At 43.5% G+C, this 72,089-nt stretch overlaps 1 protein-coding gene and 1 long non-coding RNA gene across 2 annotated transcripts in view; both read left to right on the top strand.

The window, feature by feature from the left end:
* LOC137417035 (cofilin-2) overlaps positions 1–12,868 on the top strand; it is a 147,720-nt gene extending 134,852 nt beyond the window's left edge. The window contains exons 3-4 of the mRNA XM_078784083.1: positions 12,372–12,448; positions 12,605–12,868. Of these exons, the coding sequence (XP_078640209.1) occupies positions 12,372–12,448; positions 12,605–12,717 (190 nt within the window). The 3' untranslated portion in view covers positions 12,718–12,868. The remainder of the gene's footprint in view (positions 1–12,371; positions 12,449–12,604) is intronic.
* Positions 12,869–33,847: 20,979 nt separating this feature from the next.
* On the top strand, positions 33,848–58,865 carry LOC137417033 (uncharacterized). The gene is made up of 3 exons (XR_013624443.1): positions 33,848–34,183; positions 57,883–57,959; positions 58,116–58,865. It is a non-coding gene; the product is annotated as an uncharacterized LOC137417033 (long non-coding RNA).
* The last annotated feature ends 13,224 nt before the right edge of the window (positions 58,866–72,089 follow it).

Genomic DNA, 72,089 nt, shown 5'->3' with positions numbered 1-72,089 from the left:
CGGACAAGTGGTTACCAAGTTATGGCCATTTATTTAGCAAACACATACGTTTTGTACGTGAACAAAGGAACAGCGAAGGACGAGAGCGAAGACCGAAGGAACGATGAAAGTTTTAATTTTTTTTTTGCACGTACGGTCAAGCTACAGCGAAGGAACCGCGTGTGTGTTTGTTGTTCTCTTCTCTTTGTGCTTTTCCTTGCGATGAAATTGCAAAATGGCAAAATATGTTGGCGCTAATTGAAGAATTGGCCATTAAAACTAATTTGCGATTAATCGTAACTGCGATATGCGAACTTCCGGACAGTGAGGCCTTATTTTTGGTACGTACGTCAACGTACGTATGTCCACGTACTTACCTCCCCGCACGTACGGGTACGCACTAGTAATTACCAATACAGATAGTAAACATATTATTTTATAATTACTAATACAGATGGTAAACACATCGCACGTGACAAAGTCGAATGCCTCAACTCTGTGTTTGCCTCAAAATCTTGTGTCCCAAACCCATCTCTCTCTGTTCCCACCCTTCCCAGTCAAACCCAACTGCTCCTGGACTCTGTGTCCTCTCCTAACAAGGTGGAGGAGTTTTTGTCGAACCTCAACTCTGATTCTGCAACTGGACCAGACGGCATCAGCCCACGGGTCCTAAAATCCTGCTCTGCTGCTCTATCTCACCCTCTCTCTGTCCTTTTCACCCTCTCTTTTACTCAAGGTCATCTGCCATCATCCTGGAAATAAGCAAACATTACCGCTTTACACAAAAAAGGTGCAAAAACAGATCCTTGCAACTACAGACCAATCAGCCTGCTCCCAATTATCAGCAAAGTCATGGAATCCATCATTGCTTCGGATATGAAATCTTTCCTCTTCTCCAACGGCTTGATCTCTGATCATCAATTTGGTTTCAGACCAGGTCACTCTACTCTGGACATGCTGCTTCTGCTGTCTCAACAATGGATGGAGGTCCTCAATGCCAAACAGGAAATCAGAGCTGTCTCCCTCGACATATAACGTGCCTTCGATACGGTCTGGCACCCAGCTCTGCTCACCAAACTCTCCTCCTATGGTATCCATGGAAATCTCCATGCATGGCTTGCGGACTTCCTCTCTGGTCATAGTCAACGTGTGGCCCTGAATGGATTTCTCTCAACTCCCCTTCCTGTTCAGGCTGGAGTTCCCCAAGGCAGTGTTCTGGGCCCTGTGCTTTTTCTGGTCTTTATCAATGATCTCTCCGACTCTCTGGAAAATCCTCTCTATCTCTTTGCTGATGACTCCACTCTCTGCCGCTCCATTCCTCTTCCCTCAGATCGGTAGTCTGCAGCCTCCTCACTCTCTGAAGACTTGGACAAAATCACAGACTGGTCAAACAAGTGGAACATGTCTTTCAATCCTGACAAATCTCACACTCTTACTTTGTCTCTCCGAAAAGATCGACTGGACAACCCTCCCATCTACTTTCTCAACAATCCTCTCCAAGAAGTTCTGTCGCTCAAGCTTTTGGGTCTCACTATCTGCCATGATCTTTCTTGGGAAAACCACATTTCCAAGCTGGCCTCCAAAGCCAGTCGCCGACTGGGCAATGGGCATCCTCCGTCGTGCGAAGTCCTTCCTCGGCACACCTGAGCTCCTCACCACATACAAGGCTTTCATCCGCAGCTCAATGGAATACTGTTCTCCCCTATGGGCCGGTGCTCCTGCCTCACACCTAGCTCAGCTTCACGCTGTCGAAACCAAAGCTTTCAGAATTATTGGAATCTCCTGCGATGAAGCTATCTCTGAGGGCCTTTCACGCACTCACCGCAGGCAGGTAGGTGGTCTTTCTGTCTTCTACCGACTCCTCTCCGGCCTTGCACCCCCAGCTCTCTCTGTGCTCTGTCCCCCAAATATTCCTACAGGTCGCACAAGATCTGCCAGCAACCCTCTGATGGTTAAACTGCCGAAATCTCGGCTCTCTGCTCACCTTCACTCTTTCATTCCTCTTTTCTCCCGCCTCTGGAACAAACTCCCTCACTCCCTTCAATCCCACTCGTCCCTCCAGGTCTTTAAAACAGCTGTTCACCACCATCTCTTATCTTCCCCCATCCAAAACCTTGATCTTTTCTACCCCCGCTAATTCACCCCAGATCCACCTTGTTTGAAATTCCAACTTCTTTCCTGGAAGTCCTGGCAGTGTCCATATGTTTTATACCTCTCCCACCCCCCCCCCCCCCTTCCCATGCCCCCACCCCAATGCCCTCTCCCTCTCACAGATCTCTCGATGTCTCCATGTCTCTCGGTCCCTGCTCTCAAATGTTGTGTTTGTGTCCTTCCTCCTCTCTCCCCATCTTGTCTACCGCTCCCGATGTTATATGTTTTATGTGTCGGTTTGTCTTTCTGTGTGATTAATGTTCGCTCTTTCACGAGCCTCGATCTTGTATACAAAAACAAAACAAAAAAAAAACATATTATTTTATAATTACTAATACAGATAGTAAACATATTATTTTATATTTACGAATACAGATGGTGTTGAAGAACAATTTTTTGTACATAAACAAAGTCATGAACACTTGTAAATATTTTAATAACACTGGGAAAAATACTCATTTGATTACAACACAAATACATTATAGAACTCACAGCACAGGATTCACAGCACAGGATTCACAGCACAGGATTCACAGCACAGGATTCACAGCACAGGACCTGGGTCGGAAATGAGCATTCTTCACCGATTGCGCGAACCTAGCTCATTCTATATCATTTTGAACAATAGGGGAATGATGACTGTGTCTCCAACGTAGGAGGGGATATGGGGGAGGAGATCGGGGGCCGAGGGATTCCGATAAGGGGTTAGGGAGGGGTAGACGGGGATCACTGATTACTAGTCTTCCTGGCGCCATGAGGGTCTGCTTTCCATCGCAGAACTCACAGCTGTCCAGTGGCCGCTCAGTCTTCCTACTCAAACTGCACGTTTTGAGAACCCATTTGATCTTAAAATAAATTACGATTTAACTTTTGCCTATACAGATGGGATGCCGGTGATAACTCACTAGCCCTCCTCACACACATGTATGTCCTTTTATAATTCCACAATATACATACATCCTTAATAATATAATTACTCCTTTCCTACAAGGTCATTATGAACTTATAGCATAGTGCTATTAAGATTCAGCAAATAACTAAACTATTTCTATCTCATTGTCATTTTATTAATTAAGTGGGTCAGGGACAAGTTTGAATTTGACTGCCTGCGATAACTCGCCGACCCGAACAAATATAGAGGCCTTCTATAATTCCTCAATTTTTTTTTTTTGTTTAAATTAAAACAATTAATTTAAATAACTACCTACAAGGTACTCAAATTACAAATTGTTTATATGTACCATTAATCTAAACATCAATTGCAAAATACTCAAACTACAAATTTGGTAATCCAATTTTCAATACCAAAGGCATACACCGTCATCCTGGAAGAATCTGATCATAAAACATTTCTTTGTTCGTTGACTCTTTCCATGTTGATAATTCAGTTCATTTCATTTGCATCACAAATATCTCTGCAAACAAACTTCACCTTCACCAAGACACAACAATTTTAATTTACCATTTTAAAATAATAAAGCATCTGCAACATTTGGCAATTATTCTTCGAAAATACGTTTTGCTTCAGAACAAATGTTGACTTTCTATTTGAAAAGAAGAGGCTGATCACTTTTGTTTGAAATTCAAATATGAAACATTTTCTTCTGATGTCTTCATAGCACCTACACTATTTCGCGTAGGGTTTCCGCTGTTGTGATAGCTGGGCGGAGTCATAAACTGACCCTGCTCTGCATGTAGCATCCTTGCCACTCTTGCTGTGAGCCATAGTAGATTTGAACAAGGCCTTCGTCCAGTTGTAGTTGACTTGCCTCCTCACTCATCGTGAGTGGCCAGCAAGTATTGATGTGATGTTGGTTGACCAGCAAGATGTGGAACAGAGATGCCAGATGCATTCACAACGATGTTAGGACCATGGTGTTCAAGTTCTCCATGGTCCATACCAGTAGCAACCAGCAGAATCGTGCACAGCCGTTGTAGAGGAAGAAGCACAGCCGTCCACTTACAGCTCCGCGCTGGTTCCCCGGAAGTTGGTGGAGCAATGACACAAGTCACCGCATCCAGTAGAAGTTGCAGGTAAGATGTCGTCGTCCCGCAATTGCTGACGTGATGAATGTTCGAGGCATTCGAACAGAAGCAAGTGATCGCTTTTCTTCCATACGTTGCAGTGTGATCCAGGCAAGCGGTCACATAAATTTTCCTTGGTAAAGGTAAGCATCCGTTTCCAATCTTGCAAAGGAGAATGCCTTCATCATTCTTTGAGAAGGAGAGTGTATGCCAAGAAAACCAAAGAAGTACATATGTGGATACCAAAATATTTTTTAATTTCGATGATTATCTTGAAGAAATGGTGCATTATTTTAAAAAAGTGCAAGGGTGCCAATATTTTTGGCTACGACTGTATGCCCGACCGATCCAGAATAAGTTGCAGTTTCTGTAACTTATCATAAAAAAGCAATGCACCAAGTTTCATTTCAATATGTTACAGGGTAAGGGGAAAAAAAAGTCTGGAAAATTGATCCATGTATAATGCATGATATTTTCCAATTGTCCAAAAAGGGCATAACTCTGAAAAATTGACGAAACACCCTGAAACTCAAACTTGTTCTGTAACCGATCATAACGAGATGGTATTCATAGAATACTTACCCTGCGCAGTCACCTTGGTGCGAGCCAACTCTGTTTTTGAAGTGTTTTTCTTCTTTGATCCAACCTCTGTGAGATCACGTGAGCGATTAAATCATAAATTAATATTCTGTAATATAATTGTTGCGTAGATCACGCTCAATAAATTTCAAACTGATCAGACGAAGTGTTGTCCCTGTCAAATTATGACATCATAATTACGACACCAATTACCTCATCGTTCACAGCACTTCTTCCCCATGTGTAGTTCTTTACAATGACCCATTTTTCAATTTTTTCCATGGAGCGATTTTGGAGATAAAGAGGTGGAACGATTTTCCAAGGTGGTGTCTGTGCCACGTGACATATGACGTCATAATTATGAATTTTAAAAATGATACAGGCGGAGGTGCTCCTATGGTAAAAATTTCGTGTCAATCGGACCAATGTTTGCCGAGAAAAATGAATTTTTAAAATGCAGACACACCACATGTATGCAACCGAATGCCTCACCCTGCTTTTCGCTTCGTGAGCGCAGGGTAATAAAGCCATGTAACATGCTTCAGTTGAATATGTTAACGGGTATGAGAAAAAGGTCTGAAAAACCACATGTGGGATGGACAGACCGATGGAGAGCAAACCTAAAATCCCCGCCGGTGAAACCCGTAGGGGACTAATAAGTGCAGAAGAGATCTTCAGCCGAATAGACAGTGATATGACCAGAGGACAAAGCCCGAGTTAAGATGGTAGTAAAACAAGGGTCTTTCACTCAGAGATTTGTTAATGCGTCAGTGAAACACTTCCTGAAAAGGGAGTGCTTTCAAATAGAGCGGGTAAGATTGAACTAGAAAAAATGGGGATAGAGGGGCACATGGATGTTGGCAGGTAGATGGCTGATATATATTGATGGATGATTGGATACCCATGTATTGATTGTTTCTATGAATATTCTATGTAAGTATTTTATGAATACCATCTATATTATAATAGCCGTAGATGATTCTGTCTGTCTGTCTATCTGTTGGGTGTCTGTCCGGGGTGTGGCTTACTCGGTTTGCAGAGTAGCTCCACCCATAGCTCCACCCATTCTGGGAGTGGCTATAAACAAATATCCACCATTTTATTAACTCGCATAGCTTTGAGTCCTGTTTTGTAGGCCCGTGGTGTCTTGCTCTCCCCCAGTTTTATTTCAAATCAAATTCGATAAATCATTTCATTTTTCACAGTCGCTAACATAGTTTTAGACTCGGTTGAAAAAAAACGGGAAGAAAATCCGATGAAAGTTGCCGTTTATAGAACGAAATGAATTCTCAAAGGCCTGTAACCACGGAGGTATATAATATGGAGAGCCAATTGGCCACCTCGCAGCATTAGCCGCCGTGAAGCCACCGGAAATAGTCTGGCGGCCATATTGGGAAGCCGATCGTAAGCCTGTCAAAGCAAAGGCGTGGCGCACTGATGATGCAGCTGGAGCGAATTTTAGGACCGCCGACTATTTAATTAATATAGAATACTAATATTTGAACTGATATTCGGGCTCAGAATCCCGTTCTTTAAGGAAATGGTGTTCATTAAGTTTGAAGTTGGTTCTAGACGCATTTTTCCTGGGGAATCCAATGGTTTAGAGCTTGTTTGAAAAAAAAGTGCCCAAAATTACCGCTCGGTGTTCTTTATCGTCCTTCTCATGACCCAATCACCCACTAGTAGGAATAAGAATCCTGACATGTTACACCCCTGTTTAACTCCTGTCTTCACCTTGAACCATTCTGTTGTTTCACCTTGGTCGACGACCGCACATTGAAAGTCTTGGTAAAGGGCTTTTACAAGGTTCACTAATTTTCCAGGTATGCTGTATTTCTTCATTATGACCCAGACTTTCTCTGGGCAAGGAGTCGAAAGCTTTCTAGAAATCTATAAAATTGAGGTACATCGTCGTTTGCCATTCTTTGGCTTGTTCTATAATATTCCTCAATATAAAGATCTGATTTGTTGTCATGTTATATGATGTTACTTAATTCAGTCATTATATTGTAACTAAGATGTGTATGTTTCTATTACCGAGATGTTAGAAACCACGCAGATATAATGATAACCAGAGTTTATTCTACACTGACATGGGTCAGCAACACATCAACAGTGAGTCAGTCACATAAATGACATGAAACGCTGTCATGTAGTTAACCCACACAATTCACAGTTAACCCACAAAACACACCCACACCATGTAGAGATGAGGTCGCTCTTATATTTCAGCTTGCTCTGGTGTTGCCTCACTGGTGAGCAAACAGGACCAGTTTGCAATATTTTTTCCTGATGCGCTCTTCCTTCATGTCATCATCGAGTGTTCTCACAACATGATGGAAACGTATATTGCTGTATGATTGTGATACAGAATGTATTAAAGCAAACACATGGTTGCTGTCTGCCTCACAGTCAAACATGTGCCGATCCAAGGAAGCAAATGTAGACCGACCGACCTCAGAAAGGACAGAAGTGGAAATTGCCACTCTTATCCCACTTTCACGAGGCATTTTGCCATTGCTTACAGCCAGGAGCCTCTTGACACAGCGTTCAGTCGCCTCACAGACACGAACAACACTGTGCGAGGGAACTATGAGGCCACCCCTGTTCTTGGTAACAATCAGGCCGTACATTGGTGTGGTTTGCCATTCTTCGTTGTTACTGGTCAATGCAGAAAGACATTGGCTACACTTCAGAGTCTTCCTCACCACATAGCCGGCAATATAGCCAACACATGACTCTGTAAAGATGGAAAGTTGCTCAAAATTTGGAATATCCGCATAGTCGTGGTCCTCTTTTGCCGGCGATCTCAACTCCAGGTCGTATCGTCTGGCCACCAACATGTCGTGACTCTCGTCAGGCACAGCCTGCTTTGCAACGCACTTGAAGGAAGCCGCATTCAGGATTCTGGTTGAGTCCTGTGCAGAACAGTTCCCACTTGCAGACTTGATGTCATGTCGCATCAAGAGGCGCTTATATGCAGCAACAAACTGCCGGGCCGTTGGGTTATTCCCACTTCCACATGCAATGCGGACCGCTCCAAAGAAAAGTTCAATGTGGTCTTGGCTCATTTTGTACGTGAGCAGGTATCGCAGGGGAGATGAGGCAGGTTTGACATATGTGAAATACAAAATTTTGACACTCTCTATGCAGATCATGAAACCAATGAAGGGGGTTTTCAAACGCGTATTGGTCATAACTTGACCATTCATGTTTTTGATGTTGGACAAGTAACTGTAGGCAGTATCCAGGAATGGCAGGAAAAGTCCTTCTCGTGATGTCATGAGTGGTGCCTTGTAGTTTCGTGCCAATGGATTGCGAGAATTTAGAATGTCGAACAGTTTGTCCAATGTTTCAATGTATTGGCAGGTAGCCTCACTGCCCTGAAATTCTGATAGTTGCAAAGTGTCCCTGCAAAACCGAATTGCATCTGCCACACTAGTGCTCAATGTCTGAGCGCTGTGTCCACCTTCATGACATTGCTCTTCCACTCGATGTGTTTCCGGGAGAGCTTATTTCCCAGACGCAAGCCTTCCCTCTTCTGCAGATCAAAGAGTGCCTGGATGTATTTCCACGCGATGACTTTTTTGTTGCCATCCTCCATCATTTTCATGGATCCAAGACAGTTTCTTGCAAGTTTAAGCATGTGACATGCATCGAGTACAACACAAATTTTCTTTTCGGGATTTGCTGGGTGGGGAAATGTTGGTTTCACATTCTGCGGCGTGATGTCGGCACCTAGCTCACGTAACATTGTCAAATGAGCGGACGGTCCATCGCAAGTTAAGGAAACCACCTCTGCACCGATATCATGCAATTTTAGTAGACATTGTGTCACCAAATTCGCCTGTTCCTTCCCCGACAATCCATTTATCATAAAGTATGCTACAGGCACTTTCCAACTGTCATTCAGCTTCCATTCCCCGATTCCGATTCCCCGATCGACGTGGGAGCCCCAGCTCCTTCACTAGCAGACAAGACAGCCGGCTTAACGTTCGCCAGGATGATCAGTCGCCCTGCCCGTGAAATACCAGGATCGGGATTCGTACCAGGACCCTGAACAACTTCCTGCCCTACCTACTGCTACTGCGAAGTGGGAAGGCAATGGCAAACCACCTAGTGCTGTAATTTATACAACCCTCATTTGCAGTTATTGGCATCAGATAGCTAAGGAAAAATAACAACTATTGAACAATAAACTTCCAATTTAGTTGCATGTTCGAGTCCGGTGTATTGTATTACTTGCCCTGTGGATGTGGACGAATGTCACAATCGGCTTCCCAATATGGCCGCCAAGCAACTTCCGCTAGCTTCAGCCGACAGCCGTCATTGGCTCTCCAGTTTATTATATACCTCCGTGCCTGTAACTTCAAGGCCATTGAGTCTCTCTCACGCCTTTATCTCCAATCTAACTCACCATATGATTTCATTTTTATCGATGGTTTTACTTTTAGACTCGGTGTCAGCAATAATTGAGAACAATCCACACACGCGGGAAAATGCAGAGATATATTTTTTAAAATCGCGTCATGGTGTATCATACACCGCCCAACATGACACCGCCGGCAATGTGTCGATATATATTAAAAATTCGCTTTTGCTTTTCCGTTATGATATATTACTATTTCGTTTGATGATAGTCGTCACAAAAACGTCAACAATGATGCCGACATATATTTCTTCGTTTTTATTTCATTCAACATATTAGCCGGAAGTAAAATATGTTTCAGGAAATTACCGAGAGATATTTCTTCGTTTTTTTTATTAGTTATGTGCGCATACACTTTAAATAGGTTTATTTGAAATCTTTAATTTTCCACAAACATTCCACACACGCGGGAAAATGCAGAGATATATTTTTTAAAATCGCGTCATGGTGTATCATACACCGCCCAACATGACACCGACGGCAATGTGTCGATATCTATTTTAAATTCGATATATCATTTCATTTTTCACAGTCGCTAACATACTTTTAGACTCGGTTGAAAAAAAACGAGAAGAAAATCTGATGAAAGTTGCCGTTTATAGAACGAAATGAATTCTCAAATGCCTGTAACTTCAAGGCCATTGAGTCTCTCTCACGCCTTTATCTCCAATCTAACTCACCATATGATTTCATTTTTATCGATGGTTTTAGAGTCGGTGTCAGCAATAATTGAGAACATTCCACACACGCGGGAAAATGCAGATATATTTTTTAAAATCGCGTCATGGTGTATCATACACCGCCTAACATGACACCGACGGCAACGTGTCGATACATATTAAAAATTCGATATATCATTTCATTTTTCACAGTCGCTAACATAGTTTTCGACTCGGTTGAAAAAAAACGGGAAGGAAATCCAATGAAAGTTGCCGTTTATAGAACGAAATGAATTCTCAAACGCCTGTAACTTCAACTTCAAGGCCATTGAGTCTCTCTCACGCCTTTATCTCCAATCTAACTCACCATATGATTTCATTTTTATCGATGGTTTTGGACTCGGTGTCAGCAATAATTGAGAACATTCCACACACGCGGGAAAATGCAGAGATATATTTTTAAAAATCGCGTCATGGTGTATCATACACTGCCCAACATGACACCGACGGCAACGTGTCGATATATATTAAAAATTCGCTTTTGCTTTTCCGTTAAGATATATTACTTTTTCGTTTGATGACAGTCGTCACAAAAACGTCAACAATGATGCCGACATATATTTCTTCGTTTTTATTTAATTCAACATTATTAGCCGGAAGTAAAATATGTTTCAGGAAATTACCGAGAGATATTTCTTCGTTTTTTAAAATTAGTTATGTGCGAATACACTTTAAATAGGTTTATTTGAAATCTTTAATTTTCCACAATATAATTTACTTGCCATTTATCATTTGATGATTACGAGACAAATTCCTCTTGAGGATCGTGACAATTCATGCGCTGCGTGGAAACTTCTATTTCCAAAATGAATGAGACGATCGATGAAGAACGCAGACTTGAACAGGATGCAGCAAGAAAACGAATGAGACGGGCGAACGAGTCCATCGACGAACGTCAATGCAAACTTGCGGGGTCACCCGTGGGAATCCCACGGGCATGGATGTGTGTGACATTTCGACATATTGAGTTAGATGCTGCACATTCATTTTTACAAAATGGTTACTGGCAAGTCATCAGATCCAGAAATGGTGTAAAAACCACCGTTTAGAGGCCATGTTTCCCCGCAAAGCGGGGGTTGGCCTTTTCGGGGACCGTGGTAGTTGTTGTTTTTTTGTCCCCTTTTTGAAGCAATGTTTTACGGCCGGATGCCCTTCCTGACGCCAACCCTTTTTGCCGCCTTCAACGACAAACAGGGAATTACCAGTGAACTGGTACTCAATTAGCCGACCTCGGAAGGATGACAGGCTGAGTCAACCCCCCTGGCATTAATTCGGCGATCGACCGAGATTCGAACCCAGGATCCTAAGCCGGCACCCTAGCCGCTAGCCCAACACCAGAAATGGTGTCATGAACACAATTTATTTACGCACAAGCACAAAAGCAAGACGGGCCGATTTCCGATTCCGACGGGCCGACGGGCGAGACGGGCCGATTTCCAATTCCGACGGGCCGATTTGGAGCAAGAAAAAGAACGAGACGGGAGAAAAAGGAGAGAAACGAGACGGGGAAAGCCGATTGGAGAGGCGAGTGAGGCGCGATTGGAGAGGAGTGTGAGGCGCGATTGGAGAGGAGTGTGAGGCACGATTGGAGAGGAGTGTGAGGCGTGATTGGAGAGGAGTGTGAGGCACGATTGGAGAGGAGTGATTGGAGGGGAGTGTGAGGCACGATTGGAGAGGAGTGTGAGGCACGATTGGAGAGGAGTGTGAGGCGCGATTGGAGAGGAGTGTGAGGCGCGATTGGAGAGGCGTGTGAAGGATTGGAGAGGAGAGGAGTGTGAGGGATTGGAGAGGTGAGGGATTGGAAAGGAGAGGGATGTGAGGGTTTGGAGAGGAGAGGAGTGCTAGGTGGAGAGAGGAGAGTGTCAGGTGGAGACAGGAGAGTGTCAGGTGGAGACAGGAGAGTGTCAGGTGGAGAGGAGTGAGGGGTCACATATTATGTGAAATAACTAAATTCACACCATTTCTGGATCTGATGACTTGCCAGTAACCATTTTGTAAAAATGAATGTGCAGCATATAACTCAATATGTCGAAATGTCACACACATCCATGCCCGTGGGATTCCCACGGGTGACCCCGCTAGTCTAGTTATGATAGGTTACAGAACAAGTTTGAGTTTCAGGGCGTTTCGGCTGTGAGAGGGTCTCGTGAAACGGTGAATTTGTCAGTGTTTGTTCATTCCTCATCCTACAACCATGTTCATCTCTTACCTCTTTACCCCAAAAATTGTGCATATTCGTATTGGTCTGCCAACCCGATCATGAACAGCCCCTCTCGGACCCCCTTCCCAACCTTTGACCCTGTAGCACGATGGGTTGCTAAGCAACCACAGACGCTATCTGAGGTGATCAACTGAGGTATGGAACGCTGACAGAATCAGATGCAGAACTTGGGTGTGGATTAATCTTGGGGGTAGGCAGAGGGAGGAGTGGAGTCATGTTTGCATACTTATTATGTCGATCGGCCCTAATATGCTTGTTTCTTCTTTAGGGCACCAGATTCTGCTCCTCTTAAGAGCAAAATGATTTATGCAAGTTCGAAAAGTGTGATAAAAAGGAAATTCACAGGTATGTAAAATCCAACTCTCATGAATTGTTTTCAGTTATTTCATTGTTGATAAGTGATGCATAGTTTTTACTGAGTGGTTGGTGTGCTGGGAGTCCTGGAATTCAGACCAATTCCTAACAGATTACTTGCCTATGGCCATCGATCTCATATTATAGGCATCAAGCACGAATGGCAGGTGAACGGGCTGGATGATATTCAGGATCGCTGTGCTCTCGCAGAAAAGCTAGCCTGTAATAAGGTCGTGTCTCTAGAAGGAAAACCCATCTGAGGTCTTCACCTCGATTCTGCATTTGCACCGAACCGCATTCCAGCTGGACACGGTGCACGTGGGATCGTGATATCGGTACATCTATGGCTTGTGATTTATGTTGTAAGAAAGCGCAGGCTCGACCTTCCTGCTGCCTGGTAGAGGCTGCCACGTGCCGTCCATTGCTCGTTGTCTTCCTGTCAGCCGGCTGTAAAAGCCAAAGGAGACCAAAGGTGTCCCTTTGCCATTGGACGTTTCAACAAACTTTCAATGCATGTTGTGTCTGCACCAACTTTATATACAGCAAAATTTTCCAACGTTTTGTTGTTGCTCAATGTAGAAAAAGCCAGATTTCGCCCCCCCCCCCCCCCCCCTCCCCACCTCCTTCTCCGATATTCTGAACAGGATATGCAGTGATTGAATTTGTGGAGAGTTGTAGAAGTAGAAATATAAATTAATGTTTTCTACCGATCAGCGTGATCCTGATTCAACATTGCAATAAATCTCAGCTGACAGTTCCTTTTGTGAAATGCGGGTTTTCAAACAAATTGTGAAATATTTATAACCTGTGTAGAAGATCTCGGTGTTTATCAAATGATTATATGAACAGATTTTCTTGATCACCACGAGTGGAGCCTTCAATAAAACGGGGATTTCTCTAAATGTGTTTGCGTAATGGTGGACTGATCTTTTTGTCCCAATAATGTTACTCAAGTACTTCTTCCACTCAGGTCTTCAATTACGGGCACATTAAAAACATTTTTTAATGAAACTTTGTCTATAAAATCAACATCAGGGGATACCTGAAATATGTTGTAGTTTTTTCGGGATTTGACTCCCAGTTTATGCCCCAAGGGGTGGAGACTTGGGGTCACTGGGGTCAAAACGGAAGATGTTTTTTTTAAATCAAAATTTGATCTTGTGTCATTTCTGGTGGAACTTTAAGCCATTTTAAAACTTTGCTTTAGTTGGGAAGCGTGGGGATTTGCGATGGCGTGCCATCTTCTTCGATCTTGTTTCATTTGTGATTACATTGGCAGATATAGTGGAAATCGGGCAAGGATCATGAAGGAGTGAGGTAAGCATTTCGGAATGACGTAATGAGTAAGGATCGGTGGATTTGGGAAGACCACGCAGTGCAAATTTCACTGTGGGTTAGACTGGAGCGGAAGGTCACGATGGGTCAGCGAGCAGGAACCCGGAGAACACAAGGAGGAGCCGCAATGGGGGTGAGGTGAGGAAGGTGGGAGTTGACGAAGGTCTAATGGGCATTGGGTGGGTGTTATTGAAGGTGTTATGAGGTGGAGTGGCGAGGGGGGGTCCTCTAAGATTTAATGAAGCTGTGAAATAGGGGGCACGAAAAACAACCGTCTGAACAAACAGCAGCAGCTGCAACCGTCCTGCCGACATTGCGGGTTGCGGCAATCGCATTCCCAGATGTCTACCTGAGCTGTTCCCATTACCACCAAGTGTTTTGTCTGTCGACTGTTTCCGAACTCAAATGTTTTGAGAACGGCCGTATGACTGTGCTCCCAAGTGAATGTGACCATTTCTCTCTCCCACCGGTTCAGCTGCAGTTCGGACTGCGCATTAAATGGTTGTGGTATTGTGGTTAGAGGGTGGGGTTGATGGATTTTGGGGAATAAGTGATTTTTCAACCAGACTGAAATAAAACAAGAACGGCACTCGGTAGAGCGCATACCTCCGCCAAGGTGAACAGTTTCCATTTTATATGCCACTGATACGCGGGAGCTGAATCAAAATGTAATCGGCTTGTTTGTGTCACCGACCCAACTCATCCACCACATTTTGTCATAATCCGTCCACCACATTTTGTCATAATCCGTCCACAACATTTTAAATATAATGCGAAATAATATTGGACATACTTTATCGATGTACTCACATTCTAATTGCACATACTTTATAGATGTACTGACATTCCAATTGTACATCATTTGTAGACATAGTCACATTCTAATTGTACAGACTTTTAGACTTGCTCACATTCTAATTGTACATACTTTATAGACTTACTCACATTCTAATTGTACATACTTTGTAGACTTACTCACATTCTAATTGTACATAATTTATAGACTAACTCACATACTAATTGTACATGATTTATAGACTTACTCACATTCTAATTGGACAGACTTTGTAGACTTACTTACATTCTAATTGTACATACTTTATAGACTAGCTCACATTCTAATTGTGCAGAATTTATAGACTTGCTCACATTCTAATTGTACAGACTTTATAGATTTACTCACATTCTAATTGTACAGACGATATAGATGTACTCGTATTCTAATTGTACATACTTTGTCGACTTACTCGCATTCTAACTGTACAGACTTTGTGCACATAGTCACATTCTAATTGTGCAGACTTTATAGACTAGCTCACATTCTAATTGTACATACTTTATAGACTAGCTCACATTCTAATTGTGCAGAATTTATAGACTTGCTCACATTCTAATTGTACAGACTTTATAGATTTACTCACATTCTAATTGTACAGACGTTATAGATGTAATCGCATTATAATTGTACATACTTTGTCGACTTACTCGCATTCTAACTGTACAGACTTTGTGCACATAGTCACATTCTAATTGTGCAGACTTTATAGCCTAGCTCACATTCTAATTGTACATAATTTATAGACTAACTCACATACTAATTGTACATACTTTATAGACTTACTCACATTCTAATTGTGCAGACTTTATACACGAGCTCACATTCTAATTGTACATAATTTATAGACTAACTCACATACTAATTGTACATACTTTATAGACTTACTCACATTCTAATTGTACATAATTTATAGAATTACTCACATTCTAATTGTACATAATTTATAGACTTACTCACATTCTAATTGTACAGACTTTATAGATGTACTTGCATTCTAATTGTACATAATTTGTAGACTTACTTACATTCTAATTGTACATAATTTATAGACTTACTCACATTCTAATTGTACATAATTTATAGAATTACTCACATTCTAATTGTACATAATTTATAGACTTACTCACATTCTAATTGTACATACTTTGTAGACTTACTCACATTCTAATTGTACATAATTTATAGACCTACTCACATTCTAATTGTACATAATTTATAGACTTACTCACATTCTAATCGTGCAGACTTTGTAGACTTACTCGCATTCTAATTGTACATACTTTGTAGACTTACTCACATTCTAATTGTACATAATTTATAGAATTGCTCACATTCTAATTGTACATAATTTATAGACTTACTCACATTCTAATTGTACATACTTTGTAGACTTACTCACATTCTAATTGTACATAATTTATAGACTTGCTCACATTCTAATTGTACATACTTTATAGACTTACTCACATTCTAATTGTACATACTTTGTAGACTTACTCACATTCTAATTGTACATAATTTATAGACTAACTCACATACTAATTGTACATGATTTATAGACTTACTCACATTCTAATTGGACAGACTTTGTAGACTTACTTACATTCTAATTGTACATACTTTATAGACTAGCTCACATTCTAATTGTGCAGAATTTATAGACTTGCTCACATTCTAATTGTACAGACTTTATAGATTTACTCACATTCTAATTGTACAGACGATATAGATGTACTCGTATTCTAATTGTACATACTTTGTCGACTTACTCGCATTCTAACTGTACAGACTTTGTGCACATAGTCACATTCTAATTGTGCAGACTTTATAGACTAGCTCACATTCTAATTGTACATACTTTATAGACTAGCTCACATTCTAATTGTGCAGAATTTATAGACTTGCTCACATTCTAATTGTACAGACTTTATAGATTTACTCACATTCTAATTGTACAGACGTTATAGATGTAATCGCATTATAATTGTACATACTTTGTCGACTTACTCGCATTCTAACTGTACAGACTTTGTGCACATAGTCACATTCTAATTGTGCAGACTTTATAGCCTAGCTCACATTCTAATTGTACATAATTTATAGACTAACTCACATACTAATTGTACATACTTTATAGACTTACTCACATTCTAATTGTGCAGACTTTATACACGAGCTCACATTCTAATTGTACATAATTTATAGACTAACTCACATACTAATTGTACATACTTTATAGACTTACTCACATTCTAATTGTACATAATTTATAGAATTACTCACATTCTAATTGTACATAATTTATAGACTTACTCACATTCTAATTGTACAGACTTTATAGATGTACTTGCATTCTAATTGTACATAATTTGTAGACTTACTTACATTCTAATTGTACATAATTTATAGACTTACTCACATTCTAATTGTACATAATTTATAGAATTACTCACATTCTAATTGTACATAATTTATAGACTTACTCACATTCTAATTGTACATACTTTGTAGACTTACTCACATTCTAATTGTACATAATTTATAGACCTACTCACATTCTAATTGTACATAATTTATAGACTTACTCACATTCTAATCGTGCAGACTTTGTAGACTTACTCGCATTCTAATTGTACATACTTTGTAGACTTACTCACATTCTAATTGTACATAATTTATAGAATTGCTCACATTCTAATTGTACATAATTTATAGACTTACTCACATTCTAATTGTACATACTTTGTAGACTTACTCACATTCTAATTGTACATAATTTATAGACTTACTCACATTCTAATTGTACATAATTTATAGACTTACTCACATTCTAATTGTGCAGACTTTGTAGACTTACTCGCATTCTAATTGTACATACTTTGTAGACATTGTCACATTCTCATTGTGGTGAGGGCAATAATAATTCACAAATACCTTCCTTTGCTCATACTTGGTATTTACATAGATACTCGAACAAGAAATCCTCACACTCATTCCCTTTGTGCCAAATCTGGATGAAAAATAAATGATTTAAAATAATCAAAAAATTGGAAAAACTTACCTCATGCAAGATAAAGTGATCTCGCCTTTTGACCCCATTCACCGGCATTGCGGTCTCCGTCTTCGCGTCTTCTAATAGTCTGCTGTGGGTCAAAAGACAAACGATAGTGGATACGTGAGATGGAATCTTGTAGATAATGCATCGACGAGGATTGAGGGCATCGACGATGGTGAGATGGGGCCCCTAAACCCCTGGTGGTGTTGCTGTGGAAGGAAATGCCCAGTGAGATGGGGCCCCTAAACCCCTGGTGGTGTTGCTGTGGGAGGAAATGCCCAGTGAGATGGGGCCCCTAAACCCCTGGTGGTGTGGCTGTGGGAGGAAATGCCCAGTGAGATGGGGCCCCTACATCGATGGTGGTGTGGCTGTGGGAGGAAATGCCCAGTGAGATGGGGCACCTAAACCCCTGGTGGTGTGGCTGTGGGAGGAAATGCCCAGTGAGATGGGGCCCCTAAACCCCTGGTGATGTGGCTGTGGGAGGAAATGCCCAGTGAGATGGGGCCCCTAAACCCCTGGTGGTGTGGCTGTGGGAGGAAATGCCCAGTGAGATGGGGCCCCTAAACCCCTGGTGGTGTGGCTGTGGGAGGAAATGCCCAGTGAGATAGGGCCCCGAAATTGCTGGTGGTGTGGCTGTGGGAGGAAATGCCCATAGACCGGTAATGACACCATCACAGATGAAGGAAAACATCTGGCCTACAGACGAAAACCCGTGGTTGGAGGAGTTACCACCCCATCTCCGAATGCAGCAGCCCTACAAGTACTTGAAAATCATGATGTACACAAGCACCAGCGTTAGAACACCTGCTTTTCTTCCTGTCACCACAAGCAGGATGGTGGATGATTATCTGGCCTATTGTACTCCCAGCGGTCCCAGGAATACCCACCCAAAATATCGTTGCGATCGGTTGAGCCGTTTTTGCGGTTCATTCGAACAGACGGACGGACATTTGGTGAATTATAGTGAGATTGTCTGCGACACTGGGCTGCATTCGGACGAACTGAAACCCGCCGCAGCTGCCATAGCTGTTTGGGCAAATCTGACAAAGTAACTTTGCTCTGTCACTCTGGTTTATTTTTGGTGTTTTGTTTGTGATTGTCTGATCAACATTATGCATAAACAAGTATTGTGGTCATCCTTTCCCTGCAATGCTCTCCCTACGTCTATGTAGTGGTTGCTTTCCTTAGACTTCTTTAACGTAGCTGTGGCACACTATCAGGTCATCGGCCATACTTATAATATTTTATTCTCCTATTGATGTATCTGTCCATCCTTGCCTTCAGGTCCTTCATGTAACTGATCTTCATGTTTTTCCAGTTGAATTCCAGTCACGTCCATGAATCCCTTCAAGTTTTCACGACAGCTGTTCACCATGTTCTCAGATTATCGCCATCCAAAACCATGACATCTCATCTCGTTACCCCCACCCTAAACCCCCTCCTTCCAAATCTAGTTTTTATCCTTCCTGAGAGTTTGCTTATGTATCCATCTTGTCCACACCATGTGTCCCCTACATCTCATCCCTTCGCCAACACCCATTGTTTGTCGAAGTCTCCCCATCCTCTATTTTGTCCTTCTATCCTGCGGTTGGTGCCTTCCTCTCTCCACTGTTCCTTTTGTTCAGTTGTGTCCGGATACATTATTTGTTATATCGCTTCCACGAGTCTTCACTCTGCATACAAAAAAAACTACGGCCTTGAAAGGGTACCAAGACTGGTCCTGAAAGGGTACCAAGACTGGTCCTGAAAGGGTACCAAGACTGTTCCTGAAAGGGTACCAAGACTGGTCCTGAAAGGGTACCAAGACCGGTCCTCTCTGCATCCACTCCTGGTCTCTTCCTTGGTGTCATAGGCCTTACCACAGGCTAGAAGCCTTCGTATAGGACGTTATGTAGGCCTTGGATTAAAGACTGGGAATTTGATGACGTTACCAGGCCAACAAATTATTCCACCTGCTGGAATGAGAAAGAAAAGTGTCTCACAAGAATGCTTGAGGGGATTGGATGGAGGATGGTTTCCTTGTGGAAGGTAAGAATTAGACTGAGAAGGTGGTTTAAGGGGTTCCCGCATCTGGACCGTTCAGGCCTTCAGGGTGTGAATGAGGCCCTCCAGTTTACGACAACTGGTTACTCTTCATCACCGAATGGTGAACCTCGGGGGCAACTGGAATGATTTATTTAATCTGTATAATGAACATTGTCTTTCACCTGTATGCTTATTCGTCTCCCCATTAATGTGTACACCTCACAGTCCGATTTTGCACTTGCCTGAACAAATAAATAATATAACCTCTTCCTTTATCAAATATCTAGTGCAAAGTAATCCAAAACATTTTACTTCCTCATGGTACCTTACCTTGGCAGCATTCCATTGTCGATATGCACGACGAGTCTTCAGGTCATGCATGAAGCCTCCTCCAAGGTGAGGTGTTGCTTCTTTCACCTGAAGATACTGAGGGAAGTACTGATTTGGGAAAGCTCTCCGAGCTTCGATGTCGAGGTCTGAAGTGGGAAACAGGTGGCAATGAAGGTCACACGTATGATGTCATTACGGTGTGAACACCTCACTTCGAGAGCGGCAGGAAAGGTCATTCATCTTTGGAGTAGAGATAGGTTACAGACGATGTATGGTCGGGTCTCAAGAACATTGGGGGTGTGTTCATTTCCCAAGTTTCTTGTGGAGAGATCGCCAAGTGGTTTAAACATTCGAGCAAGCACTCCATTCAAAACCGGTAAGGAACGGCTGGCTTGGTAAGCGCTAGCTAGCTGCTTGGCAAAGGAGCACACCACCAACGCTTGTGGGGTATATAGATTACAGTAGATCTTCGCTCAGTTCTGTAAGTAAAACTTACCTCACGGATGTCGGGATTCCTACAAATTTCTTTGTTTAATGTTATAAACAGCATCAGCGACTGTTTAAAAAGCTAATCATACGTGTTTGTGGTTCATAATATTTTACAAGTCCGGTTACACCGCTGTTAGACTTCCGGGCTTTTTTATGGAATAAAGCGTGACTAACACAGAAGAAGCACACAAACAACAACAACAACAGCTACAATGTATTATAAAACATCCTTTTTTCACGTTTCACTTCATTTTACATCCTCAATGACATTCACAGATACACGTGCAATATGTTTATGAAGTACAACTTGCCGTCATTTGATTAAGAATCGTCATCGAAACGACCGGGTGGCATGCACACCTAGTTGTAATAAAAACAAGGTAACTATGAAAGCAGCAATTGGTAATCTTCCATTCCTGATGGTTACCTCGGCAGAATTTCTCATGTGTCACGGGGCTCCGACAAAGCGCACAGTGCACCTGTTCGGTGCTGTGACGACGCACTTCCTGCAGGCACGAGACACAAAAAACATGGTGACAGGGAAGGTACTTGTGCGGCCCAACTGCTATGTCAAGGCAAATGGGACAGGTGAGATCCTGCAGGTGTTCGGTCTCCTTCTGGGTCGTGTTTGGTTCCACCTGCACTCACAAGATAAATGAATCACTCACGGTGGTTGAACAATGTTGTGGAAATATACTATTTTTATCTTGAAACTAACAATATTTATATTGGGAGCATCGATACCCAGAATTGATGATATATGATGAATGGCATGTGATTTAAAAACACCTCTTTTAATTAACAAAGGGTTAAAAAAAATCAACACTTGATCTTGAATCCGAACCACAAAATGTCGGGTTTTTCCAAACCCATGAAAAGCCGGACAAAGGCACATTGGCCTAAAAACCAAGATGGACGATCATGCAAAGAGCCGCTGTTTCTCCAATCCCCCATAACATAACAACATAACACACACATAGCACCAGATTTATGGTGGTGGAGGCCCCAGTGCACACATGGGTGGTGGTGGCCTTCACAACAACAACTACACCTCCAATAATAGGAGTGCTCTGAAAAAATTACCTCAACATTGCCTTCACAACAACAACAACAAGTGCAAACACAACACATCACCAAAAGAACACCATCCCTACTGTGAAGCATGGTGGTGGCAGCATCATGTTATGGGGATGTTTCTCATCAGCAGGGACTGGAGCACATGTCAGGATAGAAGGGAAAATGGATGGAGGAAAATACAGAAAAATACGAGAGGAAAACCTGCTGCCCTCTGCAAGAAAGCTGGAAGTTCACCTTTCAGCATGACAACGACCCGAAGCACACAGCCAAAGCTACACTGGAGGGGTTCAGGAACAAAAAGATAAATGTCCTTGAGTTGCCCAGAAAGAGCCCTGATCTAAATAAAATTGAAAATCTGTGGCATGACTTGAAGATTGCTGTTCATCAACGCTCCCCACACAACTTGACTGAGCTTTTAAAACTTGACAGTTTTTTTTTTACAGATATAATGGGCAAATATTGCTCAATCAAGGTGTGCAAAGTTGGTAGAGACCTACCCAAACAGACTCACACCTGTAATTGCTGTCAAAGGTGTTTCCACCAAGTATTAACTCGGGGGGATGGACACTTATCCACTCAAGATATTCTAGTTTTGTTTTTTAAAGCAACTTTCTGAAATTTGTAGAATTTGTTTTTCACTTGGAAGTTGTGGGTTACGATGTGTAAATAAAGGTGGATAAAGTCTGGTTTAATGCAACATTTACAGGCTATAACGCAACAAAAGGTGAACATTTTGAAAAGGGGGTGTAGACTTTCTACAGGCCCTGTATGTATCCTGAAAATAATCCTGGTTGAGCCCTTCGGTGGTGGAGGCCCCAGGCACGTGTCCCAGTTGTCCTTACATATATCCGGCCACACGCACACACACACACACACACACACACACACACACACACACACACACACACACACACACACACACACACATACACACACCAAAAACCTCTACTGGTACGAAATTAGAAATACACAGAAACCTTGAAACAGGAGGAGGTCATTCGGCCCATCAAGCCTGTGTCATGTCCACATTCACCACAACCCCACATTCCACATTGTCCACATTGTCCACAACATGTCCACAACATGTCATGTCCACATTGTCCACAACACAATTTGGTCTTGCTGGCGAGGGTTCGTTTATTCTCAGCTCTCCATGCTATCCATCGAAATCGAAGTTAAGTAATTGTTCCCATTTGTATTTTCGTTATAACTATTTATTTTATGGTGTATATATTGTCTCCCGACGAAGATTTTCGGTGCAAATCTTTCATACCTGTATTGAAAATCGTGTTAATTCGGGTCGTGTTTTGAGGCCTTGTAGTTGTACAGTGAACACTGTACAACCTTGAGGCTTTGTTTTTTTCTCTCAGCGGTCCGTGTTTTTGTGATCCAATAACTTTCGTTCTCTGTTTTCCCAATCTTTTCACCCCATAGCCCTCTTCCTTGTGTAAATCACAACTCAAAAAAATCCAAAAAAAAAACATTTCCTTCTCTGTTCTCATTCGTTTATTCATTCTTATTCGTTCGTTCGTTCGTTCTTCGACCACGTGTTTCTCCCCCATTTCCCCAGATAGATTGTCAAATTTCAACTCGTTATTTTATCGTCCATGCGTTATTGTTTTGATTATAGTTACTTTTGGTTTGAATTTCCTGTAACTTGTAATTATTTAATCGTGTTCTGCTCCTCGTGTGCGGCCTTGTAGTTCTACCCCCGTCGGTGTTTGTTATCTTAATCGTGTTTTGCTTGGCTCTTAGTTTTTTCCCTTCTACCCCAAACATAATACTCTGTCTAACGTTCTAAATCCCCACCTCCCCCCCCCCCCACCCCCAAAAACCAAACAAACAAAAAACTTATACGTCTCCCTCACTACATGGTCTAAATTCACATTCATTCCATCCCTCCTCCATCATTCTGAACCGGATTGCTAACTTGAAAATCACAACAAACCCAATTTGTTTTCAATGTTCGTCTTTCATTAATCATCCACTTTCTAAACTCCCCTCTTGCCCCTCCCATCCAAATCCCTCCCCTTGCACCTACACTCCTAAACTCCCCCCTTGCCCCGCCACTCTTAAACTCCCCCCCTGCCCCTCCACTCCAGAACTCCCCCCTTGCCCTTCCACTCCTGAACTCCCCCCTTGCCCTTCCCCTCCTAAACTCCCCCCTCACTCCTCCCCTTCAAAACTCCCCCCCAACCCCTCCCATTCAAATCTCCCCCCATACCATTCCTCTCCAATTCTCCCTCCTCCCCCCTCCTCCTCAAAGCTGCCTCCTCCCCACTTCGTCTCCCTTCTATCTCATACCTCCACCCCCCCCCCCAACCTTCTTCTTTCCTCTGCCCCCCCTCAAACAACCCCTCACTGTGCCTCATCCCTTCACCTTCAAACCTTTCATCCTCCTCATCCTTCCCTTTCTTGGAACTCTTCTGCAATCGCTGACACACTAACAACTGCTCTCCCTACCTCCCCCTCTCATCCTTCATCTTACCCTACTCCTCCCCTCCCCTGTCCTGTACCCGATGCTCCCCCTCTCTCTTCATTAACGGTATGGACCTCAAACATCCGGGGCCATCGCTCAAACCTGACTGATCTCTCCATACAGGTTGCTTCTGACAATCCAGACTTGATCTGCTTAACAGAGACTTTCCTCCTTCAAGATGTCTCTGATTCCTTAATATCTCTTCCTGGTTACTCCCTCCTCCGGTATGATAGACGTGAGCCTCGGCCTGGTGGTGGGGTGGCTATCTTTATCAAAAACTCTCTTCCTCACTCGCCCTGCACTGCCCTCTCTCCTCCTCACCCCCACCTCACCCAGGAGTACCTCTGGCTACTGCTTCCTCTCCGCTCCCACCTTTTGTTCATATGTGTTCTGTACCGTCCCCCAAACAGTGATGACTCCATCTACATTTCACTGTCTGACAACATGGACCAACTTCTATCCACTCATCCCAACTCTCTCTTCCTCATATGTGGTGACTTCAATTGTCATCATGCCACCTGGTTGGGTGTGGGTTCCTCTCTCACCAGTCATGGCACCTCAGCAAAGGACTTCTGTGACTCACTGGGATTGACACAATCTGTCAATTTCCCGACCCGGATCTCAGCCAATGGAGTATCTTCACTTCCAGACTTGGTTATGACTAACTTCCCTGCTAATGTCTGCTGCTCTTCTTCTGCTCCAATCGGTTCTTCTGATCATGTGCTTGTCAAAGTGGACATCTCTCTGGCCATTCTCAGAGAGCCTCCTCAGCGTCGACGAGTCTGGCATTTCACTCAGGCCGACTGGGACGGTCTTCAAGCAGCCATCAATCGTCTGGATTGGTCTCCCATCTCCACTGCCTCTGACATCAATTCTTCCTGGGAATTCTTCCAAAGCAAACTGATCTCTCTCATGCACAGATTTATCCCATCTCGCCTTCAGTTGTCTTACCCTTCCTCCCGTCCATGGTACACTGAATCTTGTGGTGAGGCAGTTGCCCTGAAACAACTTGCCTTTGCCTCTTGGAAGGCTAATCCAACTGAAGGAAATCTCAGTTCCTTCCACCAAGCTCGGAACAAGTGTGTGTCTACCCTCAGGAGTGCCAGGAAGCACTATCTCTCCTCACTCAAGAATGAACTCTCAAACCTGTCTCCTTCCTCCAAATCCTGGTGGCATCTGGTCAAATCCGTTTCTGGTGTTTGTTCCCCCTCCATCCCCTCCCTTACCTCAAATGGCCACACAGTTGACATCGCACAAGACAAAGCCGAATGCCTCAACTCTGTGTTTGCCTCAAAATCCTTAGTCCCAAACCCATCTCTCTCTGTTCCCACCTTTCCCAGTCGAACCAAACTGCTCCTGGACTCTGTGACCTTCTCTCCTGACAAGGTGGAGGAGTTTTTGTCAAACCTCGACTCTGATTCTGCAACTGGACCAGATGGCATCAGCCCACGGGTCCTAAAATCCTGCTCTGCCGCTCTATCTCACCCTCTCTCTGTTCTTTTCACCCTATCTTTTGCTCAAGGTCATCTGCCAGCATCCTGGAAATCAGCAAACATTACCGCCTTACACAAAAAAGGTGCAAAAACAGATCCTTGCAACTACAGACCAATCAGCCTGTTCCCAATTATCAGCAAAGTCATGGAATCCATCATTGCTTCGGATATGAAATCTTTCCTCTTCTCCAATGGCTTGATCTCTGACCATCAATTTGTTTCAGACCAGGTCACTCTACTCTGGACATGCTGCTTCTACTGTCTCAACAATGGATGGAGGTCCTCAATGCCAAACAGGAAATCAGAGCTGTCTCCCTTGACATATCACGGGCCTTTGATACGGTCTGGCACCCAGCTCTGCTCACCAAACTCTCCTCCTATGGTATCCATGGAAATCTCCATGCATGGCTTGTGGACTTCCTCTCTGGTCATAGTCAACGTGTGGCCCTGAATGGATTTCTCTTATCTCCCCCTTCCTGTTCAGGCTGGAGTTCCCCAAGGAAGTGTGCTGGGCCCTGTCCTTTTTCTGGTCTTTATCAATGATCTCTCCGACTCTCTGGAAAATCCTCTCTATCTCTTTGCTGATGACTCCACTCTCTGCCGCTCCATTCCTCTTCCCTCAGATCGGCAGTCTGCAGCCTCCTCACTCTCTGAAGACCTGGACAAAATCACAGACTGCTCAAACAAGTGGAACATGTCTTTCAATCCTGACAAATCTCACTCTCTTACTATGTCTCTCCGAAAAGATCGACTGGACAACCCTCCCATCTACTTTCTCAACAATCCTCTCCAAGAAGTTCTGTCGCTCAAGCTTTTGGGTCTCACTATCTGCCATGATCTTTCTTGGGAAAACCACATTTCCAAGCTGGCCTCCAAAGCCAGTCGCCGACTGGGCAGCCTCCGTCGTGCGAAGTCCTTCCTCGGCACACCTGAGCTCCTCACCACATACAAGGCTTTCATCCGCAGCTCAATGGAATACTGTTCTCCCCTCTGGGCTGGTGCTCCTGCCTCACACCTGGCTCGGCTTCACGCTGTTGAATCCAAAGCTTTCAAAATCATTGGAATCTCCCGCGATGAAGCTATCTCTGAGGGCCTTTCACTCACTCACCGCAGGCAGGTAGGGGGTCTTTCTGTCTTCTACCGACTCCTCTCCGGCCTTGCTCCCCCAGCTCTCTCTGTGCTCTGTCCCCCAAATATTCCTACAGGTCGCACAGGATCTGCCAGCAACCCTCTGATGGTTAAACTGCCGAAATCTCGGCTCTCTGCTCACCTTCACTCTTTCATTCCTCTTTTTTCCCGCCTCTGGAACAAACTCCCACACTCCCTTCAATCCCTCTCCTCCCTCCAGGTCTTTAAAACAGCTGTTCACCACCATCTCTTATCTTCCCCCATCCAAAACCTTGATCTTTTCTACCCCCACTAATTCACCCCAGATTCACCTTGTTTGAAATTCCAACTTCTTTCCTGGAAATCCTGGCAGTGTCCATATGTTTATACCTCTCCCACCCCCCCCCCCCCCCATTCACATGCCTCCCCCCCAAAGCCCTCTCCCTCCCACAGATCTCTCGATGTCTCCATGTCTCTCGGTCCCTGCTCTCAAATGTTGTGTTTGTGTCCTTCCCCCTCTCCCCCATCTTGTCTACCGCTCCCGATGTTATTTGTTTTATGTGTCTGTTTGTCTTTCTGTGTGATTCATGTTCGCTCTTTCACGAGCCTCGATCTTGTATACAAAAAAAAAAAAAAAAACCCCCAACACCCAACACCATCCCTGTACTGTATAATATTACATAATTTATTATTTTCTCTCACTATGTACCTCCTGTGCTTTATGCTGTGGGTGGTGTCGAGACTGGGTCGTTTCGTGCGGAGAGGCATCCACTGCAACTTTGCGGAATTGCAGAAGTACAACCGCTTCGGTCTACGGGTAGGTGAGGAAGATACAAACCACGTGATGAGTAAATGAAACATTGGTGAGGAAGACACAAACCATGTGATCAGTAAATTAATTATTTAAAACGAGTAGAAAACCCGTCAAAAATGACAGGTTGGAACAGTTTATTTGCCGGGGCAGCCTCGTGATCGTGCCAAAGTCTGAAGCCTGGGCCTCGTGTCAGGTGTGCTTATATCTTCTTTATTTATTAGACATCCTGCAGACGTAAATGAACACTCGGTTTACTCTGCGCATGTTGAACATTACATGCAGTGAATTTCACCTCCACGTGCCTTGTATTTATTGTGATGAAAAAAAACTCCCGCTTCTGTACAACATCCTTGAGGTTCAGTTTGCAAGCCACCATCTACAATTCCAATGTAAGAGACATAATTACTCTTCTTTTATGTCTTTGGAGTCCTCAAGGTCTTTTGGGTTAATTGGGTCCTCGGGGTCTTTTGGGTCTTCTGGTTTCATGGCATCTTTTGGGTCATTTGAGTCTTTTGGGTCCTCTGGATCTTTGGGGTCCATGGGTATTTTCGGTCCTCTGGGTCGTTGGGGTATTTTAGGGTTTTTGGGGTATTTTGGGTCATCGGGGTGATTTGGGTATTTGGGGTCCACTGGGACCTCGGGATCTTTTTGGTGTTTTGGGGTCTTTTTGATGTTTTGGATATTGCTTGGGTCTATGGAGTCGTTAAGGGTCTTTGGGATCTTTTGGATCTTCAGAGTGTTTTGGGTCTTTGTGGCATTTTGGTTCTCAGGGTATTTTGGGTCTTCATGGTGTTTTTTTCAGCCTTTCGTCTTTTTGGATATTTGGGGTCTTCATGGGGTCTTCGGGGTTTTTGGTTCTTCGTGGTGTTTTGGGTCACATGAAGAGTCACATGAAGTGTATGAGTCACATGAAGAGTGAAAAGTGTTCGCATTAATTATATAGAGTGAATGAATCATGAATGACTTATGAAGGGTGTTTTATTGATAGCATAAGATAAGAAAAACCGATCGTGTTCTTACGTTAACTAGTTAGACCAGCGACGAAAGAATCGCGTCACAGAGCAGTAACTGAAGTCTCATTCTCAACGACAACGGTACTCAGTGGAAAGCACACCTCCGCCAGGTTGAACAGTTTACGTTTTGTGTCAACTGAACCGTTCGTTCTGGATCCGACATCAACCAAAATCGAATCAGCTTGTTCTCGTCACAAATCCAACTCATCCACAAAGTTTTGTCATAACTCGTCCACAACTTTTTTCAAATTTCATGCTACATATCGTTTTTGTCCCGATCACTCAACAGTGAAGAATCGCTTTAAAATGTTTAAATCCTGGTATCCGTTTTTCGGATCTTCACCAAATTTAAATCAACTCGCAACGGCACCTGCCCTATGGGCGGGGCTCCAATTGGGAAGCCCAAATGAAAAGGCAAAATATCAGAAATTGAAGGTTTTTTTATTTTAAACGATTCATATAAACATCCGATGAATCATATCACACGCAAATCATCAAAATCTAAACAGCATCTTAAGAATTTCAATAAAAGCCACATCACTGTTCATATCGGTAAATATTATTCCATCGTGTTTCAAATCGTGATCGATGCACGATGATCGTGATGATCGTGATCGTGAATCGTGTTCACAACCGCGATGTCGAACGTAAAACAATTATTACCTGACGATCGTTTCTCTTCCATTTTTTCTTCATCCTTGTAAACCAAGACCACATCTTGCTTTGAATGCAGAAGGTGGATAAAGGGAGCGCAAAAGACTCACACGCGAACTCGAACACGAAAATTCCGAAACGCAACAAAGCTCCGTGCGTCACAATGATAAGGGGCGGGGCTTCATCTCCATCCACTCAAACACCAACGTTCCGAAACGCAACAACAAAGCTCCGTGCGTCACAATGATAGGGGGCGGGGCTTCATCTCCATCCACTCAAACACCAACGTTCCGAAACGCAACAACAAAGCACCGTGTCACAATGGATGTGGGCGGGGCTTCATCTCCATCGTTGCCCTCATTAACAATGACTTATGGAATAAACTTAAAACTGGTGACACATCCACACATTTTGGTTTTTAAAATATCGATTTGAAAAAAAACAAAAAAAAAAACACTTTTCTTCGGACCACAGAAGAGGCTCAGTTTTCTCGACCTCACTGAACTTGATGGTTCTGGTTCGGGAACGTTTGGTGCATCGCGATGAACCCGAACGTTCATTTCCAGCCCAGGTGTGGGTGCGTGGCAGGATGGTCTCGAGGTGCACACCTGACCTTTAACCTGTACTGTGTAGCCTGCGTACGAATGCCGACTCAGCTGTAAACTCCCATCCTGGTGTTTCACAAACATCTTGCCACCACTGTGCTTCCCTTCGAAAAATCACTCCGCGTGCCATTCCTCAATCGTCCTATGATCCTCCCGATACAGTTGGTGTGACTTTTGCAGCAGATGTCCTAAAGCGTGGGCGTCAACTGATCTTGATCTTGCGCGAGTGCATCACTTCCTGCACCCGTTCCCCTCTCATTTATGACGAACGCCATGACACCCTACGTGACGGCCTGCTCAAACTCATCAGTGAACTTCATCCGATGGAGGACCTCCCTGCTGTCATCCGGACTGATCAAGCCTCTGCATTCAAGTCTCCCACTAATGACAAGCTCCTGCAAGATCACCGCGTCTCCCTCGAGCTTCGTCGCGTCAAAAACCCTGTCGCCGAGAAAGCCATTCAGGAATTAAAAGCTGAATTATTACACAAAGACCCGTTAGCAGGTCCATTGGTCCAGTGTCGCCTCGTCAGCTTTCCACGGCTACTGCCCGATTAAACTCACGTATCAGACCTCGCGGTATGTCTGCATGGGAGATGTGGACACAACGCGACCAGTTCACTAACCACCAGATTCCAATCTTGAATCAGAACCTTGGCCGAGAGCAGCATGCCCAACGCTCCAGGAACCAAACTTATAGTGAGAAGTCCAAGTCCCCATCAACAAAACGCTCTGCTACTCCGACAGCTCATGTTGGAGACCTGGTGTACTTGCACTCAGATGGATCCAAGTCTCGAGCACGGGATCGTTACCTGGTTGTGTCTGTGGACGTGAACTGGTGCGACATCCGCAAGTTCGCTGTCTCTCAACGACGACGCTCGTCGTATCATGTACTACAATCGGAATGTTACATGGTACCTCCATGGACTACACATACCATCCCACACCCGCACAGAGGTTCCTGTGATGATTCTCTCGGTGATGAAGACGACTTGGATGGGCCACCTATTGCTCCCCCCCCCCCCCCCCCCGATCCACCCCACATACCTCCCATTCTCTCAACTCCAGCTGAACGTCTTCTGCGCCCAAGTCCTCCTCCTGTGGTTCTACCCTCTGTCCCTCTGTGCTTGCCCATCCCTGTGATTCCCAGGTCCAACGCCATGTTACTGACAGCACGGCAACCGCATCACCTCCTATCAGGTCAGGACGTCTTCGTTCACGCCCCCAAACACTTGGATGACGACGTTCTTGATGGATGAGTGGTTGCATTTGTGTCAATGGGGCAGGAGAATCCCGAGGCATCTGAGGACAGCCTATCCAGTGATGCGGTTGCAATGGTAAAGTGATGCGGTAAACGCTTTTCCTCTTAACCTGACATCATCGGTCTACTGCCTTCAGGCACGTGTACAAATACTGTTCTGCTTTTCAGTTTTGTGACCCGACATTGCAGCATTTCATGGTTTGACTGAATTTTTGCTGTTCTTATATTCCCATACATGTGTACATGAAAAACCATTCAACGGAGGAAATTTAAACTTCACCACATGTCTAATAACCATTTCATATCGCGCATATTGAGTGTACATGAAAAACCATTCAACGGAGGAAATTTAAACTTCACCACATGTATCATGACCATTTCATATAGCGCATATTGAGTGTACATGAAAAACCATTCAACGGAGGAAATTTAAACTTCACCACATGTCTAATGACCATTTCATATAGCGCATATTGAGTGTACATGAAAAACCATTCAACGGAGGAAATTTTAACTTTACCACATGTCTAATGACCATTTCATATAGCGCATATTGAGTGTACATGAAAAACCATTCAACGGAGGAAATTTAAACTTCACCACATGTCTCATGACCATTTGATATAGCGCATATTGAGTGCACATGAAAAACCATTCAACGGAGGAAATTTAAACTTCACCACATGTCTAATGACCATTTCATATGGCGCATATTGAGTGTACATGAAAAATCATTCAACGGAGGAAATTTAAACTTCACCACATGTCTAATGACCATTTCATATAGCGCATATTGAGTGTACATGAAAAACCATTCAACGGAGGAAATTTAAACTTTACCACATGTTACATGACCATTTGATATAGCGCATATTGAGTGTACATGAAAAACCATTCAACGGAGGAAATTTAAACTTCACCACATGTCTCATGACCATTTGATATAGCGCATATTGAGTGCACATGAAAAACCATTCAACGGAGGAAATTTAAACTTCACCACATGTCTCATGACCATTTGATATAGCGCATATTGAGTGTACATGAAAAACCATTCAACAGAGGAAATTTAAACTTTACCACATGTTACATGACCATTTGATATCGCGCATATTGAGTGTACATGAAAAACCATTCAACGGAGGAAATTTAAACTTTACCACATGTTACATGACCATTTGATATCGCGCATATTGAGTGTACATAAAAAAACCATTCAACGGAGGAAATTTAAACTTTACCACATGTTACATGACCATTTGATATAGCGCATATTGATTGTACATGAAAAACCATTCAACGGAGGAAATTTAAACTTTACCACATGTCACATGACCATTTGATATAGCGCATATTGAGTGCACATAAAAAAACAATTCAACGGAGGAAATTTAAACTTTACCACATGTTACATGACCATTTGATATCGCGCATATTGAGTGTACATGAAAAACCATTCAACGGAGGAAATTTAAACTTTACCACATGTTACATGACGTGACAGCCTGCTCAAACAGGCCAAAGCCAAAGGCCAAAGATTGCATCTTCTCAGGAAGTTGAATTCATTTGGTGTTCTCTCTCGTGTGATGCGGATGTTGACAAATTCCTTACTGATCAGTGTTTGTCATTTAATTTGATTTCCTGGTACAGTTATCTTAATGTGCGGAATAATTCACGATTGAGAAAGGTCATTACACTGGCATTTAAAGCTGTCGGTGGGCCTCAACCAGTCTGGAGTCTCTATACTTGCGAGCACTGAAAAGGAGGGCGGTGCAGGTGTGTACTGATGAAAGTCATTTCTTGAACGGACTTTTTGAAAAACTGCCATCAGGGAGACGTTTTCGTGTAAGGAGGTTGAAGAAGAACATTTTCAAACGGTAATTTGTACCATGTGGAATTCAAATGCTAAATTCAAATTCCTAGACATTTTGCTGTTTAGTCCATCTTGCATATTTTTATATTTTATATTTATTTTATATTTTATATCTTATATTGTTTTCTTATTCCCTTTGTGTTTTACGTGTTAATGATGGTCAACTTACGGTGTCACCAAAGAATAATTTCCCTGAATATTGGAAAATAAAGATTTATTATTGTTATTATTATGACCATTTGATATAGCGCATATTGCGTGCACATGAAAAACCATTCAACGGAGGAAATTTAAACTTTACCACATGTTACATGACCATTTGATACAGCGCATATTACTCGGGTGACGCCCGTCCCCTCAGAACTTACCTGTTGAATTAAACAAAGCCTAACGCCCAGAGATATATATACAACAGGTGTTGTTGTCGTTTGCGTTAGCACTGGCTGGGGGTGCTGCTGGCCCACCTTTGCTGACGGTATCGAGGTTGAAGGGCCGAAACGGGATGATGCTGAGGACCCCGTCAGTGCGGCACACGTGTGACCAGGTGTGTTTTGAACTTATATATACAGTATATATATATATTCGCACCAAGTCCATCTGAAGACTGCGCGGGGTAAGTATTCTATGAATACCGTCTCGTTCATGGGAAGTAATTGCCATTGAAGGAATGTCATTCAGTGTAGTTTACGAGCTGTAAAGGTAAAGGGACACGATGACCGGAACTTGTCGATGTATCAAAAAGAAACAATCACAAACACCCTCTGTTTGTCTCAGTTTCACTGGTTACATTCAAATCGTTCAGCGTGTGTTTCAAGGTCTTTTTGTGGATTCACCATCGACATACTTTGGATGTTTCAGTTCATGTACAATAAACACAATGGGCTATCTGTTCTCAAAGAGACGCCCCTCGTGTTCCGCCATGATTCGTTTTGCTCTGGAATTCATTCGGTGTGGGCGCGAAGTGACGATGGACGAACGTGTGTCGCGTTTGCAAAGGTCGAGTGCACATTTCCCAACTCGGTGAGGGTGCATGGACCTCGTGCAGGAGGAGGAGGAGCTTGCATCGAAGGTACTCTGGAGGCGGTGCTTGGCACGCGGAGGGGCGGAGTCAAGGGGGCGTGGCCAAGTGCGAGGTGCGCAGCGCATTTAATCGGGACATTTCCGCCGGCGTGGACCTTCTGACCGTAAGGCGACATTCGGACCGGCGTTCGTGTTCACGTCTTCCGAAGTCGGTGCTGCTCTCTAGCGACTCCGCATGTTGGGCTCTTCCTGCTGATTGGTGAGTGACCTTACCGTACGTGGGTGATGGGGTACGTCTTGGGTGCGACTCCTTAATGCGCAGTATTCCACACTGGAACGTCCTGTCCTGGAATGGTACTTTATATCTGATTCCATGGTAAAGCACAACACGGACGAGAAACCATGCTGAGAATTCTGCTGATACGGGTATCCTTTGATTCATGTTATTCTCACCAAAAAATCCTTGTCTCGGTATATCATGTGTTAATGTGTGTTGTGTAGGAGCTGTGCTCCCACGTCAATCGGAAGAATCGACGCGACAAAAAGCTGGAATTCGCCCGAGTTTCTTTATTGTCACAAAACAACTCGGGTACTCTGAAAAGCCCGTTTATCGGGCAGCAATATATATATGTACACATTATCCCGGAGCGTTTGCCCGGGAAAGGCGAGAGGGGGCGTGGCCGGGCATCCTGGCCGCGGCCTGGCAAGTCGAGAGCGGGCACGGCCGGGCATGCCCGGGCGTCCCGGCCGAGGCCTGGCAAGTTGAGAGCGGGCCTGCCCGGGCGTCCTGGACGAGCCCGGCATGGTGATCGCTCCGCGTCCTTGGTAGGTGCAAGGCGATTGTGTAAACCCAGCGGTAGCCGCTACACACGTCCCCCCAGAATCGACTTGCACCGGCAGGGTCAATTTAAGGGGGGTCCTGATGACCTGGCCGAAGCGACCCCTGGCGGGTCGTGGGGGGGGGGGGGGTCCGGTGTAGTGGTGGGCGGTCGAGTGGGGGGTACCATGGATGGGGGGCGGCCTCGCCGCGGCGGAAGGGCCAACCGTGGCGGTTGGTCGATGTCCACGTGCGCCGGCTTGAGGCGGTCCACCGCAATCCGGTCCGCCCTGCCGCCGATGTCGATGACGAACGACTTGTCGTCCCATCGCAGGACCCGGAAGGGTCCGTCGTATGGCGGCCGGAGTGGCCCCCGATGTGCGTCATGACGCAAAAAAACGTACTCCGCTGTGCGAAGCGCTGGGGGGACGTAGGACTGGGGGTCACCGTGGTGGGACGTTGGGACGGGGGCAAACCGTCGGGCGGACTCCTGGAGGTCCGAGCGCTGGTGAGCTGCGGACCAGGGACTGGTAGTGTCAGGCACGAATTCGCCCGGGACGCGTAGCGCCTGGCCGTAGACAACCTCGGCGGTGGATGCCCGGAGGTCCTCCTTGGGGGCCGTGCGGAGGCCCAAAAGGACCCACGGCAGCCGGTCGGCCCAACCGCCGTCCTGAAGGCCGGCCATGAGCGCGGCCTTCATGGAGCGGTGGAATCGCTCGCACAACCCGTTGGCTTGGGGGTGGTAGGTCGTAGTACGGTGAAGCTTGATCCCCAGGTTGCGGGTGACCGTGCCCCACAGCTCGGAGGTGAACTGCGGTCCGTGGTCCGACGAGATGTCCGCCGGTGCGCCGAAGCGGGCGACCCAGGTGGCGATGAAAGCCTGCGCCACGTCAGCGGTGGTGGTGGAGATGAGGGGAACGGCCTCCGGCCACCTGGTGGTCCTGTCCACTATGGTGAGCAGGTGTGTGAACCCCCGTGATGGGGGGAGGGGGCCCACCAGGTCCACGTTGACGTGGTCGAAACGTCGTTCGGGCACGGTGAAAGGTGCCAGCGGGGCCTGGGTGTGTCAGTGGACCTTGGCCTGTTGGCAGGCTGTGCAGGTGCTGGTCCAATCGCGGACGTCCCGTCGAAGGCTGTGCCAGACGAATCGCGCCGACACCAGCTTCTGGGAAGCTTTCCGGCCCGGGTGGGAAAGGCCGTCGAGGGAGGCGAAGATGCGGCGTTGCCAGGTAACGGGCACGATGGGGCGAGGCTGGCCTTGGGAGACGTCGCAGAGCAGGACAGTGTCCGCGAAGGGGATGTCGGCCAGGCGGAGGCCCGTGTCCGCCGCCCGGAGGGCTTGCACCATGGTGTTGGTGGTTTGGTCCGCCGCCATAAGCGCGAGGTCCACGCCGAGGTGGACCACGTTCGCGCTGGCCCGAGAAAGACAGTCGGCCACGGCGTTGTCTTTGCCGGCGACGTGCCGGATGTCCGTGGTAAACTCCGACACGGCGGAGAGGTGGCGCTGTTGGCGGGCCGACCACGGTTCCGTGACCTTGGCCATTGCATAAACCAACGGCTTGTGGTCGATGAACGCCGTGAAGGGTCGGCCCTCCAGGAGGTGGCGGAAATGGCGAACGGCCAGGTGTAGACCGAGGAGCTCACGGTCAAACGTGCTATATTTGAGCTCGTTCGGCCGGAGCTGCCGGCTGAAAAAAGCGAGTAGCTGCCAAACCCCGTCGCCCATTGCTCATGTACGGCGCCCACCGCGTTGTCGGAGGCATCCGTGGCGAGGGCGATGGGAGCGTTGAGCACCGGGTGAGCGAGCAGTGTTGCGTCAGTGAGGGCCCGCTTTGAGCTGTTGAAGGCCGCTTCCATTGCTGCGGACCAGACGACGTCGTGCTTGGCCGGCCTGCCCCGGAGGGCTTCGTAGAGGGGCCGCATGAGTTGAGCAGCGTGGGGCATGAAGCAGTGAAAGAAATTCACCATTCCCAGGAATTCCTGCAGGGCCTTTATGGAGCAGGGACGCGGAAACGTGGTGATGGCCTCGACCTTGGTTGGCAGCGGCACGGCCCCGTTCTTGGTGATGTGGTGGCCCAAAAAATCAACGGACGTCGTGCCGAAGTGGCATTTGGCCGGGTTGACGATGAGGCCGCGCTCGCTGAGGCGCCCGAACAGTGTTCGGAGGTGGAGGAGGTGCTCAGCCCGGGACGTGCTGGCGACGAGGATGTCGTCCAGGTAAACGAAGAGGAACTGCAGGTCACGCAGCACGCCGTCCATCAAGCGCTGGAACGCCTGAGCCGCGTTCTTGAGGCCAAACGGCATCCGCAGGAATTCGAACAAGCCGAACGGCATGATGATGGCCGTTTTAGGGATGTCGGCCGCCCTGACAGGTACCTGGTGATATCCCCATATTAGATCGATTTTTGAAAAAATGACCCGTCCTGCCAGATGGGCGGAGAAGTCTTGGATGTGCGGGATCGGATACCTGTCGGGGGTGGTAGCGTCATTAAGGCGGCGGTAGTCGCCACATGGGCGCCAGCCACCCCCTGGTTTTGGGACGATGTGTAGTGGCGAAGCCCACGCGCTATCGGAGCGCCGCACGATGCCGAGGTGTTCCAAAGCGTCGAACTCGGCTTTGGCCACGGCGCGCTTCGCTGGGTCGAGGCGGCGGGCTCTGGCGTAGACCGGCAGGCCCGTGGTTGGTATGTGGTGCTCGATCCCATGTCGTACCGCGACGGCCGAAAACGTCGGCTGCGTGAGGGCCGGGAACTCCGTGAGCAGGCGAGCAAAGTCGTTCGCCGCCGGGAGCGCGCATGCCAGCTCGGTCGGAGCGGAGCTGCTCAATGTGCATACCAGGGAGCTGAAGGTCTCGGCGTTGATGAGGCGACGCCGTTGGACGTCCACCAGCAGTCCGTGTGCGCAGAGGAAGTCGGCGCCTAGCAGAGAAATGGCCACGCTTGCGGTTACAAACGTCCAAGTAAAGCGTTGGCCGCCGAAGCAGAGGGTGATGTTGCGCAGGCCGAAGGTGCGGATGGCCGATCCGTTGGCCGCATCCAAGGAGGGGCCGCAAACCGCGGACTGCCTGTCCTGATCAGAGGCGGGTATGATGCTCAGTTGGGCACCGGTGTCGCACAGGAAGCGCCGTCCGGACGCTTTGTCCGTGATGAAAAGTAAGTTGCCCGTGTGGCCGGCGCTCATGGCTGGTAATGAAGGCCGGCCCGGCCGTTTCCCGGCCTGCCGAAGGTGCATGGGGGTCGGCATGTCCGGGCCTTCTGTCCGAACCTGGCATGATAGTAACACCACGCTTGGTCAGGTGGAGGCCCCGGTCGTCGTGCTGGAGGTGGTCGGCTTGGCGTAGCGGCCGCCAATTGCGTCGGCAGTTCGGTCGTCGACCGTGCCGGGTGCTCGGGCGCCATGGGCGTTGCGTCGGACGGCGCTGGGCCCCAGGTCGCTGCTGCAATGCGTTGGCCTGCCGCGGAGATCTTGTCGGCTTCCCTGGCGAGGGTGCGGGGATCCGTGATCGTCGTGCTCACCAGGGCGAGGCGTACCGGGCTAGGCAGCTGACGGAGGAACAGCTCCCGGAACAGGAATGCCGGAGAGTGCTCGCCGAGCAGCAAAAGCATGTAGTCCATTCGCTCGGACGGGCGCGTGTCGCCGAGCTCGGGCAGGTCGGGCAGGCGCCATGCACGTTCCGCCGATGAGAGGGCGAAAGCGTCGAGGAGGAGCTTTCTTTCATTTCTCCAACCAAAAAGTCGAAAATTTGGAATATACCCCAACTACAATAATCTTAGAATCCAGACACATGCTTTCTTCTCTCATTCGTTCATGAAGTTGCTTGTTGTGAAACAACGTGACGCCCATTTGAGATTGGGGAATGAGTGGTTCTCAGGAAAGTAAAAAGTGAAATCATTTCAGGAAACAGACTGAAGTTTTCTGTGTAGAAGTGTCTATGGTGGTGATCATCACACTATCAGCTGGTGAGGAGGCTCGCACTTGTTTATACAATAGATTGCCTGGTGAGGGCTTCGATGCCCTACGTTCCCGAAGGTTCTGCGAGAAGATATCAACAAGTTCTACCTTTGTGCAGGTATGCACATCCCTCCAATATAGTAGCCACAGTACACTATTATAGTACCTGTGTGTATCTTAAGGTTCAACGGTGGATGGGAAAATCTCGCAACATGGATCCAGAAGGCCTTAGAATGGGTAGAAATTCAGGGTAAGCTTTTTTCCCCATTTTTTTTTTGTATACAAGATCGAGACTCGTGAAAGAGCTAAGATTAATCAGGGGAGCGGTAGACAAGAAAAAGTCAAACCGACACATAAAACACAAAATAAGGGGAGCGGTCAACAAAATGGGGAGAGAGGGGGAAGGACACAAACACAACATTTGAGAGCAGGGATATCGAGAGAAATGTGGGAAGGAGAGGGCTTGGGGGGAGGTGGGAGAGTTATAAAACATATGGACACTGCAAGGACTTCCAGGAAAGAAGTTGGAATTTCAAAAAAGTGTATCTGGAGTGAAATAGTGGGGGTAGAAAAGATCAAGGTTTTGGATGGGGGAAGATAAGAGATGATGGTGAACAGCTGATTTAAAGACCTGGAGGGAGGAGTGGGATTGAAGGGAGTGGGAGAGTTTGTTCCAGAGGCGGGAGAAAAGTGGAATGAAGGAGTGAAGGTGAGCACAGAGCCCAGATTTTGGCAGTTTAACCATAAGAGGGTTGCTGGCAGATCTTGTGCAACCTGTAGGAATATTTGGGGGACAGAGCACAGAGAGAGCTGGGGGCGCAAGGCCGGAGAGGAGTCAGTAGAAGACAGAAAGACCACCAACCTGCCTGCGGTGAGTGAGTGAGTGAAAGGCCCTCGGAGTTAGCTTCATTGCAGAATATTCCAATGATTCTGAAAGCTTTGGTTTCAACAGCGTGAAGCCGAGCTAAGTGTGAGGCAGGAGCACCGGCCCAGAGGGGGGAACAGTATTCCATTGAGCTGCGGATGAAAGCCTTGTATGTGGTGAGGAGCTTAGGTGTTCCAAGGAAGGACTTCACACGACGGAGTATGCCCATTCGGCGACTAGCTTTGGAGGCCAGCTTGGAAATGTGGTTTTCCCAAGAAAGATCATGGCAGATAGTGAGACCCAAAAGCTTGAGCGACAGAACTTCTTGGAGAGGATTGTTGAGAAATTAGATGGGAGGGCTTTCCAGTCGGTCTTTTCGGAGCGACATAGTAAGAGTGTGAGATTTGTCAGGATTGAAAGACATGTTCCACTTGTTTGACCAGCATGTGATTTTGTCCAGGTCTGCAGAGAGTGAGGAGGCTGCAGTCTGCTGATCTGAGGGATGAGGAATGGAGCGGCAGAGAGTGGAGTCATCAGCAAAGAGAAAGAGAGGATTTTCCAGAGAGTCGGAGAGATCGTTGATGAAGACCAGAAATAGGACAGGGCCCAGAACACAACCTTGGGGAACTCCAGCCAGAACAGGAAGGGGAGAGGAGAGAAATCCATCCAGGGCCACACGTTGACTATGACCAGAGAGGAAGTCCACAAGCCATGCATGGAGATTTCCATGGATACCATAGGAGGAGAGTTTCGTGAGCAGGGCTGGGTGCCAGACCGTATCGAAGGCACATAATATGTCGAGGGAGACAGCTCTGATTTCCTGTTTGGCATTGAGGACCTCCACTCATTGTTGAGACAGCAGAAGCAACATGTCCAGAGTAGAATGACCTGGTCTGAATCCAAATTGATGATCGGAGATCAAGCCATTGGAGAAGAGGAAGGATTTGATATCCGAAGCAATGATGGATTCCATGACTTTGCTGATAATTGGGAGCAGGCTGATTGGTCTGTAGTTGCAAGGACCTGTTTTTGCACCTTTTTGTGGAAAGCAGTAATGTTGGCTGATTTCCAAACTGATGGCAGATGACCTTGAGCAAAAGAGAGGGTGAAAAGAACAGAGAGGGGGTGAGATAGAGTGGAAGATAGAAGCTTGAACCTCAAACAACAGATCTACCACCAGCTTCAGATGCTCTTCCTGGAGTGAAATCAGATTGTGATAAAAGAAAAGGTGTACCTACAAGAGACATGACCTGGAATGCTATCTTGCCTGCGGAGACTGAATGGGTGATGGCGATGCAAATTTGGCTCATCTTCCATTTGCCACTGTTGGTGATGAACTCTGACCAATCACATGCAAGGAGCTAGAAGAATGTTTTTGGGATTTTTCTGCAATGTTTGGATAACAAGGTGAATTTTCGTGTATGTAAGTGCTGGCTGATGATTAAAAATTGTTCTTGATGAAAATATTAATTATTGTCAGAAATGATTAGTTTTGAGATCCTGATTATGACCGGAAATGGCAAATTTAAACTTTGTTTATCCAGACAAAATAGACTGGATAGCAGAATTTATTGAACAAGAATTAATTAACTGCTTTAAAATGGTAATCCACAATAAGTCTCATACGTACGACATGACAAATGTACCTATGTCCTCTTACATCTTTAACATGAAAGAAAACGTTTGTTGAAATTTGAATTAACGACACTCTGGAATACCCTTATATCCTACATTTAAGGATGAATTTATAAATGTTCCGCCAAGGCCATTTATCTACATTTTTAGTATGTTATTCAACAATATTTAAACTACTAGCCGAAACCCGTGGAACATCCACGGAAGGGAGGATGTGGTGTATGGATAGAGTGTACCAATATGGATGGCATAGGGGATTTGCTTGTCCGAGTAAGAGTTAGGAAGAAAGATGAGAATGAAGAGTGCGTATATGAACAACGTATTTATTGCAATCTACTTAAATGACAACGCTACGATATACTTTTGAAAAATGAATGGATTCGTAATAGGAATCGGCATAGCACCACTGGCCATTTTTTATGAGACTATATGGTGTGGGTTGGATTTGTGTGAACAAATTCAAGAAAAAGGCGACACTTTGTAGAATCCAACTTACACTGTGTATAAAGTATCACCTCCTGACTTTGTATTTTATATTGTTAGAGACAAAACAAACACTAAATAACATAGCCACATACCAAAAACGTGTATTTTCAATTTTCACTTGTGCAAAAATGCTACTCACAATTACATCGCCTGTGCGTCGGCCTGTGATTGAGCCAGAGAGTTGGCCTGTGAGTCGACTTCCTTTCCAATGTCTGCAAGAGTTGAAATACTGATTGTGCATGTGTAAAATTATATGAAAGAAAAACATGCATATCAATAGACGATGCCATTGAAAAGGAGCACAGCTGTCAATAGAAAAGGATGTCTGACTTATCAATTTGACATTATTGCACAGGAAATGACAAACAAAGAAACAGTTCATTTCCATCGGGTAATATTACGACGAGAGATCAGCCGATACCTTTATTATGTCCATCAGCATCCATGGCACTTAGGGAAAAAAATCGTGGCATCAGCGAGCCGCAGCCAACTATCACGTACCGTCTCGAAGTCAATGCCATCCTTTTATCTCTTTGTATACACCTCACTGATTTCTACCTTATCGTGAACAGGGTAAAGCCTACTTTGATAATCATGAACGGTGGCAGATGCAGGAGCGAAACGTAAGCGTAAGCGTAGGCCTCGGCCCTACCTATCCAGTTGTTGTTTCCGTTGTGTAAGGGGGGGGGAAAAAAACAAACATTTTGGCCTCAGACCTTTGAGAGTACGTCGTTCCGTGAACTTTTTGAACGGGCCTCGTATGCCATGCTTCGTCAACGTTGGGTTGTTTTTTAAATGATTTGAAGGATTAACTTAAGCACCGTGAATAGAGCAGATACTGATGGGCTGCTGATCGGTTTCACTTCGTTGTTATCACAGTATATGGAAGAAATTATGGTAAACCCACCTGATGAGGTTAGCGTGCACCGCCATCGATGACACCGCTACAAATGGCGGAACAGATGGATTCTTCTTCATCTCATTGCATCGCATTCTCTTCCTGTGAAACTGTTTCATAGAACTGTGTCGTTTATGTACATTTTTAGCCACGTCGCAGACGCTGCTCATAGAGTGCACTCTGCTGTTGTTGTTGTTACCACGTCTTCTTCTTCTTCTTCTTCGTCTTCTTGTTGTTCTTGCAGAGAAGACAAAACCTCAAAGCTCCACCCATTCTGGGAACCATAGCTCCACCCATTCTGGGAGAGCCTTCATATAAACAAATATCCACCATTTTATTAACTTGCATCGCTTTGAGGCCTGTTTTGTAGGCCCGTGGTGTCTTCCTCTCACACAGTTTTCTTTCAAATCAAATTCGATATATCATTTCATTTTTCACAGTCGCCAACATAGTTTTAGACTCGGTTGAAAAAAAACGGGAAGAAAATGCGATGAAAGTTGCCCTTTATAGAACGAAATGAATTCTCAAAGGCCTGTAACTTCAAGGCCATTGACATATATTTTGTTTAAATCGCGGCATGCTCAGTCATACACCGCCCGAAATAAGAGACGGGAAAATGCCGAGATATATATATTTTGTTTAAATCGCGGCATGCTCAGTCATACACCGCCTGAAATAACAGACGGGAAAATGCCGAGATATATTAAAAATTCGTCCATTTGATGACAATCGTCACGATGAAATATTTAATTTATACGCCGTCACAATAATGTGGAGAGAGGAGCATAGCTTCGTTCACGTGTCGCCACACACGGGAAATTGCCGAGATATATATTTTTTTCAATCGCGGCATGGTCAGTCATACACCGCCTGAAATAACAGATGGGAAAATGCCGAGATATATTAAAAATTCGTCGCCACGCACGGGAAATTGCCGAGATATATTTTCACTTTGCACAAAAATAACATCAAGTCATCGAATCAATAGGAATGTCCTGTGCCTATAACATCGACGTTATAGGCACAGCTGCATCTAGGCATTGTGTAACATCGACGCGGCTTTTGTTTTAATTAAAACTTTTTGTACTTGTTATTTTATTACATTCACGTAGTTTCACATTCTTGACTTTGTGGAGCTTCAATCTTTTGTGGTTCAAAAAAATAAAATAAAGATGGATTCTTCTTCATCGCATCGCATTCTCTGCCTGTGAAACTGTTTCTCTATTTAACGTTTCCAAAATCAAAACTTCAAAAACTTCTTCACTTCGATTCGAAAAAAGTTCAAACTTCAAAAAACGTTTCCAAAACGTCACTCCATTGAACTTTATTAAAATGACGATAATGACCATTTGACCATCGCCTTCGCCCAGCAGAGGCCAATACGATGGTGTCGTAAGATGGCGTCGTATCGGCCGATAATCGGATGCTTTTGGGTCCCAAAGTCGGCGAATTCAGATTTTTCGAGTATGGCTGTACATGATAAACAAAGAGCGCGGTTCGTAGATGGAAAATGCATTAGTGCCGTGGGCATCGGGTCACTGGGTGTGGCGTAAAAGGGATAACAAAGTCGAGTCCTTCCGCTATTATTATATAGATTCATCACGATTAAAATAATTTATTTTGCAATTTGTTTGAGGTTGGAACCTACTGGACTATTAGTCACAGATAAGTGCATGGTTACATTTCTCTTACCTCGGACAGGTACCAGAGGATTGTAATATAGTAAATGTAGCGTTGATTTAACAAAGGATAAATGCAGAGAGGACACAGAGATTTGTACATCTGTTCGTTTAACGTTTTCATTTGTGGGGAAGATATGTTAAGGAGGGATCAGATGTGGAAGCATTTCGATAAATTAAAACTTATTCAAGGTAGTCAGCACGGATTCATGTTTAACAACTTCATTGGAGTTCTCCGAGTCAGCTTCTCATTGGCCGGCCAAGGGGAGTGCAGTGGATGTAGTTTAACTCGACTTTCAAAAGGCTTCTGGTAAGGGCCCACACAGAACGGCTGTTGGTAGACTGGATTGTGGAGTAACTGGTAGAGAAGATAACTGGATTAGTGATGGGAAGCTGTGACTCGGAGGTTGTAAATTGTGGGGTACCCCAGAGATCATTTTGATGATCATTATTATTCATTCTTTACATTCATGAATTGGATAGTGGGGTTAAGAGGAGGCTTTTCAAATTTTCAGATAACACTAAACTTGGAGGTAAACTATAGAGCAGATATGGAGGGCAGTATCAGATTCAGAAAAGTCTAGATACTTTGATGGATTGGGTAAAGGATTGGCAAATGTACTTTAACATGGACAAATGTGCGGTGCTTGGGGTGAGTAAGAAAAATGAAAGTAGGGATTATATAATACTAGGGACAGTCTTGGAGCGTGTCACACAGAAAGAGGATCGACCTGGGGATGGTAATAGACCAGGGGGAGGGGGAGGGGAGGGAGAGGCTGGGTCAAGTGGTGCAGATAGCACAGTGCAGGGCAGGTATTGGTTAAGCTAACAGGGTTTTCGATTGTATTTGTGGGGACATAAAGGATAAACTAGAACGGCGCTCAGTAGAGAGCATACCTCTGCTGGTGAACAGTTTACGTTTTGTATCTCAGAGTAGACCAGAAAATCACAATACAGAATTTATATGATGTAGAAACATTCTTCACCAAAATTGAATCGATTCTTCCTTGTCACACACACGACCTAACCTGTCCGACAAGTTTTGTCCAAATCCATCTGTAACTTTGAGATATCCTGCTATGTATCGTTTTTGGCCCCATCTCCCAATGTTGAAGAATCACTTAAAAATTAAATAATTCTCATATCCTAATCCATATTCAGATCTTCACCAAAATCTAATATATTTGTCCTCGTCAGACACCCAACCCTTCCACCAAGTTTCGGCCAAATCCGTCCACACCTTTTTGAGATATCCTGCTATGTATCGTTTTTGGCTCGATCTCCCAATGGTGAAGAATCGCTTTAAAATTCTAGTAGCCGGATCCGAATCCGGATCTTCACCAAAATCTAATCATTTTGTCCTTGTCACATACGCTACATCTCTGCCAAATTTCGTCTGAATCCGTCCGCAACTTTTTGAGATATCTTGTTCACAAACGGACAGACCGACAAACGAACAGACAGACAGACAGACAAACAGACAGAAACTGGTGGTTAGTCCGTTGCGCGTGGTGAGGGACCGAAGTGCTCAACTCAGACGGAGCCACATGGGTTTATTCTCGGACCCAACACCATGCAAAGAAGACACAACAAATGAAATAGCACAATAATGAATTTAATGAAATAAAACACGGCAAATTAAAGGTTGATGTTACAGTTTGTGATACCAAAGTGTGTGTTAACAACCCCCCCCCCCCCCCCCCCTCACCACCCCGTGGGTGTTCCACACCCCTATGGGTGACCCGTGTGTGTGTGTATATATATATGTGTCTGTGTGTATATATGTGTCTGTGTGTATATATGTGTCTGTGTATATATATATATATATATATATATATATATATATATATATATATATATATATGTGTCTGTGTGTATATATATATATGTGTCTGTGTGTATATATGTGTCTGTGTGTATATATGTGTCTGTGTGTATATATATGTGTATCTGTGTTCATATATGTGTCTATGTGTATATATGTGTCTGTGTGTATATATGTGTCTGTGTGTGTATATGTGTCTGTGTGTATATATGTGTCTGTGTATATATGTGTCTGTGTGTATATATGTGTCTGTGTGTATATATGTGTCTGTGTGTATATATGTGTCTGTGTGTATATGTGTCTGTGTGTATATATGTGGCTGTGTGTATATATGTGTCTGTGTGTATATATGTGTCTGTGTGTATATATGTGTCTGTGTGTATATATGTGTCTGTGTGTATATATGTGTCTGTGTGTATACATGTGTCTGTGTGTATACATGTGTCTGTGTGTATACATGTGTCTGTGTGTATACATGTGTCTGTGTGTATACATGTGTCTGTGTGTATACATGTGTCTGTGTGTATACATGTGTCTGTGTGTATACATGGGTCTGTGTGTATACATTTGTCTGTGTGTGTGTGTGTGTGTGTGTGTGTGTGTGTGTGTGTGTGTGTGTGTGTGTGTGTGTGTGTGTGTGTGTGTGTGTGTGTGTGTGTGTGTGTGTGTGTGTGTGTGTGTGTGTGTGTCCCACCCACTCTCCCCCTTAAGTGTTACCCACACCCCACGGGTGACCCACGGGTGACCCACGGGTGACCCGACTAGTTATTTCATAAATGCGAATACAGATGGTAAACATTATTTTGTAAACAGGCTGGAGTTCCTCAAGGCAGTGTTCTGATCTTCATCAATGATCTCTCCGAGTCTCTGGGAAATCCTCTCTTCCGCTCCATACCTCATCCATCAGATCGGCAGTCTGCAGCCTCCTCACTCTTCGCAGACCTGGATAATATCACAAACTGGTCAAACAAGTGGAACATGTCTTTCAATCCTGACAAATCTCACACTCTTACGATGTCTCTCCGAAAAGACCATCTGGATAACCCTCCCATCTACTTTCTCAACAATCCTCTCTCATAAGTTCTGTCACTCAAGCTTTTGTGTCTCACTATCTGCCATGATCTTTCCTGGGAAAACCACATTTCCAAGCTGGCCTCCAAAGCCAGTCGCTGACTGGGCATCCTCCATTGTGCAAAGTCCTTCCTTGGCACACCTGAGCTCCTCACCACAAATAAAGCTTTCATCCGCAGCCTGATTGAATACTGCTCTCCCCTCTGGGCTGGTGGTCCTGCCTCACACCTAGCTCGGCTCCACGCTGCAGAAACCAAAGCTTTCAGAATCATTGGTATCTCCCGCGATGAAGCTGATTCTGAGGGCCTTTCACTCTCATCGCAGGCAGGTTGGTGGTCTTTCCATCTTCGACCAACTCCTCTCCAGCCTCGCTCCCCCAGCTCTGTCTGCTCTGTCCCCCAAATATTCCTTCAGGTCGCACAAGATCTGCCAGCAACCCTCTTCTGGTGAAACTGCCCAAATCAAGACTCTCTGCTCACCTTCACTCTTTCATTCTTCTTTTATCCCACCTCTGTAACAAACTCCCTCACTCTCTTCAATCCCACTCCTCCCTCCAGGTCTTTAAAACAGCTGTTCACCACCATCTATTATCTTCCCCTATACAAAACCTTGATCTTTTCTACCCCCTTTAATTCACCCCAGATCCACCTTTTTGAAATAGGTCGGTATTATTTCTTTCCTGGAAGTCCGAGCAGTGTCCATTTGTTTTATACCTCTCCCACCCCACCTGCTGCCCCCTTTCCCTGTCCCCTCCCCCCAAGCCCTCTCCCTCCCACAGATCTCCTGATGTCCCTGTTCTCTTCCATTGATGTGCTTGTGTGCTTCCCTCTCTCTCCCCATCTTGTCTCCCACTCCCTTTATTATATGTTTTATGTGTCCGTTTATGTTTTTTGTGATTAATGTTGGCCCTTTCACGAGCCTCAATCATGTATTCAAAAAAAACCATAAATACAGATAGTGAACATATTATTTTATAAACACCAATGCAGATGGTAAACATATTATTTTATAAACACCAATGCAGATGGTAAACATATTATTTTATAATTACCAATACAGATAGTAAACATATTATTTTATAATTACCAATACAGATGGTAAACATATTATTTTATAAATACCAATACAGATGGTAAACATATTATTTTATAATTACCAATACAGATAGTAAACATATTATTTTATAATTACCAATACAGATGGTAAACATATTATTTTATAATTACCAATACAGATGGTAAACATATTGTTATAATTACTAATACAGATGGTAAACATATTGTTTTATAATTACTAATACAGATGGTAAACATATTATTTTATAATTACCAATACAGATGGTAAACATATTATTTTATAATTACCAATACAGATGGTAAACATATTGTTATAATTACTAATACAGATGGTAAACATATTGTTTTATAATTACCAATACAGATGGTAAACATATTATTTTATAATTACCAATACAGATAGTAAACATATTATTTTATAATTACCAATACAGATAGTAAACATATTATTTTATAATTACTAATACAGATGGTAAACATATTATTTTATAAATACCAATACAGATGGTAAACATATTGTTATAATTACTAATACAGATGGTAAACATATTGTTTTACAATTACCAATACAGATGGTAAACATATTATTTTATAAATACCAATACAGATGGTAAACATATTGTTATAATTACTAATACAGATGGTAAACATATTGTTTTACAATTACCAATACAGATGGTAAACATATTATTTTATAAATACCAATACAGATGGTAAACATATTGTTATAATTACTAATACAGATGGTAAACATATTATTTTATAAATACCAATACAGATGGTAAACATATTGTTATAATTACTAATACAGATGGTAAACATATTATTTTATAAATACCAATACAGATGGTAAACATATTGTTATAATTACTAATACAGATGGTAAACATATTATTTTATAATTACTAATACAGATGGTAAACATATTGTTTTATAATTACCAATACAGATAGTAAACATATTATTTTATAAATACCAATACAGATGGTAAACATATTATTTTATAAATACCAATACAGATGGTAAACATATTATTTTATAAATACCAATACAGATGGTAAACATATTATTTTATAAATACCAGTACAGATGGTGAACATATTATTTTATAAATACCAATACAGATGGTAAACATATTGTTTTATAAATACCAATACAGATGGTAAACATATTATTTTATAATTACTAATACAGATGGTAAACATATCATTTTATTATTACTAATACAGATAGTAAACATATTATTTTATAAATACCAATACAGATGGTAAACATATTGTTTTATAATTACCAATACAGATAGTAAACATATTATTTTATAAATACCAATACAGATGGTAAACATATCATTTTATTATTACTAATACAGATAGTAAACATATTGTTATAATTACTAATACAGATGGTAAACATATTGTTTTATAATTACCAATACAGATGGTAAACATAGTTATAATTACTAATACAGATGGTAAACATATTGTTTTATAATTACCAATACAGATGGTAAACATATTATTTTATAAATACCAATACAGATGGTAAACATATTGTTATAATTACCAATACAGATGGTAAACATATTATTTTTACCATAGATGGTAAACATATTATTTTATAAATACCAATACAGATGGTAAACATATTGTTATAATTACTAATACAGATGGTAAACATATTATTTTATAAATACCAATACAGATGGTAAACATATTGTTATAATTACTAATACAGATGGTAAACATATTATTTTATAAATACCAATACAGATGGTAAACATATTGTTATAATTACTAATACAGATGGTAAACATATTATTTTATAATTACTAATACAGATGGTAAACATATTGTTTTATAATTACCAATACAGATAGTAAACATATTATTTTATAAATACCAATACAGATGGTAAACATATTATTTTATAAATACCAGTACAGATGGTAAACATATTATTTTATAATTACCAATACAGATGGTAAACATATTATTTTATAAATACCAATACAGATGGTAAACATATTATTTTATAAATACCAGTACAGATGGTAAACATATTATTTTACAAATACCAATACAGATGGTAAACATATTATTTTATAAATACCAATACAGATGGTAAACATATTATTTTATAATTACCAATACAGATGGTAAACATATTATTTTATAAATACCAATACAGATGGTAAACATATTATTTTATAATTACCAATACAGATGGTAAACATATTATTTTATAAATACCAATACAGATGGTAAACATATTATTTTATAATTACCAATACAGATGGTAAACATATTATTTTATAAATACCAATACAGATGGTAAACATATTATTTTATAAATACCAGTACAGATGGTAAACATATTATTTTATAATTACCAATACAGATGGTAAACATATTATTTTATAAATACCAATATAGATGGTAAACATATTATTTTATAAATACCAATACAGATGGTAAACATATTATTTTATAAATACCAATACAGATGGTAAACATATTATTTTATAATTACTAATACAGATGGTAAACATATCATTTTATTATTACTAATACAGATAGTAAACATATTATTTTATAAATACCAATACAGATGGTAAACATATTGTTTTATAATTACCAATACAGATAGTAAACATATTATTTTATAAATACCAATACAGATGGTAAACATATCATTTTATTATTACTAATACAGATAGTAAACATATTATTTTATAATTACCAATACAAATAGTAAACATATTATTTTATAATTACCAATACAGATAGTAAACATATTATTTTATAAATACCAACACAGATGGTAAACATATCATTTTATAATTACCAATACAGATGGTAAACATATTTTATAATTTCCAATACAGATGGTAAACATATTTTATAATTACCAATACAGATGGTAAACATATTATTTTATAATTACCAATACAGATGGTAAACATATTATTTTATAATTACTAATACAGATGGTAAACATATCATTTTATTATTACTAATACAGATAGTAAACATATTATTTTATAAATACCAATACAGATGGTAAACATATTGTTTTATAAATACCAATACAGATGGTAAACATATTATTTTATAATTACTAATACAGATGGTAAACATATCATTTTATTATTACTAATACAGATGGTAAACATATCATTTTATTATTACTAATACAGATAGTAAACATATTATTTTATAAATACCAATACAGATGGTAAATGTATTATTTTATAAACACCAATGCAGATGGTAAACATATTATTTTATAATTACCAATACAGATAGTAAACATATTATTTTATAATTACCAATACAGATGGTAAACATATTATTTTATAAATACCAATACAGATGGTAAACATATTATTTTCTAATTACCAATACAGATAGTAAACATATTATTTTATAATTACCAATACAGATGGTAAACATATTATTTTATAATTACCAATACAGATGGTAAACATATTGTTATAATTACAAATACAGATAGTAAACATATTATTTTATAATTACTAATACAGATGGTAAACATATTATTTTATAATTACCAATACAGATGGTAAACATATTATTTTATAATTACCAATACAGATGGTAAACATATTATTTTATAATTACTAATACAGATGGTAAACATATTGTTTTATAATTACCAATACAGATGGTAAACACATCGCACGTGACATAGCCGAATGCCTCAACTCTGTGTTTGCCTCAAAATCTTGTGTCCCAAACCCATCTCTCTCTGTTCCCACCCTTCCCAGTCGAACCCAACTGCTCCTGGACTCTGTGTCCTTCTCTCCTGACATGGTGGAGGAGTTTTTGTCTAACCTCGACTCTGATTCTGCAACTGGACCAGATGGCATCAGCCCACGGGTCCTAAAATCTTGCTCTGCTGCTCTATCTCACCCTCTGTCTGTCCTTTTCACCCTCTCTTTTACTCAAGGTCATCTGCCAGCATCCTGGAAATCATCAAACATTACCGCTTTACACAAAAAAGGTGCAAAAACAGATCCTTGCAACTACAGACCAATCAGCCTGCTCCCAATTATCAGCAAAGTCATGGAATCCATCATTGCTTCGGATATGAAATCTTTCCTCTTCTCCAACGGCTTGATCTCTGATCATCAATTTGGTTTCAGACCAGGTCACTCTACTCTGGACATGCTGGTTCTGCTGTCTCAACAATGGATGGAGGTCCTCAATGCCGAACAGGAAATCAGAGCTGTATCCCTCGACATATCACGTGCCTTCGATACGGTCTGGCACCCAGCTCTGCTCACCAAACTCTCCTCCTATGGTATCCATGGAAATCTCCATGCATGGCTTGCGGACTTCCTCTCTGGTCATAGTCAATGTGTGGCCCTGAATGGATTTCTCTCAACTCCCCTTCCTGTTCAGGCTGGAGTTCCCCAAGGCAGTGTTCTGGGCCCTGTGCTTTTTCTGGTCTTTATCAATGATCTCTCCGACTCTCTGGAAAATCCTCTCTATCTCTTTGCTGATGACTCCACTCTCTGCCGCTCCATTCCTCTTCCCTCAGATCGGTAGTCTGCAACCTCCTCACTCTCTGAAGACTTGGACAAAATCACAGACTGGTCAAACAAGTGGAACATGTCTTTCAATCCTGACAAATCTCACACTCTTACGATGTCTCTCCGAAAAGATCGACTGGACAACCCTCCCATCTACTTTCTCAACAATCCTCTCCAAGAAGTTCTGTCGCTCAAGCTTTTGGGTCTCACTATCTGCCATGATCTTTCTTGGGAAAACCACATTTCCAAGCTGGCCTCCAAAGCCAGTCGCCGACTGGGCATCCTCCGTCGTGCGAAGTCCTTCCTCGGCAAACCTGAGCTCCTCACCACATACAAGGCTTTCATCCGCAGCTCAATGGAATACTGTTCTCCCCTATGGGCCGGTGCTCCTGCCTCACACCGAGCTCGGCTTCACGCTGTCGAAACCAAAGCTTTCAGAATTATTGGAATCTCCTGCGATGAAGCTATCTCTGAGGGCCTTTCACTCACTCACCGCAGGCAGGTAGGTGGTCTTTCTGTCTTCTACCGACTCCTCTCCGGCCTTGCACCCCCAGCTCTCTCTGTGCTCTGTCCCCCAAATATTCCTACAGGTCGCACAAGATCTGCCAGCAACTCTCTGATGGTTAAACTGCCGAAATCTCGGCTCTCTGCTCACCTTCACTCTTTCATTCCTCTTTTCTCCCGCCTCTGGAACAAACTCCCTCACTCCCTTCAATCCCACTCATCCCTCCAGGTCTTTAAAACAGCTGTTCACCACCATCTCTTATCTTCCCCCATCCAAAACCTTGATCTTTTCTACCCCTGCTAATTCACCCCAGATCCACCTTGTTTGAAATTCCAACTTCTTTCCTGGAAGTCCTGGCAGTGTCCATATGTTTTATACCTCTCCCACCCCCCCCCCCCCCTCCAATGCCCCACCCCCCCCAATGCCCTCTCCCTCTCACAGATCTCTCGATGTCTCCATGTCTCTCGGTCCCTGCTCTCAAATGTTGTGTTTGTGTCCTTCCTCCTCTCTCCCCATCTTGTCTACCGCTCCCGATGTTATATGTTTTATGTGTCGGTTTGTCTTTCTGTGTGATTAATGTTCGCTCTTTCACGAGCCTCGATCTTGTATACAAAAACAAAACAAAAACAAAACATATTATTTTATAATTACTAATACAGATAGTAAACATATTATTTTATATTTACGAATACAGATGGTGTTGAAGAACAATTTTTTGTATATAAACAAAGTCATGAACACTTGTAAATATTTTAATAACACTGGGAAAAATACTCATTTGATTACAACACAAATACATTATAGAACTCACAGCACAGGATTCACAGCACAGGATTCACAGCACAGGACCTGGGTCGGAAATGAGCATTCTTCACCGATTGCGCGAACCTAGCTCATTTTATATCATTTTGAACAATAGGGGAATGATGACTGTGTCTCCAACGTAGGAGGGGATATGGGGGAGGAGATCGGGGGCCGAGGGATTCCGATAAGGGGTAAGGGAGAGGTAGATGGGGATCACTGATTACTAGTCTTCCTGGCGCCATGAGGGTCTGTTTTCAATCGCAGAACTCACAGCTGTCCAGTGGCCGCTCAGTCTTCCTACTCAAACTGCACGTTTTGAGAACCCATTTGATCTTAAAATAAATTACGATTTAACTTTTGCCTATACAGATGGGATGCCGGTGATAACTCACTAGCCCTCCTCACACACATGTATGTCCTTTTATAATTCCACAATATACATACATCCTTAATAATATAATTACTCCTTTCCTACAAGGTCATTATGAACTTATAGCATAGTGCTATTAAGATTCAGCAAATAACTAAACTATTTCTATCTCATTGTCATTTTATTAATTAAGTGGGTCAGGGACAAGTTTGAATTTGACTGCCTGCGATAACTCGCCGACCCGAACAAATATAGAGGTCTTCTATAATTCCTCAATTTTTTTTTTTGTTTAAATTAAAACAATTAATTTAAATAACTACCTACAAGGTACTCAAATTACAAATTGTTTATATGTACCATTAATCTAAACATCAATTGCAAAATACTCAAACTACAAATTTGGTAATCCAATTTTCAATACCAAAGGCATACACCGTCATCCTGGAAGAATCTGATCATAAAACATTTCTTTGTTCGTTGACTCTTTCCATGTTGATAATTCAGTTCATTTCATTTGCATCACAAATATCTCTGCAAACAAACTTCACCTTCACCAAGACACAACAATTTTAATTTACCATTTTAAAATAATAAAGCATCTGCAACATTTGGCAATTATTCTTCGAAAATACGTTTTGCTTCAGAACAAATGTTGACTTTCTATTTGAAAAGAAGAGGCTGATCACTTGTGTTTGAAATTCAAATATGAAACATTTTCTTCTGATGTCTTCATAGCACCTACACTATTTCGCGTAGGGTTTCCGCTGTTGTGATAGCTGGGCGGAGTCATAAACTGACCCTGCTCTGCATGTAGCATCCTTGCCACTCTTGCTGTGAGCCATAGTAGATTTGAACAAGGCCTTCGTCCAGTTGTAGTTGACTTGCCTCCTCACTCATCGTGAGTGGCCAGCAAGTATTGATGTGATGTTGGTTGACCAGCAAGATGTGGAACAGAGATGCCAGATGCATTCACAACGATGTTAGGACCATGGTGTTCAAGTTCTCCATGGTCCATACCAGTAGCAACCAGCAGAATCGTGCACAGCCGTTGTAGAGGAAGAAGCACAGCCGTCCACTTACAGCTCCGCGCTGGTTCCCCGGAAGTTGGTGGAGCAATGACACAAGTCACCGCATCCAGTAGAAGTTGCAGGTAAGATGTCGTCGTTCCGCAATTGCTGACGTGATGAATGTTCGAGGCATTCGAACAGAAGCAAGTGATCGCCTTTCTTCCATACGTTGCAGTGTGATCCAGGCAAACGGTCACATAAATTTTCCTTGGTAAAGGTAAGCATCCGTTTCCAATCTTGCAAAGGAGAATGCCTTCATCATTCTTTGAGAAGACCTGGTGTTGGGCTAGCGGCTCGGGTGCCGGCTTAGGATCCTAGGATCCTGGGTTCGAATCCCGGTCGATTGCTGAATTAACGCCAGGGGGGTTGACTCAGCCTGTCATCCTTCCGAGGTCGGCTAATTGAGGACCAGTTCACTGGTAATTCCCTGTTTGTCGTTAAAGGCGGCAAAAAGGGTTGGCGTCAGGAAGGGCATCCGGCCGTAAAACATTGCTTCAAAAAGGGGACCAAAAAAACAACAACAACCACGGTGCCCGAAAAAGGCCAACCCCCGCTTGCGGGGAAAAATGGCCTCTAAAGGTGGTTATTTTTTTTTTTTTTTTATTCTTTGAGAAGGAGAGTGTATGCCAAGAAAAACAAAGAAGTACATATGTGGATACGAAAATATTTTTTAATTTCGATGATTATCTTGAAGAAATGGTGCATTATTTTAAAAAAGTGCAAGGGTGCCAATATTTTTGGCTACGACTGTATGCCCGACCGATCCAGAATAAGTTGCAGTTTCTGTAACTTATCATAAAAAAGCAATGCACCAAGTTTCATTTCAATATGTTACAGGGTAAGGGGGAAAAAAAGTCTGGAAAATTGATCCATGTATAATGCATGATATTTTCCAATTGTCCAAAAAGGGCATAACTCTGAAAAATTGACGGAACACCCTGAAACTCAAACTTGTTCTGTAACCGATCATAACGAGATGGTATTCATAGAATACTTACCCTGCGCAGTCACCTTGGTGCGAGCCAACTCTGTTTTTGAAGTGTTTTTCTTCTTTGATCCAACCTCTGCGAGATCACGTGAGCGATTAAATCATAAATTTATATTCTGTAATATAATTGTTGCGTAGATCACGCTCAATAAATTTCAAACGGATCAGACGAAGTGTTGTCCCTGTCAAATTATGACATCATAATTACGACACCAATTACGTCATCGTTAACAGCACTTCTTCCCCATGTGTAGTTCTTTACAATGACCCATTTTTCAATTTTTTCCATGGAGCGATTTTGGAGATAAAGAGGTGGAACGATTTTCCAAGGTGGTGTCCGTGCCACGTGACATATGACGTCATAATTATGAATTAAAAAAATGATACAGGCGGAGGTGCTCCTATGGTAAAAATTTCGTGTCAATCGGACCAATGTTTGCCGAGAATAATGAATTTTTAAAATGCAGACACATCACATGTATGCAACCGAATGCCTCACCCTGCTTTTCGCTTCGTGAGCGCAGGGTAATAAAGCCATGTAACACGCTTCAGTTGAATATGTTAACGGGTATGAGAAAAAGGTCTGAAAAACCACATGTGGGATGGACAGGCCGACGGAGAGCAAACCTAAAATCCCCGCCGGTGAAACCCGTAGGGGACTAAAAAGTGCAGAAGAGATCTTCAGCCGAATAGACAGTGATATGACCAGAGGACAAAGCCCGAGTTAAGATGGTAGTAAAACAAGGGTCTTTCACTCAGAGATTTGTTAATGCGTCAGTGAAACACTTCCTGAAAAGGGAGTGCTTTCAAATAGAGCGGGTAAGATTGAACTGGAAAAAATGGGGATAGAGGGGCACATGGATGTTGGCAGGTAGATGGCTGATATATATTGATGGATGATTGGATACCCGTGTACTGATTGTTTCTATGAATATTCTATGTAAGTATTCTATGAATACCATCTAGTTATGATAGGTTACAGAACAAGTTTGAGTTTCAGGGTGTTTCGGCTGTGAGAGGTTCTCGTGAAACGGTGAATTTGTCAGTGTTTGTTCATTCCTCACCCTACAACCATGTTCATCTCTTACCTCTTTACCCCAAAAATTGTGCATATTCGTATTGGTCTGCCAACCCGATCATGAACAGCCCCTCTCGGACCCGCTTCCCAACCTTTGACCCTGTAGCACGATGGGTTGCTAAGCAACCACAGACGCTATCTGAGGTGATCAACTGAGGTATGGAACTCTGACAGAATCAGATGCAGAACTTGGGTGTGGATTAATCTTGGGGGTAGGCAGAGGGAGGAGTGGTCATGTTTGCATACTTATTATGTCGATCGGCCCTAATATGCTTGTTTCTTCTTTAGGGCACCAGATTCTGCTCCTCTTAAGAGCAAAATGATTTATGCAAGTTCGAAAAGTGTGATAAAAAGGAAATTCACAGGTATGTAAAATCCAACTCTCATGAATTGTTTTCAGTTATTTCATTGTTGATAAGTGATGCATAGTTTTTACTGAGTGGTTGGTGTGCTGGGAGTCCTGGAATTCAGACCAATTCCTAACAGATTACTTGCCTATGGCCATCGATCTCATATTATAGGCATCAAGCACGAATGGCAGGTGAACGGGCTGGATGATATTCAGGATCGCTGTGCTCTCGCAGAAAAGCTAGCCTGTAATAAGGTCGTGTCTCTAGAAGGAAAACCCATCTGAGGTCTTCACCTCGATTCTGCATTTGCACCGAACCGCATTCCAGCTGGACACGGTGCACGTGGGATCGTGATATCGGTACATCTATGGCTTGTGATTTATGTTGTAAGAAAGCGCAGGCTCGACCTTCCTGCTGCCTGGGCGAGGCTGCCACGTGCCGTCCATTGCTCGTTGTCTTCCTGTCAGCCGGCTGTAAAAGCCAAAGGAGACCAAAGGTGTCCCTTTGCCATTGGACGTTTCAACAAACTTTCAATGCATGTTGTGTCTGCACCAACTTTATATACAGCAAAATGTTTCCAAAGTTTTGTTGTTGCTCAATGTAGAAAAAGCCAGATTTCGCCCCCCCCCCCCCCCTCCCCACCTCCTTCTCCGATATTCTGAACAGGATATACAGTGATTGAATTTGTGGAGAGTTGTAGAAGTAGAAATATAAATTAATGTTTTCTACCGATCAGCGTGTACCTGATTCAACATTGCAATAAATCTCAGCTGACAGTTCCTTTTGTGAAATGCGGGTTTTCAAACAAATTGTGAAATATTTATAACCTGTGTAGAAGATTTCAGTTTTTATCAAATGATTATATGAACAGATTTTCTTGATCACCACGAGTGGAGCCTTCAATAAAACGGGGATTTCTCTAAATGTGTTTGCGTAATGGTGGACTGATCTTTTTGTCCCAAGAATGTTACTCAAGTACTTCTTCCACTCAGGTCTTCAATTACGGGCACATTTAAAACATTTTTTAAATGAAACTTTGTCTATAAAATCAACATCAGGGGATACCTGAAATATGTTGTAGTTTTTTCGGGATTTGACTCCCAGTTTATGCCCCAAGGGGTGGAGACTTGGGGTCACTGGGGTCAAAACGGAAGATGTTTTTTTTAAATCAAAATTTGATCTTGTGTCATTTCTGGTGGAACTTTAAGCCATTTTAAAACTTTGCTTTAGTTGGGAAGCGTGGGGATTTGCGATGGCGTGCCATCTTTTTCGATCTTGTTTCATTTGTGATTACATTGGCAGATATAGTGGAAATCGGGCAAGGATCATGAAGGAGTAAGGTAAGCATTTCGGAATGACGTAATGAGTAAGGATCGGTGGATTTGGGAAGACCACGCAGTGCAAATTTCACTGTGGGTTAGACTGGAGCGGAAGGTCACGATGGGTCAGCGAGCAAAAACCCGGAGAACACAAGGAGGAGCCGCAATGGGGGTGAGGTGAGGAAGGTGGGAGTTGACGAAGGTCTAATGGGCATTGGGTGGGTGTTAATGAAGGTGTTATGAGGTGGAGTGGCGAGGGGGGGTCCTCTAAGATTTAATGAAGCTGTGAAATAGGGGGCACGAAAAACAACCGTCTGAACAAAGAGCAGCAGCTGCAGCCATCCTGCGGACATTGCGGGTTGCGGCAATCGCATTCCCAGATGTCTACCTGAGCTGTTCCCATTACCACCAAGTGTTTTGTCTGTCGACTGTTTCCGAACTCAAATGTTTTGAGAACGGCCGTATGACTGCTCCCAAGTGAATGTGACCATTTCTCTCTCCCACCGGTTCAGCTGCAGTTCGGACTGTGCATTAAATGGTTGTGGTACTGTGGTTAAAGGGTGGGGTTGATGGATTTTGGGGAATAAGTGATTTTTCAACCAGACTGAAATAAAACAAGAACGGCACTCGGTAGAGCGCATACCTCCGCCAAGGTGAACAGTTTCCATTTTATATGCCACTGATACGCGGGAGCTGAACCAAAATGTAATCGGCTTGTTTGTGTCACCGACCCAACTCATCCACCACATTTTGTCATAATCCGTCCACCACATTTTGTCATAATCCGTCCACAACATTTTAAATATAATGCGAAATAATATTGGACATACTTTATAGATGTACTTACATTCTAATTGTACATAATTTATAGACTGACTCACATTCTAATTGCACATACTTTATAGATGTACTTACATTCCAATTGTACATCATTTGCAGACATAGTCACATTCTAATTGTACAGACTTTTAGACTTGCTCACATTCTAATTGTACATACTTTATAGACTTACTCACATTCTAATTGTACATACTTTGTAGACTTACTCACATTCTAATTGTACATAATTTGTAGACTAACTCACATACTAATTGGACATACTTTATAGACTTACTCACATTCTAATTGGACAGACTTTGTAGACTTACTTACATTCTAATTGTGCAGAATTTATAGACTTGCTCACATTCTAATTGTGCAGAATTTATAGACTTGCTCACATTCTAATTGTACAGACTTTATAGATTTACTCACATTCTAATTGTACAGACGTTATAGATGTACTCGCATTCTAATTGTACATACTTTGTCGACTTACTCGCATTCTAACTGTACAGACTTTGTGCACAGAGTCGCATTCTAATTGTACATACTTTATAGACTAGCTCACATTCTAATTGTGCAGAATTTATAGACTTGCTCACATTCTAATTGTACAGACTTTATAGATTTACTCACATTCTAATTGTACAGACGTTATAGATGTACTCGCATTCTAATTGTACATACTTTGTCGACTTACTCGCATTCTAACTGTACAGACTTTGTGCACATAGTCACATTCTAATTGTGCAGACTTTATAGCCTAGCTCACATTCTAATTGTACATAATTTATAGACTAACTCACATACTAATTGTACATACTTTATAGACTAGCTCACATTCTAATTGTGCAGACTTTATCGACTTCCTCACATTCTAATTGTACATACTTTATAGACTAACTCACATACTAATTGTACATACTTTATAGACTAGCTCACATTCTAATTGTGCAGACTTTATAGACTAGCTCACATTCTAATTGTACATAATTTATAGACTAACTCACATACTAATTGTACATACTTTATAGACTTACTCACATTCTAATTGGACTGACTGTAGACTTACTTACATTCTAATTGTACAGACTTTATAGACTTACCTTCTAATTGTACATACTTTATAGACTTACTCACATTCTAATTGTACAGACTTTATAGATGTACTTGCATTCTAATTGTACATAATTTGTAGACTTACTTACATTCTACTTGTACATAATTTATAGACTTACTCACATTCTAATTGTACATAATTTATAGAATTACTCACATTCTAATTGTACAGACTTTGTAGACTTACTCGCATTCTAATTGTACATACTTTGTAGACTTACTCACATTCTAATTGTACATAATTTATAGAATTGCTCACATTCTAATTGTACATAATTTATAGACTTAGTCACATTCTAATTGTACATACTTTGTAGACATTGTCACATTCTCATTGTGGTGAGGGCAATAATAATTCACAAATACCTTCCTTTGCTCATACTTGGTATTTACATTACATAGATACTCGAACAAGAAATCCTCACACTCATTCCCTTTGTGCCAAATCTGGATGAAAAATAAATGATTTAAAATAATCAAAAAATTGGAAAAACTTACCTCATGCAAGATAAAGTGATCTCGCCTTTTGACCCCATTCACCGGCATTGCGGTCTCTGTCTTCGCGTCTTCTAATAGTCTGCTGTGGGTCAAAAGACAAACGATAGTGGATACGTGAGATGGAATCTTGTAGATAATGCATCGACGAGGATTGAGGGCATCGACGATGGCGAGATGGGGCCCCTAAACCCCTGGTGGTGTGGCTGTGGGAGGAAATGCCCAGTGAGATAGGGCCCCTAAACCCCTGGTGGTGTGGCTGTGGGAGGAAATGCCCAGTGAGATAGGGCCCCGAAATCGCTGGTGGTGTGGCTGTGGGAGGAAATGCCCATAGACCGGTAATGACACCATCACAGATGAAGGAAAATATCTGGCCTACAGACGAAAACCCGTGGTTGGAGGAGTTACCACCCCATCTCCGAATGCAGCAGCCCTACAAGTACTTGAAAATCATGATGTACACAAAGACAAGCACCAGCGTTAGAACCCCTGCTTTTCTTCCTGTCACCACAAGCAGGATGGTGGATGATTATCTGGCCTATTGTACTCCCAGCGGTCCCAGGAATACCCACCCAAAATATCGTTGCGATCGGTTGAGCCGTTTTTGCGGTTCATTCGAACAGACGGACGGACATTTGGTGAATTATAGTGAGATTGTCTGCGACACTGGGCTGCATTCGGACGAACTGAAAGCCGCCGCAGCTGCCATAGCTGTTTGGGCAAATCTGACAAAGTAACTTTGCTCTGTCACTCTGGTTTATTTTTGGTGTTTTGTTTGTGATTGTCTGATCAACATTATGCATAAACAAGTATTGTGGTCATCCTTTCCCTGCAATGCTCCCCCTACGTCTATGTAGTGGTTGCTTTCCTTAGACTTCTTTAACGTAGCTGTGGCACACTATCAGGTCATCGGCCATACTTATAATATTTTATTCTCCTATTGATGTATCTGTCCATCCTTGCCTTCAGGTCCTTCATGTAACTGATCTTCATGTCTTTCCAGTTGAATTCCAGTCACGTCCATGAATCCCTTCAAGTTTTCACGACAGTTGTTCACCATGTTCTCAGATTATCGCCATCCAAAACCATGACATCTCATCTCGTTACCCCCACCCTAAACCCCCTCCTTCCAAATCTAGTTTTTATCCTTCCTGAGAGTTTGCTTATGTATCCATCTTGTCCACACAATGTGTACCCGACATCTCATCCCTTCGCCAACACCCATTGTTTGTCGAAGTCTCCCCATCCTCTATTTTGTCCTTCTATCCTGCGGTTGGTGCCTTCCCCTCTCTACTGTTCCTTTTGTTCAGTTGTGTCCGGATACATTATTTGTTATATCGCTTCCACGAGTCTTCACTCTGCATACAAAAAAAACTACGGCCTTGAAAGGGTACCAAGACTGGTCCTGAAAGGGTACCAAGACCGGTCCTCTCTGCATCCACTCCTGGTCTCTTCCTTGGTGTCATAGGCCTTACCACAGGCTAGAAGCCTTCGTATAGGACGTTATGTAGGCCTTGGATTAAAGACTGGGAATTTGATGACGTTACCAGGCCAACAAATTATTCCACCTGCTGGAATGAGAAAGAAAAGTGTCTCACAAGAATGCTTGAGGGGATTGGATGGAGGATGGTTTCCTTGTGGAAGGTAAGAATTAGACTGAGAAGGTGGTTTAAGGGGTTCCCGCATCTGGACCGTTCAGGCCTTCAGGGTGTGAATGAGGCCCTCCAGTTTACGACAACTGGTTACCCATCATCACCGAATGGTGAACCTCGGGGGCAACTGGAATGATTTATTTAATCTGTATAATGAACATTGTCTGTCACCTGTATGCTTATTCGTCTCCCCATTAATGTGTACACCTCACAGTCCGATTTTGCACTTGCCTGAACAAATAAATAATATAACCTCTTCCTTTATCAAATATCTTGTGCAAAGTAATCCAAAACATTTTACTTCCTCATGGTACCTTACCTTGGCAGCATTCCATTGTCGATATGCACGACGAGTCTTCAGGTCATGCATGAAGCCTCCTCCAAGGTGAGGTGTTGCTTCTTTCACCTGAAGATACTGAGGGAAGTACTGATTTGGGAAAGCTCTCCGAGCTTCGATGTCGAGGTCTGAAGTGGGAAACAGGTGGCAATGAAGGTCACACGTATGATGTCATTACGGTGTGAACACCTGCTCACTTCGAGAGCGGCAGGAAAGGTCATTCATCTTTGGAGTAGAGATAGGTTACAGACGATGTATGGTCGGGTCTCAAGAACATTGGGGGTGTGTTCATTTCCCAAGTTTCTTGTGGAGAGATCGCCAAGTGGTTTAAACATTCGAGCAAGCACTCCATTCAAAACCGGTAAGGAACGGCTGGCTTGGTAAGCGCTAGCTAGCTGCTTGGCAAAGGAGCACACCACCAACGCTTGTGGGGTATATAGATTACAGTAGATCTTCGCTCAGTTCTGTAAGTAAAACTTACCTCACGGATGTCGGGATTCCTCCAAATTTCTTTGTTTAATGTTATAAACAGCATCAGCGACTGTTTAAAAAGCTAATCATACGTGTTTGTGGTTCATAATATTTTACAAGTCCGGTTACACCGCTGTTAGACTTCCGGGCTTTTTTATGGAATAAAGCGTGACTAACACAGAAGAAGCACACAAACAACAACAACAACAGCTACAATGTATTACAAAACATCCTTTTTTCACGTTTCACTTCATTTTACATCCTCAATGACATTCACAGATACACGTGCAATATGTTTATGAAGTACAACTTGCCGTCATTTGATTAAGAATCGTCATCGAAACGACCGGGTGGCATGCACACCTAGTTGTAATAAAAACAAGGTAACTATGAAAGCAGCAATTGGTAATCTTCCATTCCTGATGGTTACCTCGGCAGAATTTCTCATGTGTCACGGGGCTCCGACAAAGCGCACAGTGCACCTGTTCGGTGCTGTGACGACGCACTTCCTGCAGGCACGAGACACAAAAAACATGGTGACAGGGAAGGTACTTGTGCGGCCCAACTGCTATGTCAAGGCAAATGGGACAGGTGAGATCCTGCAGGTGTTCGGTCTCCTTCTGGGTCGTGTTTGGTTCCACCTGCACTCACAAGATAAATGAATCACTCACGGTCGTTGAACAATGTTGTGGAAATATACTATTTTTATCTTGAAACTAACAATATTTATATTGGGAGCATCGATACCCAGAATTGATGATATATGATGAATGGCATGTGATTTAAAAACACCTCTTTTAATTAACAAAGGGTTAAAAAAAATCAACACTTGATCTTGAATCCGAACCACAAAATGTCGGGTTTTTCCAAACCCATGAAAAGCCGGACAAAGGCACATTGGCCTAAAAACCAAGATGGACGATCATGCAAAGAGCCGCTGTTTCTCCAATCCCCCATAACATAACAACATAACACACACATAGCACCAGATTTATGGTGGTGTTGGCCCCAGTGCACACATGGGTGGTGGTGGCCTTCACAACAACAACTACACCTCCAATAATAGGAGTGCTCTGAAAAAATTACCTCAACATTGCCTTCACAACAACAACAAGAAGTCGTCAACAACAACAACAACGGCTGGGTAGTGCATTTCACAGAAAAGACTCAACCATGAGCACCAAGGCGCTTTCAAAAGAGCTCCGGGATAAAGTTGTGGAAAGACACAGATCAGGGGATAGGTATAAAAAGATTTCAAAGGCCTTGAATATCCCTTGCAGCACAGTCTAGACGATCATTAAGAAGTGGAAGGCGTATGGTACCACCGATACCCTGCCAAGATCAGGCCGTCCCACCAAACTGGATGACCAAGCAAGGAGGAGACTGATCAGATAGGCCACCAAGAGGCCAATGGTAACATTGAAAGATTTACAGGCATTTATGGCAAAGATTGGTCACTGTGTGCATGTGACAACAATATCCCAAGCACTCCACAACTCTGGCCTGTACATTAGGGTGGCAAGAAGGAAGCCATTACTCAAAAAAGTCCACCTTGAGCCATGTTTGAGACATGCAAAAAAACATTCCGGAGATCCTGAAGCGATGTAGCAAAACCGGTGTTGAGGCAAAACTGAGGGCCTTTCTCTCTCTCACCGCAGGTAGGTTGGTGGTCTTTCTGTCTTCTACCGACTCCTCTCCAGCCTTGTTCCCTCTGCTCTGTCTGTGCTCTGTCCCCCAAATATTCCTGCAGGACCCACAAGATCTTCAAAAAACCTTCTCATGGTTAAACTGCCAAAATCAAGACTCTCTATTCACCTTCACTCCTTCATTCCTCTTTTCTCCCACCTCTGGAACAAACTCCCACACTTTCTTCCTCCAGGTCTTTAAAACAGCTGTTCACCACAATCTCTTATCTTCCCCCATCCAAAACCTTGATCTTTTCTACTCCCCTTAAAACACCCCAAATCCACCTCTTTCAATCCCCAACTTTTTTCCTGAAATTCCTAGTAGTGCTCATTTGCTTTATACTGTGGACGCCTCCCTCCTCCCCAGCCCTCTCCCTTCCACAGATCTACCAACGTCCCAGTTCTCCACTGTTGTTGTGCTTCCATCTTTCTCTCCCCCTCCTGTCTCCCGCTCCCTTCATTGTATGTTTTATGTGTCTGTGCATGTTTTCATGGTCAATGCGTTAGCTCTTTCACGAACCTCGAATCTGTATCCAAAAAATATATAGGAAAAAAAATTAACGTTCTGTGGTCAGACGAAACCAAAATGGAACTTTTTGGCCTAAATGCAAAATGTTATGTTTGTGCAAACACAACACATCACCAAAAGAACACCATCCCTACTGTGAAGCATTGTGGTGGCAGCATCATGTTATGGGGATGTTTCTCATCAGCAGGGACTGGAGCACATGTCAGGATAGAAGGGAAAATGGATGGAGGAAAATACAGAAAAATACGAGAGGAAAACCTGCTGCCCTCTGCAAGAAAGCTGAAATTGGAATGGAAGTTCACCTTTCAGCATGACAACGACCCGAAGCACACAGCCAAAGCTACACTGGAGGGGTTCAGGAACAAAAAGATAAATGTCCTTGAGTTGCCCAGAAAGAGCCCTGATCTAAATAAAATTGAAAATCTGTGGCATGACTTGAAGATTGCTGTTCATCAACGCTCCCCACACAACTTGACTGAGCTTTTAAAACTTGACAGTTTTTTTTTTACAGATATAATGGGCAAATATTGCTCAATCAAGGTGTGCAAAGTTGGTAGAGACCTACCCAAACAGACTCACACCTGTAATTGCTGTCAAAGGTGTTTCCACCAAGTATTAACTCGGGGGGATGGACACTTATCCACCCAAGATATTCTAGTTTTGTTTTTTAAAGCAACTTTCTGAAATTTGTAGAATTTGTTTTTCACTTGGAAGTTGTGGGTTACGATGTGTAAATAAAGGTGGATAAAGTCTGGTTTAATGCAACTTATTTACAGGCTATAACGCAACAAAAGGTGAACATTTTGAAAAGGGGGTGTAGACTTTCTACAGGCCCTGTATGTATCCTGAAAATAATCCTGGTTGAGCCCTTCGGTGGTGGAGGCCCCAGGCACGTGCCCAGTTGTCCTTACATATATCCGGCCACACACACACACACACACACACACACACACACACACACACACACACACACACACACACACACACACACACACACACACACACACCAAAAACCTCTACTGGTACGAAATTAGAAATACACAGAAACCTTGAAACAGGAGGACGTCATTTGGCCCATCAAGCCTGTGTCATGTCCACATTCACCACAACCCCACATTCCACATTGTCCACATTGTCCACAACATGTCCACAACATGTCATGTCCACATTGTCCACAACACAATTTGGTCTTGCTGGCGAGGGTTCGTTTATTCTCAGCTCTCCATGCTATCCATCGAAATCGAAGTTAAGTAATTGTTCCCATTTGTATTTTCGTTATAACTATTTATTTTATGGTGTATATATTGTCTCCCGACGAAGATTTTCGGTGCAAATCTTTCATACCTGTATTGAAAATCGTGTTAATTCGGGTCGTGTTTTGAGGCCTTGTAGTTGTACAGTGAACACTGTACAACCTTGAGGCTTTGTTTTTCTCTCAGCGGTCCGTGTTTTTGTGATCCAATAACTTTCGTTCTCTGTTTTCCCAATCTTTTCACCCCATAGCCCTCTTCCTTGTGTAAATCACAACTCAAAAAAATCCAAAAAAAAAATATTTCCTTCTCTGTTCTCATTCGTTTATTCATTCTTATTCGTTCGTTCGTTCGTTCTTCGACCACGTGTTTCTCCCCCATTTCCCCAGATAGATTGTCAAATTTCAACTCGTTATTTTATCGTCCATGCATTATTGTTTTGATTATAGTTACTTTTGGTTTGAATTTCCTGTAACTTGTAATTATTTAATCGTGTTCTGCTCCTCGTGTGCGGCCTTGTAGTTCTACCCCCGTCGGTGTTTGTTATCTTAATCGTGTTTTGCTTGGCTCTTAGTTTTTTCCCTTCTACCCCGAACATAATACTCTGTCTAACGTTCTAAATCCCCACCTCCCCCCCCCCCCACCCCCAAAAACCAAACAAACAAAAAACTTATACGTCTCCCTCACTACATGGTCTAAATTCACATTCATTCCATCCCTCCTCCATCATTCTGAACCGGATTGCTAACTTGAAAATCACAACAAACCCAATTTGTTTTCAATGTTCGTCTTTCATTAATCATCCACTTTCTAAACTCCCCTCTTGCCCCTCCCATCCAAATCCCTCCCCTTGCACCTACACTCCTAAACTCCCCCCTTGCCCCGCCACTCCAGAACTCCCCCCCTGCCCCTCCACTCCAGAACTCCCCCCTTGCCCTTCCACTCCTGAACTCCCCCCTTGCCCTTCCCCTCCTAAACTCCCCCCTCACTCCTCCCCTTCAAAACTCCCCCCCAACCCCTCCCATTCAAATCTCCCCCCATACCATTCCTCTCCAATTCTCCCTCCTCCCCCCTCCTCCTCAAAGCTGCCTCCTCCCCACTTCGTCTCCCTTCTATCTCATACCTCCACCCCCCCCCAACCTTCTTCTTTCCTCTGCCCCCCCTCAAACAACCCCTCACTGTGCCTCATCCCTTCACCTTCAAACCTTTCATCCTCCTCATCCTTCCCTTTCTTGGAACTCTTCTGCAATCGCTGACACACTAACAACTGCTCTCCCTACCTCCCCCTCTCATCCTTCATCTTACCCTACTCCTCCCCTCCCCTGTCCTGTACCCGATGCTCCCCCTCTCTCTTCATTAACGGTATGGACCTCAAACATCCGGGGCCATCGCTCAAACCTGACTGATCTCTCCATACAGGTTGCTTCTGACAATCCAGACTTGATCTGCTTAACAGAGACTTTCCTCCTTCAAGATGTCTCTGATTCCTTAATATCTCTTCCTGGTTACTCCCTCCTCCGGTATGATAGACGTGAGCCTCGGCCTGGTGGTGGGGTGGCTATCTTTATCAAAAACTCTCTTCCGCACTCTCCTTGCACTGCCCTCTCTCCTCCTCACCCCCACCTCACCCAGGAGTACCTCTGGCTACTGCTTCCTCTCCGCTCCCACCTTTTGTTCATATGTGTTCTGTACCGTCCCCCAAACAGTGATGACTCCATCTACATTTCACTGTCTGACAACATGGACCAACTTCTATCCACTCATCCCAACTCTCTCTTCCTCATATGTGGTGACTTCAATTGTCATCATGCCACCTGGTTGGGTGTGGGTTCCTCTCTCACCAGTCATGGCACCTCAGCAAAGGACTTCTGTGACTCACTGGGATTGACACAATCTGTCAATTTCCCGACCCGGATCTCAGCCAATGGAGTATCTTCACTTCCAGACTTGGTTATGACTAACTTCCCTGCTAATGTCTGCTGCTCTTCTTCTGCTCCAATCGGTTCTTCTGATCATGTGCTTGTCAAAGTGGACATCTCTCTGGCCATTCTCAGAGAGCCTCCTCAGCGTCGACGAGTCTGGCATTTCACTCAGGCCGACTGGGACGGTCTTCAAGCAGCCATCAATCGTTTGGATTGGTCTCCCATCTCCACTGCCTCTGACATCAATTCTTCCTGGGAATTCTTCCAAAGCAAACTGATCTCTCTCATGCACAGATTTATCCCATCTCGCCTTCAGTTGTCTTACCCTTCCTCCCGTCCATGGTACACTGAATCTTGTGGTGAGGCAGTTGCCCTGAAACAACTTGCCTTTGCCTCTTGGAAGGCTAATCCAACTGAAGGAAATCTCAGTTCCTTCCACCAAGCTCGGAACAAGTGTGTGTCTACCCTCAGGAGTGCCAGGAAGCACTATCTCTCCTCACTCAAGAATGAACTCTCAAACCTGTCTCCTTCCTCCAAATCCTGGTGGCATCTGGTCAAATCCGTTTCTGGTGTTTGTTCCCCCTCCATCCCCTCCCTTACCTCAAATGGCCACACAGTTGACATCGCACAAGACAAAGCCGAATGCCTCAACTCTGTGTTTGCCTCAAAATCCTTCGTCCCAAACCCATCTCTCTCTGTTCCCACCTTTCCCAGTCGAACCAAACTGCTCCTGGACTCTGTGACCTTCTCTCCTGACAAGGTGGAGGAGTTTTTGTCAAACCTAGACTCTGATTCTGCAACTGGACCAGATGGCATCAGCCCACGGGTCCTAAAATCCTGCTCTGCCGCTCTATCTCACCCTCTCTCTGTTCTTTTCACCCTATCTTTTGCTCAAGGTCATCTGCCAGCATCCTGGAAATCAGCAAACATTACCGCCTTACACAAAAAAGGTGCAAAAACAGATCCTTGCAACTACAGACCAATCAGCCTGCTCCCAATTATCAGCAAAGTCATGGAATCCATCATTGCTTCGGATATGAAATCTTTCCTCTTCTCCAATGGCTTGATCTCTGACCATCAATTTGGTTTCAGACCAGGTCACTCTACTCTGGACATGCTGCTTCTGCTGTCTCAACAATGGATGGAGGTCCTCAATGCCAAACAGGAAATCAGAGCTGTCTCCCTTGACATATCACGGGCCTTTGATACGGTCTGGCACCCAGCTCTGCTCACCAAACTCTCCTCCTATGGTATCCATGGAAATCTCCATGCATGGCTTGCGGACTTCCACTCTGGTCGTAGTCAACGTGTGGCCCTGAATGGATTTCTCTTATCTCCCCCTTCCTGTTCAGGCTGGAGTTCCCCAAGGAAGTGTGCTGGGCCCTGTCCTTTTTCTGGTCTTTATCAATGATCTCTCCGACTCTCTGGAAAATCCTCTCTATCTCTTTGCTGATGACTCCACTCTCTGCCGCTCCATTCCTCTTCCCTCAGATCGGCAGTCTGCAGCCTCCTCACTCTCTGAAGACCTGGACAAAATCACAGACTGGTCAAACAAGTGGAACATGTCTTTCAATCCTGACAAATCTCACTCTCTTACTATGTCTCTCCGAAAAGATCGACTGGACAACCCTCCCATCTACTTTCTCAACAATCCTCTCCAAGAAGTTCTGTCGCTCAAGCTTTTGGGTCTCACTATCTGCCATGATCTTTCTTGGGAAAACCACATTTCCAAGCTGGCCTCCAAAGCCAGTCGCCGACTGGGCAGCCTCCGTCGTGCGAAGTCCTTCCTCGGCACACCTGAGCTCCTCACCACATACAAGGCTTTCATCCGCAGCTCAATGGAATACTGTTCTCCCCTCTGGGCTGGTGCTCCTGCCTCACACCTGGCTCGGCTTCACGCTGTTGAATCCAAAGCTTTCAAAATCATTGGAATCTCCCGCGATGAAGCTATCTCTGAGGGCCTTTCACTCACTCACCGCAGGCAGGTCGGGGGTCTTTCTGTCTTCTACCGACTCCTCTCCGGCCTTGCTCCCCCAGCTCTCTCTGTGCTCTGTCCCCCAAATATTCCTACAGGTCGCACAGGATCTGCCAGCAACCCTCTGATGGTTAAACTGCCGAAATCTCGGCTCTCTGCTCACCTTCACTCTTTCATTCCTCTTTTCTCCCGCCTCTGGAACAAACTCCCTCACTCCCTTCAATCCCTCTCCTCCCTCCAGGTCTTTAAAACAGCTGTTCACCACCATCTCTTATCTTCCCCCATCCAAAACCTTGATCTTTTCTACCCCCACTAATTCACCCCAGATTCACCTTGTTTGAAATTCCAACTTCCTTCCTGGAAATCCTGGCAGTGTCCATATGTTTATACCTCTCCCACCCCCCCCCCCCCCTTCACATGCCTCCCCCCCAAAGCCCTCTCCCTCCCACAGATCTCTCGATGTCTCCATGTCTCTCGGTCCCTGCTCTCAAATGTTGTGTTTGTGTCCTTCCCCCTCTCTCCCCATCTTGTCTACCGCTCCCGATGTTATTTGTTTTATGTGTCTGTTT

The sequence above is a fragment of the Myxine glutinosa genome, chromosome 9 (assembly GCF_964187855.1).
Source record: "Myxine glutinosa chromosome 9, kmMyxGlut1.1, whole genome shotgun sequence".
Classification (NCBI taxonomy): Eukaryota; Metazoa; Chordata; class Myxini; order Myxiniformes; family Myxinidae; genus Myxine; species Myxine glutinosa.
The sequence above is the reverse complement of the archived record's forward strand: the minus strand, read 5'-3'. Positions and strand labels throughout refer to the sequence as shown.